The sequence below is a fragment of the Sturnus vulgaris genome, unplaced genomic scaffold, assembly GCF_052056855.1.
Source record: "Sturnus vulgaris isolate bStuVul1 unplaced genomic scaffold, bStuVul1.hap1 Scaffold_302, whole genome shotgun sequence".
NCBI lineage: Eukaryota > Metazoa > Chordata > Aves > Passeriformes > Sturnidae > Sturnus > Sturnus vulgaris.
In genome coordinates this window covers 436,801-507,883 of record NW_028276376.1, presented here as the reverse complement: position 1 = coordinate 507,883, position 71,083 = coordinate 436,801, and the positions used below count along the sequence as shown (strand labels likewise).

Below are 71,083 nucleotides of genomic sequence, written 5' to 3'. Positions count from 1 at the left end.
CCGAAATCCCCGGGAAAATCCCACCGGAATACCGGAGAATATCCCACAGGAATCCCAGAGAAAATCCCCCGGAATACTCGGGTAAATCCCCCCGGAATTCACGGAAAATTCCCCAGGAATCCAGGAGGAAATACCCCGGAATCCCCATGAAAATCCCCCGGAATCCCCGAGAAAATCCCCCCGGAATCCCCTCGAATATCCCCCCGGAATCCCCGGGAAAATCTCCCCGGAATCACGGAGATAATGGTCCCGAAATCCCCGAGAAATCCCCACGGAATCCCCTGAGAAAATGCCCCCGGAATCCCCGACAAAATCCCCCCGGAATAGTCGGGAATATCCCCCCTCGGAATCCCCGAGAAAGTCCCCCGGAATTCCCCGGAAAATCATCCCGGAATCCCCGAGAAAATATGCCCGGAATCCCGGGAGAAAAATCGCCCGGAATTCCTCGGAAAAATAACCCCGGAATCCCCGAGGAAATCCCCCCGGAATATCCGAGAACATCCCACACGAATCCCCGAGAAAATCCCCCCGGAAACTCTGGGAAAATCCCCACAGAATCCCCGGAAAAATCCTCCCGGAATGCATGAGAAAATCCCCCGGAATCCCCGAGGAAATCCCCCCGGAATACTCGGGAAAATCCCCCGGAATCCCCGCGCAAATCCCCCGGATCCCGGAAAATCCCCCCGGAATCCCCGAGAAAATCCCCCCGGTATCCCCTGGAAAATCCCCCCGGATTTCCCGGGAAAAATCCCCGGAATTCCCCGAGAAAATCCGCAAGGAATCCCCGAGAAAATCGCCCGGAATTCCCCGGGATAATCCCCCCGGAATTCCCGTGATAATCCCCCCGGAATCCCCTGGAAAATCCACCCGAAATCCCCGGGAGAATACCACGGGAATCCACGAGAAAATATGCCCCGAATCCCCGCGAAAATCCCACCGGAATCCCCTGGAAAATACCCCCGGAATACCCGAGAAAATCCCCCCGGAATCCAGAGAAAATCCCCCCGGAATACTCGGGAAAATCCCCCCGAATTCCGGAGAACATCCCACAGGAATCCCCGAGAAAATCCCCCGGAATACTCGGGTAAATCCCCCCGGAATTCACGGAAAATTTCCCAGGAATCCAGGAGAAAATACCCCGGAATCCCCATGAAAATCCCCCCGGAATACCCGAGAAAATCCCCCCGGAATCCCCGCGAATATCCCCCGGAATCCCCGGGAAAATCCCCCTGAATTCCCCGGGAAAGTAATCCCGGAATCCCCGAGAAAATCTCCCCGGAATCACGGAGATCATGGTCCCGAAATCCCCGAGAAATCCCCACGGAATCCCCTGAGAAAATGCGCCCGGAATCCCCGACAAAATCCCCCCGGAATAGTCGGGAATATCCCCTCGGAATCGCCGAGAAAGTCCCCCGGAATTCCCCGGGAAAATCATCCCGGAATCCCCGAGAAAATATGCCCGGAATCCCGGAGAAAATCCCCTCGGAATCCCAAGGAAAATCCCCCCGAATCCCCGGAAAATCCTCCCGGAATGCATGAGAAAATCCCCCGGAATCCCCGAGGAAATCCCCCGGAATACTCGGGAAAATCCTCCGGAATACTCGGGAAAATCCCCCCGGAATCCCCGCGAAAATCCCCCGGAATCCCCGGAAAATCCCCCCGGAATACCCGAGAAAATCCCCCCGGAAACTCTGGGATAATCCCCACGGAATACCGGAGAAAATACCCCCGGAATCCCCGGGAAAATCCTCCCGAATCCCAGAGAAAATCCCCCTGAATTCCCCGGCAAAGTAAATCCCGGAATCTCCAAGAAAATCTCCCCGGAATCACGGAGATAATGGTTCCGAAATCCCCGAGAAAATCCCCGGGAATTCCCGGGAAAATCGCCCGGAATCCCCTAAAATCCCCCGGAATCCCCGAGGAAATCCCCCGGAATACTCGGGAAAATCCCCCCGGAATCCCCGCGCAAATCCCCCGGAATCCCCGGAAAATCCCCCCGGAATCCCCGAGAAAATCCCCCCGGAATCCCCGAGAAAATCCCCCCGGAATCCCCGAGAAAATCCCCCCGGAATCCCCGGGAAAATCCCCCCGGATTTCCCGGGAAAAATCCCCGGAATTCCCCGAGAAAATCCGCAAGGAATCCCCGAGAAAATCGCCCGGAATTCCCGGGAAAATCCGCCCTGAATTGCCCCGAGAAAATGCCCTAGAATTCCCGGATAATCCCCCCCGGAATTCCCGTGATAATCCCCCCGGAATCCCCGAGAAAATCCCCCAAGAATCCCTGGAAAATCCCCCGGAATACCGAGAAAATCCCCCCGGAAACTCTGGGATAATCCCCACGGAATACCGGAGAAAATACCCCCCGGAATCCCCGGGAAAATCCCCCCGGAATCCCCGGGAAATCCCCCCGGAATCCCCGAGAAAATCCCCCCGGAATCCCGGGTAAATCCCCCTGGAATTCTCCCGGAAAATCCCCCGGAATTCCCGGGATAATCCCCCAGGAATTCCCGAGAAAACCCCCCCGAAATTCCCTGGAAAATCCCCCCGGAATACCCGAGAAAATCCCCCCGGAATCCCCGGGAAAATCCCCCGGAATCCCAGAGAAAATCCCCCTGAATTCCCCGGCAAAGTAATCCCGGAATCTCCAAGAAAATCTCCCCGGAATCACGGAGATAATGGTTCCGAAATCCCCGAGAAAATCCCCCGGAATCCCCGGAAAATCCCCCCGGAATCCCCGAGAAAATCCCCCCGGAATCCCCTGGAAAATCCCCCCGGATTTCCCGGGAAAAATCCCCGGAATTCCCGAGAAAATCCGCAAGGAATCCCCGAGAAAATCGCCCGGAATTCCCCGGGAAAATCCGCCCGGAATCCGCGAGAAAATCCGCTAGAATTCCCCGGGATAATCCGCCCGGAGTCCCTGGAAAATCCCTCCGGAATTCCCCGGGAAAATCCTCCCGGAATCCACGAGAAAATCCCCAGGAATTCCCGAGAAAATCCCCCCGGAATCCCAGTGAAAATCCCCCCGGAATCCACTGGAAAATCCGCCTGGAATCCCCGAGAAGATCACCCGGAATCCCCGGGATAATCCTCACGGAATCCCCGAGAAAATCCCCCCGGAAACTCCGAGAAAATCCCCCCAAAATCCCCATGAAAAACCCCCTGGGATCCCCGAGAAAATCCCCCCAGAATACTCGGAAAATCCCCTCGGGGATTCCCCGGGAAAATCCCCCGGAACACTCGGGAAAAACCCCTCGGGATTCCCCGGGAAAATCCCCCGGAACACTCGGGAAAATCCCTCCGGAATCCCCGAGAAATAGAAAATTAAAGAAGTTTTTAAAAAAATTATTTAATATTAATTAATTTAATTTTTCAGCCTAGCAGCGCCAAGCAATCGAGCCCAGAACGATAGATCGGCAGGCATTAGCAATCGATCGCCGAACTAATCGATCGGCAGTCGCGATCAATCTATCGCCGATATAATCGATCGGCCGGCATTGGCAATCGATCGCCGAGCTAATCGATCGGCAGGCATTGGCAATCGATCGCCGAGCTAATCGATCGGCAGGCATTAGCAATCGATCGCCGATATAATCGATCGGCAGTCGCGATCAATCGATCGCCGAGCTAATCGATCGGCACTCATTAGCCCTCGATCAGCCATCTGATTTTTTTCCTCCATTTTTCTTGCATTTTTTCCCCATTCCTCACTGACTTTTCCCCCCATTTTGCACTGTTTTTTTCCCCCAATTTTCATGGATTTCTTCCCGATTGCCCCCCAATTTCTCACTGATTTTTCCCCTATTTTTCATGGATTTTCCCCCCATTTCTCACTCATTTCTCCCCCCATTTCTCACTCATTTCTCCCCCATTTCTCACTGATGTCTCCCCCCATTTCTCACTGAATTTTTCCACATTTTTCCCCATTTCTCACGGATATTTCCCCCCATTTTTCAGAGATTTTTACCCCATTTCTCACTGATTTTTTTCACCCATTTGTCCCCATTTCTCACTGTTTCTCCCCCCCTTTTCCCCGAGAACCTCCCCCCGGAATCGGCGAGAAAATCGCCCTGGAATCCACTGGAAACTCGCCCCGGAATCCCCGGAATAATCCTCCCGGAATCCCCTGGAAAATCCCCCGGAATCCGCGAGAAAAACTCCCCGGAATCCAGGAGAAAATCCCCACGGAATCCCAGTGAAAATCCCCCCGAAATCCCACGGGAAAATCCCCCCGAAATCCCTGGAAAATCCCCCCGGAATACCAGAGAAAATCCCCCGGAATCCCCGCGAAAATATGTCCGGATTCCCTTGAAAATCCACCCGGAATCCCCAGGAAAATCCACCCGGAATTAGTCGGAAAAATAACCCCGGAATCCCCTTGAAAATCCCCCCGAAATCCCCGGGAAAATCCCACCGGAATACCGGAGAATATCCCACAGGAATCCCAGAGAAAATCCCCGGAATACTCGGGTAAATCCCCCCGGAATTCACGGAAAATTTCCCAGGAATCCAGGAGAAAATACCCCGGAATCCCCATGAAAATCCCCCGGAATACCCGAGAAAATCCCCCCGGAATCCCCGCGAATATCCCCCCGGAATCCCCGGGAAAATCTCCCCGGAATCACGGAGATCATGGTCCCGAAATCCCCGAGAAATCCCCACGGAATCCCCTGAGAAAATGCCCCCGGAATCCCCGACAAAATCCCCCCGGAATAGTCGGGAATATCCCCTCGGAATCCCCGAGAAAGTCCCCCGGAATTCCCCGGGAAAATCATCCCGGAATCCCCGAGAAAATATGCCCGGAATCCCGGAGAAAATCGCCCGGAATTCCTCGGAAAAATAACACCGGAATCCCGAGAAAATCCCCCCGGAATATCCGAGAACATCCCACACGAATCCCCGAGAAAATCCCCCCGGAAACTCTGGGAAAATCCCCACAGAATCCCCGGAAAATCCTCCCGGAATGCATGAGAAAATCCCCCGGAATCCCCGAGGAAATCCCCCCGGAATACTCGGGAAAATCCCCCGGAATCCCCGCGAAAATCCCCCGGAATCCCCGGAAAATCCCTCCGGAATACTCGGGAAAATCCCCCGGAATCCCCCGCGAAAATATGTCCGGATTCCCCTTGAAAATCCACCCGGAATCCCCGGGAAAATTCCCCCGGAATCCCCGGGAAAATCCCCCGGAATTCCCGGGAAAATCCCCTCGGGATTCCCCGGGAAAATCCGCAAGGAATCCCCTGAGAAAATCCCCCGGAATTTCCCGGGAAAATCCCCCGGAATCCCGAGAAAATAGAAAATTAAAGAAGTTTTAAAAAATTTATTTAATATTAATTAATTTAATTTTTCAGCCTAGCAGCGCCAAGCAATCGAGCCCAGAACGATAGATCGGCAGGCATTAGCAATCGATCGCCGAACTAATCGATCGGCAGTCGCGATCAATCGATCGCCGATATAATCGATCGGCAGGCATTGGCAATCGATCGCCGAGCTAATCGATCGGCAGGCATTGGCAATCGATCGCCCGATATAATCGATCGGCAGTCGTGATCAATCGATCGCCGAGCTAATCGATCGGCACTCATTAGCCCTCGATCAGCCATCTGATTTTTTTCCTCCATTTTTCTTGCATTTTTTCCCCATTCCTCACTGACTTTTCCCCCCATTTTGCACTGTTTTTTCCCCCCAATTTTCATGGATTTCTTCCCGATTGCCCCCCAATTTCTCACTGATTTTTCCCCTATTTTTCATGGATTTTCCGCCCATTTCTCACTCATTTCTCCCCCCATTTCTCACTCATTTCTCCCCCCATTTCTCACTGATGTCTCCCCCCATTTCTCACTGAATTTTTCCACATTTTTCCCCATTTCTCACGGATATTTCCCCCCATTTTTCAGAGATTTTTACCCCATTTCTCACTGATTTTTTTCACCCATTTGTCCCCATTTCTCACTGTTTCTCCCCCCCTTTTCCCCGAGAACTTCCCCCCGGAATCGGCGAGAAAATCGCCCTGGAATCCACTGGAAACTCGCCCCGGAATCCCCGGAATAATCCTCCCGGAATCCCCTGGAAAATCCCCCGGAATCCCCGAGAAAAACTCCCCGGAATCCAGGAGAAAATCCCCACGGAATCCCAGTGAAAATCCCCCCGGAATCCCCAGGAAAATCCCCCGGAATACCCGAGAAAATCCCCCCGAAATCCCCGGGAAAATCCCCCCGAAATCCCCTGGAAAATCCCCCCGGAATACCAGAGAAAATCCCCCCGGAATCCCCGCGAAAATATGTCCGGATTCCCCTTGAAAATCCACCCGGAATCCCCAGGAAAATCCACCCGGAATTAGTCGGAAAAATAACCCCGGAATCCCCTTGAAAATCCCCCCGAAATCCCCGGGAAAATCCCACCGGAATACCGGAGAATATCCCACAGGAATCCCAGAGAAAATCCCCCGGAATACTCGGGTAAATCCCCCCGGAATTCACGGAAAATTCCCCAGGAATCCAGGAGGAAATACCCCGGAATCCCCATGAAAATCCCCCGGAATCCCGAGAAAATCCCCCGGAATCCCCTCGAATATCCCCCCGGAATCCCCGGGAAAATCTCCCCGGAATCACGGAGATAATGGTCCCGAAATCCCCGAGAAATCCCCACGGAATCCCCGAGAAAATGCCCCCGGAATCCCCGACAAAATCCCCCCGGAATAGTCGGGAATATCCCCTCGGAATCCCCGAGAAAGTCCCCCGGAATTCCCCGGGAAAATCATCCCGGAATCCCCGAGAAAATATGCCCGGAATCCCGGAGAAAATCGCCCGGAATTCCTCGGAAAAATAACCCCGGAATCCCCGAGAAAATCCCCCCGGAATATCCGAGAACATCCCACACGAATCCCCGAGAAAATCCCCCCGGAAACTCTGGGAAAATCCCCACAGAATCCCCGGAAAATCCTCCCGGAATGCATGAGAAAATCCCCCGGAATCCCCGAGGAAATCCCCCCGGAATACTCGGGAAAATCCCCCCGGAATCCCCGCGAAAATCCCCCGGAATCCCCGGAAAATCCCCCCGGAATCCCCGAGAAAATCCCCCCGGAATCCCCTGGAAAATCCCCCCGGATTTCCCGGGAAAAATCCCCGGAATTCCCCGAGAAAATCCGCAAGGAATCCCCGAGAAAATCGCCCGGAATTCCCCGGGATAATCCCCCCGGAATTCCCGTGATAATCCCCCCGGAATCCCCTGGAAAATCCACCCGAAATCCCCGGGAGAATACCACGGGAATCCACGAGAAAATATGCCCCGAATCCCCGCGAAAATCCCACCGGAATCCCCTGGAAAATACCCCCGGAATACCCGAGAAAATCCCCCCGGAATCCCAGAGAAAATCCCCCCGGAATACTCGGGAAAATCCCCCCGGAATACCGGAGAACATCCCACAGGAATCCCCGAGAAAATCCCCCGGAATACTCGGGTAAATCCCCCCGGAATTCACGGAAAATTTCCCAGGAATCCAGGAGAAGATACCCCGGAATCCCCATGAAAATCCCCCCGGAATACCCGAGAAAATCCCCCCGGAATCCCCGCGAATATCCCCCCGGAATCCCCGGGAAAATCCCCCTGAATTCCCCGGGAAAGTAATCCCGGAATCCCCGAGAAAATCTCCCCGGAATCACGGAGATCATGGTCCCGAAATCCCCGAGAAATCCCCACGGAATCCCCTGAGAAAATGCCCCCGGAATCCCCGACAAAATCCCCCCGGAATAGTCGGGAATATCCCCTCGGAATCGCCGAGAAAGTCCCCCGGAATTCCCCGGGAAAATCATCCCGGAATCCCCGAGAAAATATGCCCGGAATCCCGTAGAAAATCCCCTCGGAATCCCAAGGAAAATCCCCCCGGAATCCCCGGAAAATCCTCCCGGAATGCATGAGAAAATCCGCCCGGAATCCGCGAGAAAATCCGCTAGAATTCCCCGGGATACTCCGCCCGGAGTCCCCTGGAAAATCCCTCCGGAATTCCCCGGGAAAATCCTCCCGGAATCCACGAGAAAATCCCCCCGGAATTCCCGAGAAAATCCCCCCGGAATCCCAGTGAAAATCCCCCCGGAATCCACTGGAAAATCCGCCTGGAATCCCCGAGAAGATCACCCCGGAATCCCCGGGATAATCCTCACGGAATCCCCGAGAAAATCCCCCCGGAAACTCCGAGAAAATCCCCCCAAAATCCCCATGAAAAACCCCCTGGGATCCCCGAGAAAATCCCCCCAGAATACTCGGGAAAATCCCCTCGGGATTCCCCGGGAAAATCCCCCGGAACACTCGGGAAAAACCCCTCGGGATTCCCCGGGAAAATCCCCCGGAACACTCGGGAAAATCCCTCCGGAATCCCCGAGAAAATAGAAAATTAAAGAAGTTTTTAAAAAAATTATTTAATATTAATTAATTTAATTTTTCAGCCTAGCAGCGCCAAGCAATCGAGCCCAGAACGATAGATCGGCAGGCATTAGCAATCGATCGCCGAACTAATCGATCGGCAGTCGCGATCAATCGATCGCCGAGCTAATCGATCGGCAGGCATTGGCAATCGATCGCCGAGCTAATCGATCGGCAGGCATTAGCAATCGATCGCCGATATAATCGATCGGCAGTCGCGATCAATCGATCGCCGAGCTAATCGATCGGCACTCATTAGCCCTCGATCAGCCATCTGATTTTTTTCCTCCATTTTTCTTGCATTTTTTCCCCATTCCTCACTGACTTTTCCCCCCATTTTGCACTGTTTTTTTCCCCCAATTTTCATGGATTTCTTCCCGATTGCCCCCCAATTTCTCACTGATTTTTCCCCTATTTTTCATGGATTTTCCCCCCATTTCTCACTCATTTCTCCCCCCATTTCTCACTCATTTCTCCCCCCATTTCTCACTGATGTCTCCCCCCATTTCTCACTGAATTTTTCCACATTTTTCCCCATTTCTCACGGATATTTCCCCCCATTTTTCAGAGATTTTTACCCCATTTCTCACTGATTTTTTTCACCCATTTGTCCCCATTTCTCACTGTTTCTCCCCCCCATTTCCCCGAGAACTTCCCCCCGGAATCGGCGAGAAAATCGCCCTGGAATCCACTGGAAACTCGCCCCGGAATCCCCGGAATAATCCTCCCGGAATCCCCTGGAAAATCCCCCGGAATCCGCGAGAAAAACTCCCCGGAATGCAGGAGAAAATCCCCACGGAATACGGGAGAAAATCCCCCCAGAATCCCCAGGAAAATCCCCCCCGGAAACCCCGGGATAATCCCCCCGGAATCCCCGCCAAAATCCCCCGGAATTACTCGGAAAAATAACCCCGGAATCCCCGAGAAAATACCCCCGAAATCCCCGAGAAATCCCCCGGAATTCCCTGGGAAAATCCGCCCGGAATCCGCGAGAAAATCCCCTAGAATTCCCCGGGATAATCCCCCCGGAATCCCCGGGAAAATCCCACCGGAATATCCGAGAAAATCCCCCCGGAATTCCAGAGAAAATCCCCCCGGAAGACTTGGGAAATTCCCACCGGAATCCCGGGGAAAATCCCCCGGGAATATGCGAGAACATCCCACAGGAATCCCCGAGAAAATCCCCCCGGAAACTCTGGGAAAATCCCCACGGAATACCGGAGAAAATCCCCCCGGAATCCCCTGGAAAATCCGCCCGGAATCCCCGGGAAAATCCCCCGGAATTCCACGTAAAATCTTCCCGGAATCCCCGGGAAAATTCCCCCGGAATCCCCGAGAAAAACTCCGCGGAATCCAGGAGAAAATCCCCACGGAATACCGGAGAAAATCCCCCCGGAATCCCCGCGATAATCACCCCGGAATCCCCGCGATAATCACCCCGGAATCCCCGCGAGAATCCCCCGGAATTACTCGGAAAAATAACCCCGGAATCCCCGAGAATATCCCTCGGAATTCCCCGGGAAAATGACCCCGGAATCCCCTGGAAAATCCACTCAAATTCCCCGGGAGAATACCACCGGAATCCACGAGAAAATATGCCCCAAATCCCCTGGAAAATCCCACCGGAATCCCCTGGAAAATCCCCCTGAATTCCCCGGGAAAGTAATCCCGGAATCCCCGAGAATATCTCCCCGGAATCACGGAGATAATGGCCCCGAATTCCCCGAGAAAATCCTCCCGGAATCCCAGTGAAAATCCCCCCGGAATCCCCGAGAAAATCCCCCCGGAATCCCCGAGAAAATCCCCCGGAATCCGCGGGAAAATCCCCCAGGAAAATCCACTTGAAAATCCCCCAGGAATCCCCGATAAAAACCCCTGGAATCTCCTGGATAATCCCCATGGAATCCCCTGGAAAATCCACCCAGAATTCCAGGGAAAATCCCCCCAGATTCCGGAGAAAATCCCCCCGGAATTCCCCGGGAAAATTCTCCCGGAATCCACGAGAAAATTCCCACGGAATACCGGAGAAAATCCCCCCGGAATCCCAGTGAAAATTCCCCCGGAATCCCCGGGAAAATCCCCCCGGAATCCCGGGAAAATCCCCCCGGAATCCCCGAGAAAATCCCCCGGAATTCTCCCGGAAAATCCCCCGGAATTCCCGGGATAATCCTCCCGGAATCCCGGAGAAAATCCCCCCGCAATCCCCAGGAAAATCCCCCCGGAATCCCCTGGAAAATCCCACCGGAATCACCTGGAACAGCCCCACGGAATCCCCGAAAAAATCCCCCCGGAATACTCGGGAAAATCCCCCTGAATTCCCCGGGAAATAATCTCGGAATCCCCGAGAAAATAACCTCGGAATCACCGAGATAATTGCCCCGGAATCCCAGAGAAAATCCCCCGGAATTCTCCGGGAAAATCCCCCGGGAATCCCCGAGAAAATCCCCCCGGAATCCCCGGGAAAATTCCCCCGGAATCCCCGGAAATCCCCCCGGAATCCCCTGGAAAATCCCGCCGGAATCCGCAGGATAATCCCCCCGGAATCCCCGAGAAAATCCCCCGGAATTACTCGGAAAAATAATCCCGGAATCCCCGAGAAAATACCCCCGAAATCCCCTGGAAAATCCCACCGGAATCCCCCGGGAAATTCCAACCGGAATCCCCGGGAACATCCCCCCGGAATCCCCTGGAAAATCCCGCCGGAATCCCCGCGAAAATCCCACCGGAATCCCCGGGAAAATCCCCCCGGAATACCCGAGAAAATCCCCCCGGAATCACAGAGAAAATCCCCCAGGTATCCACGGGAAAATCCACCCAGAATCCCCAGGAAAATCCAACCGGAATTCCCTGGAAAATCCCCCCGCAATCCCCTGGGAAAATCCCCCCGGAATCCCCTGGAATATCCCACCGGAATCCCCAAGAAAATCGCCCCGAAATCCCCGGATAATCCCCCCCGAATCCCCGGGATAATCCCCCGGAATTCCCCGGAAAAATCACCCCGGAATCCCTAAGAACATATTCCCGGAATCCCCTGGAAAATCCACCCAGAATCCCCGGGAAAATCCCCCCAGACTCCCCGAGAAAATCCCCGGGAATTCCCCCGGAAAATCCTCCCGGAATCCACGAGAAAATTCCCCAGGAATTCCCGAGAAAATCCCCCGAATTCCCCGGGAAAGTAATCCCGGAATCCCCGAGAAAATCTCCCCGGAACCACGGAGATAATGGTCCCGAAATCCTCGAGAAATCCCCACGGAATCCCCGGGAAAATGCCCCCGGAATCCCCGGGATAATCCCCCCGGAATAGCCGAGAAAATCCCCCCGGAATCCCAGAGAAAATCCCCCCCGAAAACTCGGGAAATTCCCCCGAAATCCCCGGGAAAATCCCCCCGGAATCCCCTGGAAAATCTCACCGGAATCCCCGGGAACCTCCCCCCGGAATTCCCTGGGAACATCCCCACGGATTCCCCGTGAAAATCCCCCGGAATTGCCCGAGAAAATATGCCCGGAATGCTCGGGAAAATCCTCCCGGAATCCCCAGAAAATCTCCCCGTAATTCCCCGGGAAAATCCCCCCAGACTCCCCGAGAAAATCCCCCCGGAATTCCCCGGGAAAATCCTCCCGGAATCCACGAGAAAATCCCCCAGGAATTCCCGAGAAAATCCCCCCGGAATCCCAGTGAAAATCCCCCCGGAATCCTCTGGAAAATCCCACCGGAATCCCCTGGAACATCCCCCGGGAATCCCTGGGAATATCCCCCCGGAATTCCCCGGGAATATCCCCACGGTATCCCCGGGAAAATCCCCCGGAATTCCTGGTAAAATCCCCCCGGAATCCCCGGGAAAATCCCCCTGAATTCCCCGGAAAAGTAATCCCGGAATCCCCGAGAAAATCTCCCCGGAATCACGGAGATAATGGCCCCGAATTCCCCGAGAAAATCTCCCCGGAATCCCCGAGAAAATCCCCCAGGAAAATCCACGTGAAAATCCCCGAGGAATCCCCGGAGAAAAAAACCCTGGAATCCCCTGGATAATCCCCATGGAATCCCCGGAAAAATCCCCCAGGATTTCCCGGGAAAAATCCCCCGGAATCCCCGATAAAATCCCCCTGGAATCCTCTGGATAATCCCCATGGATTCCCCGGGAAAATCCCCCCGGATTTCCCGGGAAAAATCCCCCCGGAATCCCCGAGAAAATCTGGCCGGAATCCCCGTGAAAATCCCCACGGAATCCCCGGGAAAATTCCCCCGGAATACCCGGAAATCCCCCCGGAATCCCCGGGATAATCCTCCCGGAATACCGGGAGAATACCACCGGAATCCCCGAGAAAAACTCCGCGGAATCCAGGAGAAAATGCCCACGGAATACCGGAGAAAATCCCCCCGGAATCCCCGCGAAAATCCCCCGGAATTACTCGGAAAAATAACCCCGGAATCCCCGAGAAAATACCCCCGAAATCCCCGGGAAAATCCCCCCGGAATACTCGGGAACATCCCCCCGGAATCCCCCGGAAAATCCCCACGGAATCCAGGAGAAAATACCCCCGGAATCCCTGGGAAAATCCCCCCGAAATCCCCGGGAAAATCCTCCCGGAATGCACGAGAAAATCCCCCAGGAATTCCCGAGAAAATCCCCCCGGAATCCCAGTGAAAATCCCCCCGGAATCCTCTGGAAAATCCCACCGGAATCCCCTGGAACATCCCCCGGGAATCCCTGGGAATATCCCCCCGGAATTCCCTGGGAAAATCCCCCCGGAATCCCCGAGATAATCCCCCCGGAATAAACGAGAAAATCCCCCGGAATTGCCCGAGAAAATATGCCTGTAATCCCCGAGAAAATCCCCCGGAATTCCCGGGATAATCCCCCCGGAATCCCCGGATAATCCCCCCCGAATCCCCGGGATAATCCCCCCGGAATCCCCGAGAAAACCCCCCGGAATCCCCGGAAAAATCACCCCGGAATCCCCAAGAAAATATGCACGGAATCCCCTGGAAAGTCCACCCGGAATCCCCAAGAAAATCCCCCCAGACTCCCCGAGAAAATCCCCCAGGAATCCCCGGGAAAATACCCCCGAATCCACGTAAAAATCCCCCAGTAATCCTCGATAAAATCCCCCTGGAATCCCCTGGATAAACCCCATGGAATCCCCTGGAAAATCCCCCCGGATTTCCCGGGAAAAATCCCCCCGGAATCCCCGAGAAAATCACCCCGGAATCCCCGGGATAATCCTCACGGAATCCCCGGGAAAATCCCCCCGGAATTCCCTGAAAAATCCCCTCGGAATTCCCGAGAAAATCCCCCAGAATCCCCGTGAAAATGCCCCCGGAAACCCAGGGAAATTCCCAGTGGAATCCCCGGAAAATCCTCCAGAAATTCACGAGAAAATCCCCCTGGAATCCCGGGGAAAATCCCTCCGGAATCCCCGAGGAAATCCCCCCGGAATTCCGCGGGATTATCCCCCCGGAATCCCCTAGAAAATCCCCCCGGAATCCCCTGGAAAATCCACCCGGAATCCCCGGGAAAATCCCCCCGGAATCCCAGTGAAAATCCCCCAGGAATTCTCGGGATAATCCCCTCGAAATTCCCCCAGAAAATCCCCCCGGAATCCCCGGGAAAATCCCCCCGAAATTCCCCGGAAAATCCCCCCGGAATCCCCGAGAAAATCCCCTCGGAATTCCGGTCCATTTCTGTAGGAGAATAGTTTGTAAGGATAGTGCAGAAGGCACTAGTTGCCAACGAGTTACAGCTGTACTGACTAGCAAGGAGTGGAAACAGCCTTGCCTGCCCAGTGAGGCTGGTTGTTATAAAAGCGTGGGTCAGCTGGCTGCCAGTTTCACTAAGCACAGCTCCAGCTGGAGGTGCAGAGCCTGCTGCAGTGTGGGCTGGAGCCTGCTGGCTGTGCTGCGAGGAGGAAGGGACACGTGGCCGTGCAAGGGATGGACAAGGTGAGAGGATGCTGTGTGTGGGACAGACAGGCTCAGGTGGCTGGGGAAGGGACAGGCTGGGGTTTAGCCAGTCGTACAGAGGAGAGGAGGAGTCGGTGCTGTGTGGAGCTGCCTGTGAGAAAAGGAGTCAGAGTTGCCTCAAAGAAATCTGTGGAGAGAAGGCATGAAAAGTGTGTAATGAAAGACTAATGTTGGTGCCTGTCATGTCTGTCTTGATATAATTGCTACATGTTTTCTCTGGATGCTTTAATTTAGACATAAAATGAAACCTTTATTGTAAGAAAGGAATGCATTTCTCACCAAAGTGGTGTAGGGTGGGGGATCACAACTCACAGATGGCCTGGAAGCGGAACGGCCACAGGGGTTACTGTAACTGGGCCTCCAGTACCAAAGCCCCAGTGGGTTTAAAGGCTAGAGCTGGGCTGGGATTAGCACGGGCTATGCAGCTGGGCTCATGCACAGGTCTGTCAGCACTCCTACCCGAGGACAGTCCCTTACCTAGGGAGAGGTTCTAGGCCTGGAGATGAGGCTGAGTTTGGGAAGGGTGATGAGGACATGGTTAGGGAGGGATGTAAATGCATATCAAAAGACTTAATTTTGAGGGGTGGCAAGCATTAGCTATAAAACAGTAAGTATTTACAGCTAAAGGCTGGAGGTGGGGGCTGTCTGAGGAGGACAGGACTGTTTAAGGCTGAAGTTGGAAGAGAAACCTTGGTGAAGCTTTTGCGTTAGAAACGGCCTCACCTGCCAAATCAGATTTTTGTCTTCAGGATTGCATGAGTGAGGATGCCACAGCCAAGGAAAAGGTTCAGGTTTGGGAGGCAAAGGCGAGTTAGGCAGGGCTGCAGGGCTGGGGCTTGGCTGTTTCCATACTGCTCAGGGCAGCAAAGGGTAGCTGGCTCACTGGGCCTTGGATCTAGAACTCTTTCTGGAACAAGGTGGAGAGCTGAGGTTCATGCAAGGAAGGGGCCAGGAATTCTTTGTCTGACTGGAAAATGCCAGAGGGGCAGTGTGTGACTCGGATAGGATGATATGTTCGTCTGGCGAGAGTCACAAAAGAATATTTTGGTTTACTGATAACTGGGCAGCTCAGAAGTTACTACTTGACTTAGTTGCTGCTCCCATCTGTTGCACACATAAACAGAGCAAAGCAGACGAATTCTCTCGGAGCCTGAGGTCTTTGACTGGCCCTCCAAAAATGCTGCCCGCTAAAAAACAGACGTGGGGGAGGAAAGTTGTCAGATACAATAGAGCAAGAAAAGGCCACGGGCTTCAAAGTGCCCTCCAGCAGACCATGGAAGTGACGTGTCTGGAAGTGAAACCAGCAGTCTGCTTCCCCAGCCTCCTGGAAGCCTCTAACAGCTACACAGGCAGTGAGGGGAGAGAACAATTCAACCTAAAAATAATTTTCAGTAGCGTTCTGCACTGCTGTTAAAAATACTGCAACCAGGGAATGTGGTGTGGTGATAACTATTAGGCCTGTAAGTCTGGTAACTGGGGCTTTTAGCTCAAACATCTCGGTATGGCTACTTTGAGCCTTGTAAAAGCTGCGTTAAGTCCAATTTCTTGGGTAGTTCTACTAGCTCTAGCCTTGCTTTTCATCCCCTCAGTAACAAAGCAACTCCCTCTCGAGAATGTTATCTACTTTCCATATTATGTGCCTACCAATTTCTGGAATTGCAAATGTCTTTGGATACATGCGTAAATTTAAGTTTCAAGAAAGCTGTCAAGCTAAAACAAAGGCTTGCCATAATGCAGAAGAAAATGTTTTATGGAAGAACTGAGAGGTCCCTACCTGGGCATAGAATTTGCTATACTAAGGTGTGTTCCAAACGGATCTGCCATCTAAACAAGCAGAAAAATAGTTGGAATGTAGTGAGTTCAATTTAACTATTGCTAGAAATAGGAATTATTAGCAGAGCTTGGAGCATGATATCACTAGCAGCAGTAAGACGCTTTTAGCTTGCTTCTCATAAATTACTTGTAAAAAGCATTTGTACCTAGTGTGTAGCAATTAATATTTCCCCATTTTCTTCCCCCCCGCCCCCCAGTCTCAGGTACTCCTTTTATTTTACCCTTTTCTGTCTTGTAACATCACCTTCCTTTATTTTATTCTATCTTCTGTTCTCAGAACATCGCAGCATCCTCTGTCAATGTGAAAGCATTTGTTCATCCTGTCTTGGAATGGCTGTCAATGTTGCCCTCTTCTGGATCACTTTTTTTTTTTTTTTTTTTTTTTTTTTTTAACAATATGTTGCTAAATGTCAGGAAAATTAATCCACAAACACCAGCGGTTTATGTCCAAAAAGGAAACAGAGGAGTCCTTTTTGCTTTATTCGAATAAAGGGAGAGGCCATGGGACATTCCCCTGGGATCTCTCAAATTTTTGGAGGACGCAGCCTCCTTTTTATCCTATTTTCCCGGCCGCATTTCCCTCTCTCTTTTCCCATTGGCTGAGGTACTTGAGAGGCACAGACTTCCCGGAACGCCTGATACCTGAAATTCCCCTCTAATGTATAACCCTCCCTTTTAATTTTTAATTCTTATAGAATTCATAGCTTCCCCCCGTTGCTTCTTTCATCTTTCGATATCCAATTTCATTTATCAGCAGCCCTGCAGTTTGTTTGTAAAGGCAACTATCTCTTTCCATTCATCAATCAGTGGAATCCATCCCATTGTTTCTTTTATCTCTCAGTGCTAGCCTTATCTACAGGCTGATCCACAGCTCATTTGTAAAGACAAATTCAACATTCCTCTCAGCTAATAAATGAGAAGTTAGCTGAAAAAAGTAAAAACTGGATTTTTTTTCCGGTGTGTGTCGGACAATACAGTGGAGAGAATTTGCGGGAGGATGATCGAGGATATCCTATTATAATATCGTTCTCGGACATTTTACTATTTTAGATCATCAGTTGTATTCTGAAAGAAATCTATTTTAATGATATGTGTACGTTTGCACGAAGTTATAGTTAAATATAGCTTGCGGCTGGGCTCTTTAATGAATAGGGGTATTTTTGGTTTTAATTCAATATTTTATGCTTGTGGTGTGTAGTGTGCTGATTTATTTTTTAATGTTATTTACTACGTGCGCTTTTGTTTTTGAGTGAAGGTAACTTTCTGGATGGCTTTGTATTTGAGGCAGAATGAATTGAAGTAGGTTTTTAAAACTGATTTTTCATATGTACGATGGGGAGTTTAGTAGGGGCAGCTCTGATGGTGGGGGCTTGGTTGTTAATTTTATCAGACGGCTTTTGTTAGATACAGCTTTTAATTCTGGAAAGTTTTTTTTTCTAATGTCGTGCTTTGAAGGTGGTTTTCGAGGATGTATGGTATAGCTTTATTTTGTTTGTAGATGGTGTATGATAAGGGCTATGGTCTATTTATCTAATGCCATGTTTTTTCATTCAGGTGTTGATAAGGGAGTTCTTGAATGGCGTTTTGTGTTGTTTTTGGTTTTGGTGGGGCGTTGTTTTTAAAGGATACCTTGATAAGGTTTGCCGATGGCGTTCTAGCCTGTAGCATAAGGCATAGGGTAGTTTTTGAATTATTTTGTGGTGGCTTTGATTCTTGCCAGTATGTAGTGTTTGTTTGAGGTAATGCTGTGTAGCTAATTTCTGTTTTCTTATTAATATTAGAATTGGAGTGTTGTAGTATATGGGCTGTTATTATATCCTAGGGGTTCTATTTATTTGGTTTGATTGTTTTCTAGTTATGGATAATTTTTCTCAAAAAACCATTTTCAGGATTTCAGGCGTGACACAAAAGAACGCTCAGATTGCTGGAAGGGAAACGTGTGCCCAGATTGTCTCGAAGCAGTGCTGCTGTCGGTTCTCGTTCAGTTGTGTCTTCTGAAAATGAGACTGTTGTATTCATTGCGCTGTGCTAAACACTTGTCATTCTCCCAATGCCAGGAAACAGATGAAGCTTGAAGAAAGAGGAAGGAATTTGGAAGCGTACAAAGAAGCTGAGAAGAGGTTCAGAGATCAGGGTGCTCACTGGCAGCAGGGGCTGGGGTTAGGGCTGAGCAGGAGCAAAGCCGGAGCACATCAACCTCACCTCGTGTTTTCTCGGGGGCTTTATGGCCCTGGCAAGAGAGAGATGTTCACTGACGAGTCCCAGGCCGAGCCGTGAGCACAGCATGTTGTGTTGGAGCTGGGGGTTTTTTTTGAGACGTTCAGCAGCCACACTCTCTAGTCAAGAGTCCTGAGGTTTGTTGCTGCTCCACTTTCATCCTCATATCCAGCTTCCAGCCCTTTTCTTCTCTCTGTCCAGTGTGTCTTTTGTGTTCCTTTCTTGTCCTGTGTGCTCCCCATCCCATTCCCGTTCCCTACGGAGGGGGAGGGTGTGGAGACTGGGGGCTCCGACGTGGTTTGGGGCACCCCAAGGTCCCTGGGAAAGGGAGCCGGGCTGCGCTGGAGGAGCAGGTGAGTCGGGCATGGGGGGGGGGTCATGGTGGGTGCCAGAACATTGAGAGGGAGGGGTGGGTGTAGAATGCATGAAAAACAGAACCATAAAAAATACCTAAATATAGTCTAAAAGGAATGTTTAAATGCTTTTTATTTGGGTAGAGGCACGGTTTTTATAGCTAATATAAAAATAAAATATAAAGAATAGAAATAGATTGGTATACATGTAAAATATAATGAAATATAAGTAGCAAATATCTATGAAAAATCTAGTGTATAACAGAAATAATGCAAATATAAGAATATGTATAAATATAAAATAGAGCTATGAGAATGGGAATAAGAATGGGGTAAAACATCAGTGAGAAATGGAAAAAAACCACATGAAAAATGGTGGGAAAATCAGTGAGAAATGGAGAAAAATCAGTGAAAAACGGGGGAGGAATCTTTGAAAAATGGGGAAAAAAATCAGTGAGAAATGGGGGAAAAAAAATCCATGAAAAATGGGGGAATAAATCAGTGAGAAACGGGGAAAAGTGGGGGAAAAAATAATTGAGAAATGGGGGAAAAAATCCGTGACGAATGGCGGGAAAAGTCATTAAGAAATGGGGGGAAAAATCAGTGAGAAACAGGGAAAAAAATCAATGAGAAATGGGGGAAAATTTGGGACAAAATCAGCGAGAAATGGGGGAAAAATCAGTGGTAAATGGGGGAAAAGTCGATGAAAAATGGGGGAATATTCAGTGAGAAATGGGGGGGGGGGGGGGGGGAAATCAGTGAGAAATGGGGAAAAAATCCATGGAAAACAGGCAAACAATCCATGGGCAATGGCGGGAACAGAGCGAGCTGTTGTTGCTCGTGCTGTGGTGGCCGATGCTGTGGGGAAAAAATAAGTGAAAAATGGGGGCAATAATCAGTGATAAATGGGGAGAAAATCAGTGATTAATGGGCGGAAAAATGCATGAAAAATGGAAGGAAAAATTCAGAGAGAAATGGGGGCAAATATCAGTGATAAATGGGGAAAAAAAATCAGTGATTAATGGGGGGAAAAATGCATGGAAAATGGGGGGAAAATTCAGAGAGAAATGGGGGCAAAAATCAGTGAGCAATGGGGGGGAAAATCGGGAAATATCCATGGAAAAATGGGGGGAAAAAATCAGTGAGAAATGGGGGAAAAAATCAGTGAGAAATGGGGGAAACATCATGGTGAAATGGGGAAAAAAAATCTTTGATAAATTGGGGAAACAAATCATTGAGAAATGGGGGGAAAAAATCAGTGAGAAATGGGGAAAATATGGGAAAAAATCCACGAAAATTGCGGGAAAAAATGCATGAAAAATTGGGGAAAAATCAGTAAGAAATGGGGGAAAAAATCCATGAAAAATGGCGGGAAAAATCAGATCGGCGATCGATAGCTAATGCGTGCCGATCGATTAGATCGGCGATCGATTGATCACGACTACCGATCGATTATATCGGCGATCGATTGCTAATGCCTGCCGATCGATTATATCGGCGTTCGATTGCTAATGCCTGCCGATCGATTAGATCGGCGATCGATTGGTAATGCCTGCCGATCGATTAGATCGGCGATCGATTGATCGCGCCTGCCGATCGATTAGATCGGCGATCGATTGCTAATGCCTGCCGATCGATTAGATCGGCGATCGATTGGTAATGCCTGCCGATCGATTAGATCGGCGATCGATTGGTAATGCCTACCGATCGATTAGATCGGCGATCGATTGATCGCGCCTGCCGATCGATTAGATCGGCGATCGATTGATCGCGCCTGCCGATCGATTAGATCGGCGATCGATTGCTAATGCCTGCCGATCGATTAGATCGGCGATCGATTGCTAATGCCTGCCGATCGATTAGATCGGCGATCGATTGATCGCGCCTGCCGATCGATTAGATCGGCGATCGATTGCTAATGCCTGCCGATCGATTAGCTCGGCGATCGATCGATCGCGCCTGCCGATCGATTAGATCGGCGATCGCTTTCCAATGCCTGCCGATCGATTGCTAATGCACACTATTTGCACACTCCTTGCACACCCTTTGCACTCATACAGAGGCAGGAGGTTTCTCAGTTCTGGTCGGGGTTTTTTGGGGCGTTCATTCAGGGGGATTTCCTCAAGGATTGGGACACTCCTTGATTCCATCCCTTGCCTGTCTCCCAAGCGCCACCCTGTGGGCAGAGCGCGGTACTGCGCGCCTGCCTCTCCCAAGATGGCGGCTCGGGTGTCGCTCCCCGACCTTCTAACTCTGGCTGCAAAAGGAGGGGGGCACAGCAAGGAGCCCGCTCGCTCTAGTGGGATGCCTGCGCACGACGCCGACACCGATCCCACGGGTGCGATTTTCGGCGGCGTTTCCAATCGTGCGGACATCTCCTTCAGCCCGCTTCGGCCCGGGGAAGAGGGGCGGGGCCGCCAGCGATGGTCCCGGCGCAGCCCGGGCAGGCTCGGGGCGGAGCCGGGGCTTGGCGAGGCGGGGCACGGAGGTCCCGGGGACGGGACCGGGCGGGGCCGGGGCGGTGCTTTAGGGGCGGTCCCCAGTGGTCCCGGGCGGCACCGGGGGCGGGGCCGGGTGATCCCGGAGCGGTACCGAGCTGTGCTGGGGACGGTGCTGCAGGGGCGGTGCCGGGCCCGCCTCAGGGTGATTGAATGCCCAGAAATCGCCTCCTCTGCCCCGTGCTCACACTGAGCTGCGGGCTGCAGCGTGCTGTCGGAGCTCCGCACACAGCACGGATTTGGGCTTCCCCTCCTCTCAAACCCTCTCCCCCTTCTTCCTCCTCCTCATCTTCCTCTTTGTCCTCTGTCACTGCTGAGGCTCTGGAAAGAACTGAAATTCTGCAGGGAGAGATGTCCTCTCGTGGCCCCAGGGACTGCCTCGGCACGGGCCACGAGCGCCTCCGGCCCCTGCCTTCTCCTGCTTGAAAAGATCACCTGGAGCCCGAGCTCGGGGGGGTGAAATCAGCTGAAATCCAGGTAACTCTGTCAAGTGCCCCCCAGGGACATCGGCGGGGCTGGGGGATGAGGGTTTGAAACAGCAAATTCTTTGGAATATACACCTGTCCCTGTGCCGATGCTGCTGAGCTTCCTGCCACAGTATATCCCCACTCCATGAGGCGCTGTGAGGTTATGGCAGTGGGAATTGAGCAGGGAATTCGGGGCTATGGGCATAATTCACGGGAGCTAGCAAAGCTGACAGCCAACCCCAAATCGGGGCACAGCACAGAGAACAATCTGTGTGCTGCCCTGTCAGCTCAAGCTCCTGGGCTGGGAAGTATTGGGAGTTAAATGTATGGAATTACACAAATCACAGCAACTGGCATCACCCAGAGGGACAATCCAAGGCCCAAACAATTCCTCCACAGTCCACTCTGGGAAAAACACCCTGTGCCTGCCAGGAGCTCTGACCCTGCTTTTCCTACCAGCTCCTGAGCAGTGTCAGGGCCACCACGACGCCTTTAAAATCCAGATAAACCCCAAATCCTACACAGTGAATAATCCAAAGAAAGTACTGAATTGTTGTCATTAAAAGCTCAAAACTCATTAAGAATTCTATGACAACAGTGTAATGGACTCCCAGGAACCTCATGAATGCTCTCGGTTTCATTTTTGTGTATTTTTACTCCCTCATTTGGCAGCTTGTAAAACTTATCCTGGAATTCAGAGGTCAAGCAGGATCGACTTTGGATTGACCTTCACCTCTGGTCCCACTTTGTGCAAACACAACTCGTGCCCAGGTGGGTGAACTCATCACCTCAGCTTTTCACTCCAGAGTATCCCCTCCTTATTTCCCTGTAGATGAACTCAGATCCACTCCTCACCTCCACTGGTCATCCAAGCGTCCATTCTGTTCCCCACAGGCCCTGGTGGCCCCAGGGAGCTCCCTTGGCCTTTCTCCTGCCCCTCTGCAGCCCGAGGTCGCTACACAAACAGTTCTTGTGTCCCCTCTAAATGACCCCGGGTTTTCTGCTCAATGAATGGCATGACCCGTGCCCACTGCTCATGATTCACCCAACCAAAATCAAGAGCAAATGTTGCTTGGGCTTTAAGAACTTGAAATAACTCTGAAGCAAAAGAAATCACCTTTTTCTCCTGGTTTTTATTTTTATTTTTTCATTTAAGATGCTGGACTTGCCTCTGTGGATGTGTGCTGAGCTCTCACTGCAGGGGACTGTCAGGCCTGAATGGCTGTGAGTTCGTGTTCTTCTCAGTAGGGAATCAGAAATTATTCTTAGACCATAGAATTGTTTTCTGAAACCTTTCCCCTTTCCTCTTTGTGCCTTTGAATTTTTCAGCTGTTCCCTGTTGTCACTTCCCCTGCCTGACTTCTGTGCAGCTCCTAGCTGGGAAAAACTGGGAAAACTTAGGGGGTACAGAGGTGGAATTTTTGGCTGGATTTTTCTAACATTTCTAATTTTGCTGAACTTATTTCCCCAGTGAGAAGAGCACGAACTCACAGCCATGCAGGCCTGACAGTCACTGCGGGAAATCTGACACAGTATTAATAAGTAACCTTTCCTGAGAGCAGTCACCACCCCAGTCCTCCAGCCTTGTCAAATGTTTGCAATGAATGGAGCCAAGTTCTAATCCTTAATCTAAATTTATGTCAGCTTTTGTTAGAAAGATACCGGACAGTAAATCATACAAGAGAATTTAAAAATTGCACAAAGAATAACCGGCCCAGACCAAACCCAACCGCCCCCATCAGTGCTCCACCCCAATTTTGGGAGAAACAGTGATACAGTTTATAAATACTCTCCTTCCACACTATTCAGTCCTTCACCGCACATCCCCAGAGAGGAGTCCCTCAGACCTTGCTCCCCTGAACACCAGGAGAGCTGGAGTTTCACCCAGATCCCACATTCCCATGGCAGTTAATCCCAGCAGGGAGGCAAAGAGGAACCCTGCATCCTCTGACATAGCCCACAGCACGGGCAGCACCAGGAGCCCTCCAGGCTCAGACCTCTGGTGCTGAAGCCTCTGGGCTTTGGCTGATCAAACACCACAGCTCTTGGCAAAGATGCCAGGAGAGTCGTGATTCTTCCTGTCCTGAAAGAGAGGAGGAAAAGAAAATTAAGTCGACTGCAGAAGGATTCCAGCTCTCAACTTCTGCTCTGATTCCTCACTCTGGGGTTTTATCCATGACAAGTGACACCAATTCAGAGTGCCCTTTTCCAGCATTTTTATTCCTAACTATTAAAAGGATGCTCATTTCTCTTATTGTATTCTTTGCTTAATTTTATTAGAGGCATTTTCATCCCAGACCCCACTTGTCAGTTCTTCAATCCTTTAGCACTGGACTTGGCACAAAGGGATACCCGTGGTGCTGCATCACAAGAAATCCCAAAGAGAAACCCCTTCCAAACCTGACGGAGAAAGCTTTCAAGGCACTCCAGAACACAGACAGCTTTTCCTGCCTTGTCAGGCCACACCAATTCTGTCCCATCCACCTGAACTGTGCAGGTGAGGAAAAGGCTTTCCTTGCTCCTCGGGAATCACTGTCTGAGACCACAGATGTCCATCCTGGGCAGCACCTGGAAACAACGTGGGAAAGGCAAAATGAGAGTGTTTTCTATCAGAAAATTACTACTACTAATAAAAATAACAATCAGAACTTCTGGACAAATTTAGTAACATCACTTTGATATGAGAAATACAGGCCATGCCCATCCTTGTAGCCCAGGTGAAAACAGGAAGGAGAACTAGAGGAAAAGCAGAGTCCCTTATTTGATCTCTGGACACAAACGGAGGCCTTTTCCCTGTGAAACCAAACTCACCCTTCCAGGGTTCCTGAGATCAGCTACGAGGAGGCTTTTGGCACTCCAAGAGCAGCTGGGTCACAGCTGGATGCGGCTTGGGTCTGGGAGACACCGTGCTCCTTCTGGAATTATAGCACGCAAATGCCTGCTCCTGGCCCCAGGCCCGGAGATAAAATCTGTGGGGTTTTTCCCTGTGCAACATTGTTCACCCCTCCCAGGTTCCTGAGATCTGCACAGAGGAGGCTTTGGGCACCCCAAAGGCAGCCAGGGTTACAGGTGGGGGCAGCTTGGGGCTGGGAGAAATCCTCATCCATTTGGAATTTTATCAGGCAGAAACCTGGCTGGGTGCACAGGTCTCTGGACACGACCAGTGGCCCTTTCCCCTGTGAAACAAAACTCACCCTGCCAGGCTCCTGAGACCACTTAGGAGGAGGGGTTTGACTCTCCAAGAGCAGTCGCAACGAGAGATGCTCACACAGAAGGCCATGCAGAAGAGGAAACGAGCGCACCCGCAGCCCCCCAAGGCGCGCCCCAACGCCCCAGACCCGGCACTGCCAGCTCGGGCAGTCCCATAAAGCATCCCCCGCCTCCGCAGCGGCGGGACAGGCGGGGCCCGGGGTCCCGAGGAAAACCGAGCGTGCCCGGAGGCGCGGCAGGACGGCAGCGCAGCGCCGCCTGGCGGCGGAGCAGGAGAGCAGCGCCGGGCCCCATGGCAGTATCGGTACCCGTGCGCCCCCTGCTGTCCGCGGCGATGCAGCGCCCGATGCCGAGTTCCACGCCCGTGCCGCCGAGGGAGAGGGGCACCGCTGGCTGGGGCCTCCCCGCCGACACGGACAGAAGCCGAAGCAGAAGCCCCGGTGCCATTGGCGGCCCCTACCCAGCGGGCCGGGCTCCGCCGGGCCCGCGGCCCCGCGCGGTATCGGGTCGGCCCGCTCCCGTCTTCGTCGCACCCGGGCCCTGCTCCTGGCATGAAGCGCGTCACCGCCCCGCGCCGTCCCGCCCCCCGCGCGTCATCGCGTGAGTTCGGCGGCCCGCCCCGGGGGCGGTGCCGGGGGGCGCTACCCGGGGCGGTGCCGGGGCGGGTGCCGGGGGCGTTCCCGGTCGCCGTGCCGGGGTAGCCCGGGGAGCGGTTCCGGGAGCGGTTCGGGGGGCGGTGCCGATTGCAGTCCCGGTCACTGTCCCCAGTCCCCGTCCCCAGTCCTGGTCCCGGTCCCAGTCCCCGGTTCCGGTCCCCGATCCTGGTCCCAGTCCCAGTTCCCCGTCCCGGAACCCGATCACGGTCCTGGTCCCAGTCCCCAATCCCGGTCCCGGTCCCTGTCTCCAGTCCCCGTCCCCGATCCCGGTTCCGGTCCCTGTCCCAGGTCCCCGTCCGCGATCCCGGTCCCTGTCCCATTTCCCCGTCCCGGTCCCCGATCCCAGTCCCGGTCCACGTCCCCGATCCCGATTTTTCCCCCCCTTTCACACTGATTTTTCCCCCGATTTATCAATGATTTTTTTCCCCATTTTTTCCCATTTCTCACTGATATTTTCCCCCATTTTTCAGGGATTTTTTTCCCCATTTCTCACTGATTTTTTTCCCCATTCTTCATGGAGTTTTGCCCCCGTTTTTCACTGATTTTTCCCCATTTCTCACTGACTTTTTCCCCATTTTCCCCCATTTCTCACTGATATTTTCCCCCATTTTTCATGGATTTTTTCCAGATTTATCCCCATTTCCCACTGATTTTTCCCCATTTTTCATGGACTTTTCCCCCCCGTTTCTTACTTATGTTTTTCCCCGATTTCTCATTGATTTCCCCCCCCCCCCATTTCGCACTGATTTTTTACCCATTTTTCCCCATTTCTCACTGATTTCTTTCGCCATTTTTCATGGAATTTCCCCACCCATTTCTCACGGATTTTTTCCCCACTTTTCCCCATTTCTCACTGATTTTTCCCCCCATTCTTCAGGGATTTTTTTCCCCATTTCTCACTGATTTTTCCCCCCATTCTTCATGATTTACAGGATACTCTATCGTGAATGGAAAGCAATTAAAGGAAGGGGGGAGGTTACCAGCCACCTGGTCAGCTCAGACAGCAGAGCTGCACACGCTTGTGAGAGCCTGTGAATTATAGCAGGACAAGACATTAAATATATTTACTGATTCTAAATATGCATATGCGGTAATACATGCATTTGGAAAACTATGGGGAAAAAAAGAGGTTTATTAAGCTGCAGAAGAAAGAAGAAAAAAATTGGTTTACAAGGGATGGCAAGCAGTGGATACCAAAAGCTCTAGCCTTACAATTGTTAAAACAACTTCATTAAAGGAGTCGTTCTGTGCCTTCTTTGGGGTGAGGAAAAAAGGCTGAGGGGGGCTCCGACGTGGTTTGGGGCACCCCAAGGTCCCTGGGAGAGGGAGCCGGGCTGCGCTGGAGGAGCAGGTGAGTCGGGCATGGCGGGGGGTCATGGTGGGTGCCAGAACATTGAGAGGGAGGGGTGGGTGTAGAATGCATGAAAAACAGAACCTTAAAAAATAGCTAAATATAGTCTAAAAGGAATGTTTTATTGGCTTGTGTTTGGATAGAGGTAGGGTTTTTTTATAGATACTGTAAATAGAAAAGATAAAGAATAAAAATATAGAAGCAAATATAAGAAACCAATATATAAATATATTACATTACATTATATTATGTTATGAAAATAGAAATATATAAATATTCAGACTTTAAAAGGAATGTTTTATTGGTTTTTATTTGGTTAGAGGAGGGTTTTTTGAAAATAATATAGGCAAAAATATACAAATATGCAAAAATAGATACTGACATAAAATGATGATAACTATATATGCATATATATATGTAAGTATAAATATATAGAAATAAATATAAATATAAAATACATGTATGTAGTATGTAATATAAATAATTTATCGATTTTAATATGTTCTATTAAATAGTATGTTATAATAGAATGTAAATAGCATCTAGTATATTAATATACTAGTAAAAAGTACATTAAATAGTATATAAATATAGAATACACAATATAGACATATAAATCTACAGATATAAATATGAAAACTAAATAGAAAAATATATTCAAATATAATTTAAAATAATCGAGTTTTTTGTTTCTATTTGGTTAGAGGCAGAGCTTTTAAAGAAATAATATTAAAAACTATGAACCTCCAAATATAGATGGATATAGATAAAATAGAAATAACATTAGTAATATAAATCTATGTATATAATGAATAATAAAATAATATTGTATATATGATAAATAGAATAGCAATTAAATTGAATATATGAAATATGTCTAGATTATGACTATAAATTAAATATTAAAAAATAGATGATTTCTATATAGAAAAGGTTTTTTTTTTCATTTGGTCAGAGGCAGGGCATTTTTAGTTTGGGTCGGGGTTTTTTTGGGGCGTTCATTGAGAGGATTTTATGACGGGTGGGGACTCTGGTGCTTGGAACTCTCTCCCTTCTCTGTCTGTCCCTGACAGGGCGGCAGTGCCGGGCTGAGTTGGGCGGCAGTGCTGCCGCCGTGTGGACACGGGAGGGTACTGCACCGTGCCCATCTCAGGATGGCGGAAGGGCCCGCGGGCCGGGACCCAGCCCTGCGGCAGCGCTCAAGATGGCGGCCTCTCTAGGACCCCGGCGGATAGGCGTTTACATAAAACGCCTGTCCGCGCCCGCCGGCGCCCTCACGCCCGCGGCACCGCGGACCGCGCGGCCGTTGTCGGCACGCTCTGACACGTCCGGGAAAATTGTCGGCGAGCGGATCGGCGTCGGCGATTTAATCAGGCATCTTATGCCTACACACCGGGGTCCTGATTTTTTCCCGCCCTTTCTGCCGCCATTTTTGGCAGGTCAGCCGGGGTGCCGCCCGAGACGCCATTTTGAGAGTGCGGACACACTCAAGATGGCGGCCTCTCTAGGACCCCGGCGGATAGGCGTTTACATAAAACGCCTGTCCGCGCCCGCCGGCGCCCTCACGCCCGCGGCACCGGGGACCGCGCGGCCGTTGTCGGCACGCTCTGACACGTCCGGGAAAATTGTCGGCGAGCGGATCGGCGTCGGCGATGTAATCAGGCATCTTATGCCTACACACCGGGGTCCTGATTTTTTCCCGCCCTTTCTGCCGCCATTTTTGGCAGGTCAGCCGGGGTGCCGCCCGAGGCGCCATTTTGAGAGTCCCGACACGCTCAAGATGGCGGCCTCTCTAGGACCCCGGCGGATAGGCGTTTACATAAAACGCCTGCCCGCGTTCGCCGGCATAAAAATAAATATGCATAAATATAAACATAGACATAAACATGCACAAACGTTAACCTGCATAGATATAAACATAAACATAAACATAAACATAAACATAAACATAAACATAAACATAAACATAAACATAAACATGCAAAACAATAATAATAAATAGAAATAGAAATAGAAATACAAACATTAATAAAATCAGTGAGAAAGGGGGTAAAATCAGTGAGAAATGGGGGGGAAAACCCATGAAAAATGATGGAAAAATCAGAGAGAAATGGGGGAAAAATCGGTGAGGAATGGGGAAAAAGATCAACGAAAAATTGGGAAAAATCAGTCAGAAGTGGGGGATAAAAATCAGTGAGAAATGGGGGGAAAAGTCGGTGAGAAATGGGGAAAAAATCAGTGATTAATGGGCGGGAAAATGCATGAAAAATGGGGGGAATAATTCAGAGAGAAATGGGGGCAAATATCAGTGAGAAATGGGGGGGAAAATCAGGAAATATCCATGAAAATTGGGGGAAACATCCATGAAAAATGGCGGAAAAAATCAATGAAAAATGGCGGAAAAAATCAGTGAGAAATGGGGAAAAATGGGGAAAAAGGAGTGATAAATGGGGGAAAAAATCAGTGAGAAATGGGGAAAAATGGGGAAAAAATCCACGAAAAATGGGTGGAAAAATCCATGAAAAATCAACGGAAAAATCAGTGAGAAATGGGGAAAACATCATGGTGAAATGGGGCAAAAATCAGAGAGAAATGGGGAAAAATCATTGAAAAATGGGGGATAAAAATCAGTGAGAAATGGGGGGAAAATGGGGAAAAACATCAGTGAGAAATGGGGAAAAAAAATCTTTAATAAATTGGGGCAAAAATCATTGAGAAATGGGGAAAATAATCAGTGAGAAATGGGGAAAATTTGGGAAAAATCCAGGAAAATTGCGGGAAAAAATGCTTGAAAAATTGGGGAAAAAATCCGAGAGAAAATCCCCGGGAATCCCCGGGAAAAACCCCCCGGAATCCCCGAGAAAATCCCCCGGAATTCCCCGGGAAAATCCCCCCGGAATCCCCTGGAAAATCCCCCTGAATTCCCCGAGAAACTCATCCCGGAATCCCCGTGATAATCCGTCCGCTATCCCCGAGAAAATCCCCCAGGAATCCCCCAGAAAATCTCCCCGAAATCCCCGGGATAATCTCCCCGGAATCCCCGAGAAAATCCGCCCCGAATCCCCTGGAAGATTCCCCCGGAATCCCCGAGAAAATCCCTCGGAATTCCCCGGGAAAATCAACCCGGAATCCCCGAGAAAATCCCCCGGAATCCCCGGGAAAATCCCCCAGGAAAATCCCCGGGATAATCACCCCGGAATCCCCTGGAAAATCCCCTAGGAATCCCCGAGAAAATCCCCCCGGAATCCCCCAGAAAATCCCCCCGGAATACTCTGCAATATCCCCCCGGAATCCCCTGGATAATCCCCCCGGAATCCCCGATAAAATCCCCCTGGAATCTCCAGGAAAATGCCCCGGGAATACGTGAGAAAATCTCCCCGGAATCCCCGAGAAAATCCCCCCGGAATCCCGTGGAAAATCCCCCCTGAATCCCCGAGAAAATCCCCCCGGAATCCCCGAGAAAATCCCCCCGGATTCCCCTGAATATCCCTCGGAATTCCCCGGGAAAATCCTCCCGGAATCCAAGAGAAAATCCTCCCGGAATCCACGAGAAAATCCGCCCGGAATCCCCGGGAAAATCCTCCAGAAATCCCCGAGAAAATCCCCCGGAGTCCCCGGGAAAATCAACCCGGAATCGCCGGGAAAATCCCCCCAGAATCCCCGAGAAAATCCCCCGGAATTCCCCTAGAAAATCCCCCCGGACTCCCCGAGAAATTTCCCCCGGAATCCCCGGGAAAATAGCCCCCGGAATCCGCGAGAAAATCCCCCCGGAATCCACGCGAAAATCCCCCAGAAATCCCTGTGAAAGCCCCCCCGGAATCCCCAAGAAAATCTCCCCGGAATCCCCGAGAAAATTCGCCCGTAATACTCGGGAAAATATGCCCGGAATCCCCTGGAAAAACCCCCCGGAATCCCCTGGATAATCCCCCCGGAATCCCCGATAAAATCCCCCTGGAATCTCCAGGAAAATGCCCCGGGAATACGCGAGAAAATCCCCCCGGAATCCCCTGGAAAATCCCCCCTGAATCCCCGAGAAAAACCCCCCTGAATCCCCGAGAAAATCCCCCCGGATTCCCCTGAAAATCCCTCGGAATCCCCGGGCAAATCTCCCCGGACTCCCCGAGAAAATCCCCCCGGAATTCCCCGGGAAAATCCCCCCGGAATCCCCGAGAAAATCCCCTAGAATTCCCCGGGATAATCCCCCCGGAATCCCCGAGAAAATCCCCCCGGAATCGCCGGAATAATCCCCTGGAATTCCCCGGGAAAATCATCCCGGAATCCCCGAGAATATCCCCCCGGTATCGCCGAGAAAACCCCCCCGGAATTCCTCGTAAAATCCCCCCGGAATCCCCGGGAAAATCCCTCCGGACTCCCCGAAAAAATCCCCCGGAATCCCCGAGAAAATCCCCCGGAATTTCCCGGGAAAATCACCCCGGAATCCCCGAGAAAATTCTCCCGAAATACTCGGCAAAATCCCCCAGGAATCCACGGAAAATTCCCCGGAATCCAGGAGAAAATACCCCGGAATCCCCATGAAAATCCCCCCGGAATCTCCGAGAAAATCCCCCGGAATCCCCGCGAATATCCCCCCGGAATCCCCGGGAAAATCCCCATGAATTCCCCGGGAAAATAATCTCGGAATCCCCGAGAAAATCTCCCCGGAATCACCGAGATAATGGCCCCGGAATACCCGAGAACATCCCCCGGAATTGCCCGAGAAAATCATCCCGTAATCCCCGAGGAAATCCCCCCGGAACACTCGGGAAAATCCCCCCGGAATTCCTCGTAAAATCACCCCGGATACCCCGGGAAAATCCCTCCGGACTCCCCGAAAAATTCCCCCCGGAATACTCGGGAAAATCCCCCCGGAATCCCCGAGAAAATCCACCCGGAATCCCCTGGAAAATCCACCGGGAATTCCCCGGGAAATTCCTCGCTGAAACCCCTGGAAAATCCCCCCGGAATCGCGGAGAAAATCCCCCCGGAATTCCCCGGGAATATCCCCTCGGAATCCCCGGGAAAATCCCCCCGGACTCCCCGAAAATATCCCCCCGGAATACTCGGGAAAATCCCCCCGGAATACTCGGGAAAATCCTCCCGGAATTCCCGAGAAAATCCCCCGGAATTCCCTGAGAAAATCGCCCCGGAATCCCAGTGAAAATCCCCCCGGAATCCCCGTGAAAATCCCCCCGGAATCCCCTGGAAAATCCCCCAGGTATCCCCGATAAAATCCCTCTGGAATCCCCTGGAAAATCCCCCTGGAATCGCGGGGAAAAAGCCCCCCGCATTTCCCGGGAAAAATCCCCCCGGAATCCCCGATAAAATCTCCCCGGAATCCCTGAGAAAATCCCCCCGGAATCCGCGAGAAAATATGCCCAGAATCCCCGATAAAATCCCCCCGGAATCCCCGGGAATATCCCCCAGGAATCCCCGATAAAATCCCCCCGGAATCCCCCAGAAATTCCCCCCGGAATCCCCGACAAAATCCCCCCGGAATTCCCGACAAAATCCTCCCGGAATCCCCAGAAAATCCCCCCGGAATCCCCGGAAAATCCCCGCGGAATTCCGGTCCATTTCTGTAGGAGAATAGTTTGTAAGGATAGTGCAGAAGGCACTAGTTGCCAACGAGTTACAGCTGTACTGACTAGCAAGGAGTGGAAACAGCCTTGCCTGCCCAGTGAGGCTGGTTGTTATAAAAGCGTGGGTCAGCTGGCTGCCAGTTTCACTAAGCACAGCTCCAGCTGGAGGTGCAGAGCCTGCTGCAGTGTGGGCTGGAGCCTGCTGGCTGTGCTGCGAGGAGGAAGGGACACGTGGCCGTGCAAGGGATGGACAAGGTGAGAGGATGCTGTGTGTGGGACAGACAGGCTCAGGTGGCTGGGGAAGGGACAGGCTGGGGTTTAGCCAGTCGTACAGAGGAGAGGAGGAGTCGGTGCTGTGTGGAGCTGCCTGTGAGAAAAGGAGTCAGAGTTGCCTCAAAGAAATCTGTGGAGAGAAGGCGTGAAAAGTGTGTAATGAAAGACTAATGTTGGTGCCTGTCATGTCTGTCTTGATATAATTGCTACACGTTTTCTCGGAATGCTTGAATTTAGACATAAAATGAAAACTTTATTGTAAGAAAGGAATGCATTTCTCACCAAAGTGGTGTAGGGTGGGGGATCACAACTCACAGATGGCCTGGAAGCGGAACGGCCACAGGGGTTACTGTAACTGGGCCTCCAGTACCAAAGCCCCAGTGGGTTTAAAGGCTAGAGCTGGGCTGGGATTAGCACGGGCTATGCAGCTGGGCTCATGCACAGGTCTGTCAGCACTCCTACCCGAGGACAGTCCCTCACCTAGGGAGAGGTTCTAGGCCTGGAGATGAGGCTGAGTTTGGGAAGGGTGATGAGGACATGGTTAGGGAGGGATGTAAATGCATATCAAAAGACTTAATTTTGAGGGGTGGCAAGCATTAGCTATAAACCAGTAAGTATTTACAGCTAAAGGCTGGAGGTGGGGGCTGTCTGAGGAGGACAGGACTGTTTAAGGCTGAAGTTGGAAGAGAAACCTTGGTGAAGCTTTTGCGTTAGAAACGGCCTCACCTGCCAAATCAGATTTTTGTCTTCAGGATTGCATGAGTGAGGATGCCACAGCCAAGGAAAAGGTTCAGGTTTGGGAGGCAAAGGCGAGTTAGGCAGGGCTGCAGGGCTGGGGCTTGGCTGTTTCCATACTGCTCAGGGCAGCAAAGGGTAGCTGGCTCACTGGGCCTTGGATCTAGAACTCTTTCTGGAACAAGGTGGAGAGCTGAGGTTCATGCAAGGAAGGGGCCAGGAATTCTTTGTCTGACTGGAAAATGCCAGAGGGGCAGTGTGTGACTCGGATAGGATGATATGTTCGTCTGGCGAGAGTCACAAAAGAATATTTTGGTTTACTGATAACTGGGCAGCTCAGAAGTTACTACTTGACTTAGTTGCTGCTCCCATCTGTTGCACACATAAACAGAGCAAAGCAGACGAATTCTCTCGGAGCCTGAGGTCTTTGACTGGCCCTCCAAAAATGCTGCCCGCTAAAAAACAGACGTGGGGGAGGAAAGTTGTCAGATACAATAGAGCAAGAAAAGGCCACGGGCTTCAAAGTGCCCTCCAGCAGACCATGGAAGTGACGTGTCTGGAAGTGAAACCAGCAGTCTGCTTCCCCAGCCTCCTGGAAGCCTCTAACAGCTACACAGGCAGTGAGGGGAGAGAACAATTCAACCTAAAAATAATTTTCAGTAGCGTTCTGCACTGCTGTTAAAAATACTGCAACCAGGGAATGTGGTGTGGTGATAACTATTAGGCCTGTAAGTCTGGTAACTGGGGCTTTTAGCTCAAACATCTCGGTATGGCTACTTTGAGCCTTGTAAAAGCTGCGTTAAGTCCAATTTCTTGGGTAGTTCTACTAGCTCTAGCCTTGCTTTTCATCCCCTCAGTAACAAAGCAACTCCCTCTCGAGAATGTTATCTACTTTCCATATTATGTGCCTACCAATTTCTGGAATTGCAAATGTCTTTGGATACATGCGTAAATTTAAGTTTCAAGAAAGCTGTCAAGCTAAAACAAAGGCTTGCCATAATGCAGAAGAAAATGTTTTATGGAAGAACTGAGAGGTCCCTACCTGGGCATAGAATTTGCTATACTAAGGTGTGTTCCAAACGGATCTGCCATCTAAACAAGCAGAAAAATAGTTGGAATGTAGTAAGTTCAATTTAACTATTGCTAGAAATAGGAATTATTAGCAGAGCTTGGAGCATGATATCACTAGCAGCAGTAAGACGCTTTTAGCTTGCTTCTCATAAATTACTTGTAAAAAGCATTTGTACCTAGTGTGTAGCAATTAATATTTCCCCATTTTCTTCCCCCCCGCCCCCCAGTCTCAGGTACTCCTTTTATTTTACCCTTTTCTGTCTTGTAACATCACCTTCCTTTATTTTATTCTATCTTCTGTTCTCAGAACATCGCAGCATCCTCTGTCAATGTGAAAGCATTTGTTCATCCTGTCTTGGAATGGCTGTCAATGTTGCCCTCTTCTGGATCACTTTTTTTTTTTTTTTTTTTTTTTTTTTTAACAATATGTTGCTAAATGTCAGGAAAATTAATCCACAAACACCAGCGGTTTATGTCCAAAAAGGAAACAGAGGAGTCCTTTTTGCTTTATTCGAATAAAGGGAGAGGCCATGGGACATTCCCCTGGGATCTCTCAAATTTTTGGAGGACGCAGCCTCCTTTTTATCCTATTTTCCCGGCCGCATTTCCCTCTCTCTTTTCCCATTGGCTGAGGTACTTGAGAGGCACAGACTTCCCGGAACGCCTGATACCTGAAATTCCCCTCTAATGTATAACCCTCCCTTTTAATTTTTAATTCTTATAGAATTCATAGTTTCCCCCCGTTGCTTCTTTCATCTTTCGATATCCAATTTCATTTATCAGCAGCCCTGCAGTTTGTTTGTAAAGGCAAATATCTCTTTCCATTCATCAATCAGTGGAATCCATCCCATTGTTTCTTTTATCTCTCAGTGCTAGCCTTATCTACAGGCTGATCCACAGCTCATTTGTAAAGACAAATTCAACATTCCTCTCAGCTAATAAATGAGAAGTTAGCTGAAAAAAGTAAAAACTGGATTTTTTTTCTGGTGTGTGTCGGACAATACAGTGGAGAGAATTTGCGGGAGGATGATCGAGGATATCCTATTATAATATCGTTCTCGGACATTTTACTATTTTAGATCATCAGTTGTATTCTGAAAGAAATCTATTTTAATGATATGTGTACGTTTGCACGAAGTTATAGTTAAATATAGCTTGCGGCTGGGCTCTTTAATGACTAGGGGTATTTTTGGTTTTAATTCAATATTTTATGCTTGTGGTGTGTAGTGTGCTGATTTATTTTTTAATGTTATTTACTACGTGCGCTTTTGTTTTTGAGTGAAGGTAACTTTCTGGATGGCTTTGTATTTGAGGCAGAATGAATTGAAGTAGGTTTTTAAAACTGATTTTTCATATGTACGATGGGGAGTTTAGTAGGGGCAGCTCTGATGGTGGGGGCTTGGTTGTTAATTTTATCAGACGGCTTTTGTTAGATACAGCTTTTAATTCTGGAAAGTTTTTTTTTCTAATGTCGTGCTTTGAAGGTGGTTTTCGAGGATGTATGGTATAGCTTTATTTTGTTTGTAGATGGTGTATGATAAGGGCTATGGTCTATTTATCTAATGCCATGTTTTTTCATTCAGGTGTTGATAAGGGAGTTCTTGAATGGCGTTTTGTGTTGTTTTTGTTTTTGGTGGGGCGTTGTTTTTAAAGGATACCTTGATAAGGGTTGCCGATGGCGTTCTAGCCTGTAGCATAAGGCATAGGGTAGTTTTTGAATTATTTTGTGGTGGCTTTGATTCTTGCCAGTATGTAGTGTTTGTTTGAGGTAATGCTGTGTAGCTAATTTCTGTTTTCTTATTAATATTAGAATTGGAGTGTTGTAGTATATGGGCTGTTATTATATCCTAGGGGTTCTATTTATTTGGTTTGATTGTTTTCTAGTTATGGATAATTTTTCTCAAAAAACCATTTTCAGGATTTCAGGCGTGACACAAAAGAACACTCAGATTGCTGGAAGGGAAACGTGTGCCCAGATTGTCTCGAAGCAGTGCTGCTGTCGGTTCTCGTTCAGTTGTGTCTTCTGAAAATGAGACTGTTGTATTCATTGCGCTGTGCTAAACACTTGTCATTCTCCCAATGCCAGGAAACAGATGAAGCTTGAAGAAAGAGGAAGGAATTTGGAAGCGTACAAACAAGCTGAGAAGAGGTTCAGAGATCAGGGTGCTCACTGGCAGCAGGGGCTGGGGTTAGGGCTGAGCAGGAGCAAAGCCGGAGCACATCAACCTCACCTCGTGTTTTCTCGGGGGCTTTATGGCCCTGGCAAGAGAGAGATGTTCACTGATGAGTCCCAGGCCGAGCCGTGAGCACAGCATGTTGTGTTGGAGCTGGGGGGTTTTTTTTGAGACGTTCAGCAGCCACACTCTCTAGTCAAGAGTCCTGAGGTTTGTTGCTGCTCCACTTTCATCCTCATATCCAGCTTCCAGCCCTTTTCTTCTCTCTGTCCAGTGTGTCTTTTGTGTTCCTTTCTTGTCCTGTGTGCTCCCCATCCCATTCCCGTTCCCTACGGAGGGGGAGGGTGTGGAGACTGGGGGCTCCGACGTGGTTTGGGGCACCCCAAGGTCCCTGGGAAAGGGAGCCGGGCTGCGCTGGAGGAGCAGGTGAGTCGGGCATGGGGGGGGGGGGGGGGGGGGGGGGGGGGGTCATGCTGGGTGCCAGAACATTGACAGGGAGGGGTGGGTGTAGAATGCATGAAAAACAGAACCATAAAAAATACCTAAATATAGTCTAAAAGGAATGTTTAAATGCTTTTTATTTGGGTAGAGGCACGGTTTTTATAGCTAATATAAAAATAAAATATAAAGAATAGAACTAGATTGGTATACATGTAAAATATAATGAAATATAAGTAGCAAATATCTATGAAAAATCTAGTGTATAACAGAAATAATGCAAATATAAGAATATGTATAAATATAAAATAGAGCTATGAGAATGGGAATAAGAATGGGGTAAAACATCAGTGAGAAATGGAAAAAAACCACATGAAAAATGGTGGGAAAATCAGTGAGAAATGGAGAAAAATCAGTGAAAAACGGGGGGGGAATCTTTGAAAAATGGGGAAAAAAAATCCATGAAAAATGGGGGAATAAATCAGTGAGAAACGGGGAAAAGTGGGGGAAAAATAATTGAGAAATGGGGAAAAAATAATTGAGAAATGGGGGAAAAAATCCGTGACGAATGGCGGGAAAAGTCATTAAGAAATGGGGGGAAAAATCAGTGAGAAACAGGGAAAAAAATCAATGAGAAATGGGGGAAAATTTGGGACAAAATCAGCGAGAAATGGGGGAAAAATCAGTGGTAAATGGGGGAAAAGTCGATGAAAAATGGGGGAATATTCAGTGAGAAATGGGGGGGGGGGGGAAATCAGTGAGAAATGGGGAAAAAATCCATGGAAAACAGGCAAACAATCCATGGGCAATGGCGGGAACAGAGCGAGCTGTTGTTGCTCGTGCTGTGGTGGCCGATGCTGTGGGGAAAAAATAAGTGAAAAATGGGGGCAATAATCAGTGATAAATGGGGAGAAAATCAGTGATTAATGGGCGGAAAAATGCATGAAAAATGGAAGGAAAAATTCAGAGAGAAATGGGGGCAAATATCAGTGATAAATGGGGAAAAAAATCAGTGATTAATGGGGGGAAAAATGCATGGAAAATGGGGGGAAAATTCAGAGAGAAATGGGGGCAAAAATCAGTGAGCAATGGGGGGGAAAATCGGGAAATATCCATGGAAAAATGGGGGGAAAAAATCAGTGAGAAATGGGGGAAAAAATCAGTGAGAAATGGGGGAAACATCATGGTGAAATGGGGAAAAAAAATCTTTGATAAATTGGGGAAACAAATCATTGAGAAATGGGGGAAAAAAATCAGTGAGAAATGGGGAAAATATGGGAAAATATCCACGAAAATTGCGGGAAAAAATGCATGAAAAATTGGGGAAAAATCAGTAAGAAATGGGGGAAAAAAATCCATGAAAAATGGCGGGAAAAATCAGATCGGCGATCGATAGCTAATGCGTGCCGATCGATTAGATCGGCGATCGATTGATCACGACTACCGATCGATTAGATCGGCGACCGATTGCTAATGCCTGCCGATCGATTAGATCGGCGATCGATTGATCGCGCCTGCCGATCGATTAGATCGGCGATCGATTGCTAATGCCTGCCGATCGATTAGATCGGCGATCGATTGATGGCGCCTGCCGATCGATTAGATCGGCGATCGATTGCTAATGCCTGCCGATCGATTAGATCGGCGATCGATTGATCGCGCCTGCCGATCGATTAGATCGGCGATCGATTGCTAATGCCTGCCGATCGATTAGATCGGCGATCGATTGATCGCGCCTGCCGATCGATTAGATCGGCGATCGATTGCTAATGCCTGCCGATCGATTAGATCGGCGATCGATTGATCGCGCCTGCCGATCGATTAGATCGGCGATCGATTGCTAATGCCTGCCGATCGATTAGATCGGCGATCGATTGATCGCGCCTGCCGATCGATTAGATCGGCGATCGCTTTCCAATGCCTGCCGATCGATTGCTAATGCACACTATTTGCACACTCCTTGCACACCCTTTGCACTCGTACAGAGGCAGGAGGTTTCTCAGTTCTGGTCGGGGTTTTTTGGGGCGTTCATTCCGGGGGATTTCCTCAAGGATTGGGACACTCCTTGATTCCATCCCTTGCCTGTCTCCCAAGCGCCACCCTGTGGGCAGAGCGCGGTACTGCGCGCGTGCCTCTCCCAAGATGGCGGCTCGGGTGTCGCTCCCCGACCTTCTAACTCTGGCTGCAAAAGAAGGGTGGCACAGCAAGGAGCCCGCTCGCTCTAGTGGGATGCCTGCGCACGACGCCGACACCGATCCCACGGGTGCGATTTTCGGCGGCGTTTCCAATCGTGCGGACATCTCCTTCAGCCCGCTTCGGCCCGGGGAAGAGGGGCGGGGCCGCCAGCGATGGTGCCGGCGCAGCCCGGGCAGGCTCGGGGCGGAGCCGGGGCTTGGCGAGGCGGGGCACGGAGGTCCCGGGGACGGGACCGGGCGGGGCCGGGGCGGTGCTTTAGGGGCGGTCCCCAGTGGTCCCAGGCGGGACCGGGGGCGGGGCCGGGTGATCCCGGAGCGGTACCGAGCTGTGCTGGGGACGGTGCTGCAGGGGCGGTGCCGGGCCCGCTCAGGGTGATTGAATGCCCAGAAATCGCCTCCTCTGCCCCGTGCTCACACTGAGCTGCGGGCTGCAGCGTGCTGTCGGAGCTCCGCACACAGCACGGATTTGGGCTTCCCCTCCTCTCAAACCCTCTCCCCCTTCTTCCTCCTCCTCATCTTCCTCTTTTTCCTCTGTCACTGCTGAGGCTCTGGAAAGAACTGAAATTCTGCAGGGAGACATGTCCTCTCGTGGCCCCAGGGACTGCCTCGGCACGGGCCAGGAGCGCCTCCGCCCCCTGCCTTCTCCTGCTTGAAAAGATCACCTGGAGCCCGAGCTCGGGGGGTGAAATCAGCTGAAATCCAGGTAACTCTGTCAAGTGCCCCCCAGGGACATCGGCGGGGCTGGGGGATGAGGGTTTGAAACAGCAAATTCTTTGGAATATACACCTGTCCCTGTGCCGATGCTGCTGAGCTTCCTGCCACAGTATATCCCCACTCCATGAGGCGCTGTGAGGTTATGGCAGTGGGAATTGAGCAGGGAATTCGGGCTATGGGCATAATTCACGGGAGCTAGCAAAGCTGACAGCCAACCCCAAATCGGGGCACAGCACAGAGAACAATCTGTGTGCTGCCCTGTCAGCTCAAGCTCCTGGGCTGGGAAGTATTGGGAGTTAAATGTATGGAATTACACAAATCACAGCAACTGGCATCACCCAGAGGGACAATCCAAGGCCCAAACAATTCCTCCACAGTCCACTCTGGGAAAAACACCCTGTGCCTGCCAGGAGCTCTGACCCTGCTTTTCCTACCAGCTCCTGAGCAGTGTCAGGGCCACCACGACGCCTTTAAAATCCAGATAAACCCCAAATCCTACACAGTGAATAATCCAAAGAAAGTACTGAATTGTTGTCATTAAAAGCTCAAAACTCATTAAGAATTCTATGACAACAGTGTAATGGACTCCCAGGAACCTCATGAATGCTCTCGGTTTCATTTTTGTGTATTTTTACTCCCTCATTTGGCAGCTTGTAAAACTTATCCTGGAATTCAGAGGTCAAGCAGGATCGACTTTGGATTGACCTTCACCTCTGTTCCCACTTTGTGCAAACACAACTCGTGCCCAGGTGGTGAACTCATCACCTCAGCTTTCACTCCAGAGTATCCCCTCCTTATTTCCCTGTAGATGAACTCAGATCCACTCCTCACCTCCACTGGTCATCCAAGCGTCCATTCTGTTCCCCACAGGCCCTGGTGGCCCCAGGGAGCTCCCTTGGCCTTTCTCCTGCCCCTCTGCAGCCCGAGGTCGCTACACAAACAGTTCTTGTGTCCCCTCTAAATGACCCCGGGTTTTCTGCTCAATGAATGGCATGACCCGTGCCCACTGCTCATGATTCACCCAACCAAAATCAAGAGCAAATGTTGCTTGGGCTTTAAGAACTTGAAATAACTCTGAAGCAAAAGAAATCACCTTTTTCTTCTGGTTTTTATTTTTATTTTTTCATTTAAGATGCTGGACTTGCCTCTGTGGATGTGTGCTGAGCTCTCACTGCAGGGGACTGTCAGGCCTGAATGGCTGTGAGTTCGTGTTCTTCTCAGTAGGGAATCAGAAATTATTCTTAGACCATAGAATTGTTTTCTGAAACCTTTCCCCTTTCCTCTTTGTGCCTTTGAATTTTTCAGCTGTTCCCTGTTGTCACTTCCCCTGCCTGACTTCTGTGCAGCTCCTAGCTGGGAAAAACTGGGAAAACTTAGGGGGTACAGAGGTGGAATTTTTGGCTGGATTTTCCTAACATTTCTAATTTTCCTGAACTTATTTCCCCAGTGAGAAGAGCACGAACTCACAGCCATGCAGGCCTGACAGTCACTGCGGGAAATCTGACACAGTATTAATAAGTAACCTTTCCTGAGAGCAGTCACCACCCCAGTCCTCCAGCCTTGTCAAATGTTTGCAATGAATGGAGCCAAGTTCTAATCCTTAATCTAAATTTATGTCAGCTTTTGTTAGAAAGATACCGGACAGTAAATCATACAAGAGAATTTAAAAATTGCACAAAGAATAACCGGCCCAGACCAAACCCAACCGCCCCCATCACCGCTCCACCCCAATTTTGGGAGAAACAGTGATACAGTTTATAAATACTCTCCTTCCACACTATTCAGTCCTTCACCGCACATCCCCAGAGAGGAGTCGCTCAGACCTTGCTCCCCTGAACACCAGGAGAGCTGGAGTTTCACCAGATCCCACATTCCCATGGCAGTTAATCCCAGCAGGGAGGCAAAGAGGAACCCTGCATCCTCTGACATAGCCCACAGCACGGGCAGCACCAGGAGCCCTCCAGGCTCAGACCTCTGGTGCTGAAGCCTCTGGGCTTTGGCTGATCAAACACCACAGCTCTTGGCAAAGATGCCAGGAGAGTCGTGATTCTTCCTGTCCTGAAAGAGAGGAGGAAAAGAAAATTAAGTCGACTGCAGAAGGATTCCAGCTCTCAACTTCTGCTCTGATTCCTCACTCTGGGGTTTTATCCATGACAAGTGACACCAATTCAGAGTGCCCTTTTCCAGCATTTTTATTCCTAACTATTAAAAGGATGCTCATTTCTCTTATTGTATTCTTTGCTTAATTTTATTAGAGGCATTTTCATCCCAGACCCCACTTGTCAGTTCTTCAATCCTTTAGCACTGGACTTGGCACAAAGGGATACCCGTGGTGCTGCATCACAAGAAATCCCAAAGAGAAACCCCTTCCAAACCTGATGGAGAAAGCTTTCAAGGCACTCCAGAACACAGACAGCTTTTCCTGCCTTGTCAGGCCACACCAATTCTGTCCCATCCACCTGAACTGTGCAGGTGAGGAAAAGGCTTTCCTTGCTCCTCGGGAATCACTGTCTGAGACCACAGATGTCCATCCTGGGCAGCACCTGGAAACAACGTGGGAAAGGCAAAATGAGAGTGTTTTCTATCAGAAAATTACTACTACTAATAAAAATAATAATCAGAACTTCTGGACAAATTTAGTAACATCACTTTGATATGAGAAATACAGGCCATGCCCATCCTTCTAGCCCAGGTGAAAACAGGAAGGAGAACTAGAGGAAAAGCAGAGTCCCTTATTTGATCTCTGGACACAAACTGAGGCCTTTTCCCTGTGAAACCAAACTCACCCTTCCAGGGTTCCTGAGATCAGCTACGAGGAGGCTTTTGGCACTCCAAGAGCAGCTGGGTCACAGCTGGATGCGGCTTGGGTCTGGGAGACACCGTGCTCCTTCTGGAATTATAGCACGCAAATGCCTGCTCCTGGCCCCAGGCCCGGAGATAAAATCTGTGGGGTTTTTCCCTGTGCAACATTGTTCACCCCTCCCAGGTTCCTGAGATCTGCACAGAGGAGGCTTTGGGCACCCCAAAGGCAGCCAGGGTTACAGGTGGGGGCAGCTTGGGGCTGGGAGAAATCCTCATCCATTTGGAATTTTATCAGGCAGAAACCTGGCTGGGTGCACAGGTCTCTGGACACGACCAGTGGCCCTTTCCCCTGTGAAACAAAACTCACCCTGCCAGGCTCCTGAGACCACTTAGGAGGAGGGGTTTGACTCTCCAAGAGCAGTCGCAACGAGAGATGCTCACACAGAAGGCCATGCAGAAGAGGAAACGAGCGCACCCGCAGCCCCCCAAGGCGCGCCCCAACGCCCCAGACCCGGCACTGCCAGCTCGGGCAGTCCCATAAAGCATCCCCCGCCTCCGCAGCGGCGGGACAGGCGGGGCCCGGGGTCCCGAGGAAACCGAGCGTGCCCGGAGGCGCGGCAGGACGGCAGCGCAGCGCCGCCTGGCGGCGGAGCAGGAGAGCAGCGCCGGGCCCCATGGCAGTATCGGTACCCGTGCGCCCCCTGCTGTCCGCGGCGATGCAGCGCCCGATGCCGAGTTCCACGCCCGTGTCGCCGAGGGAGAGGGGCACCGCTGGCTGGGGCCTCCCCGCCGACACGGACAGAAGCCGAAGCAGAAGCCCCGGTGCCATTGGCGGCCCCTACCCAGCGGGCCGGGCTCCGCCGGGCCCGCGGCCCCGCGCGGTATCGGGTCGGCCCGCTCCCGTCTTCGTCGCACCCGGCCCTGCTCCTGGCATGAAGCGCGTCACCGCCCCGCGCCGTCCCGCCCCCCGCGCGTCATCGCGTGCGTTCGGCGGCCCGCCCCGGGGGCGGTGCCGGGGGCGCTACCCGGGGCGGTGCCGGGGCAGTGCCGGGGGCGGCACCGGGGGCGGTGCCGGGGCGGTGCCGGGGGCGTTCCCGGTCGCCGTGCCGGGGTAGCCCGGGGAGCGGTTCCGGGAGCGGTTCGGGGGGCGGTGCCGATTGCAGTCCCGGTCACTGTCCCCAGTCCCCGTCCCCAGTCCTGGTCCCGGTCCCAGTCCCCGGTTCCGGTCCCCGATCCTGGTCCCAGTCCCAGTTCCCCGTCCGGGAACCCGATCACGGTCCTGGTCCCAGTCCCCAATCCCGGTCCCGGTCCCTGTCTCCAGTCCCCGTCCCCGATCCCGGTTCCGGTCCCTGTCCCAGGTCCCCGTCCGCGATCCCGGTCCCTGTCCCATTTCCCCGTCCCGGTCCCCGATCCCAGTCCCGGTCCACGTCCCCGATCCCGATTTTCCCCCCCCCTTTCACACTGATTTTTCCCCCGATTTATCAATGATTTTTTTCCCCATTTTTTCCCATTTCTCACTGATATTTTCCCCCATTTTTCAGGGATTTTTTTCCCCATTTCTCACTGATTTTTTTCCCCATTCTTCATGGAGTTTTCCCCCCGTTTTTCACTGATTTTTCCCCATTTCTCACTGACTTTTTCCCCATTTTCCCCCATTTCTCACTGATATTTTCCCCCATTTTTCATGGATTTTTTCCAGATTTATCCCCATTTCCCACTGATTTTTCCCCATTTTTCATGGACTTTTCCCCCCCGTTTCTTACTTATGTTTTTCCCCGATTTCTCATTGATTCCCCCCCCCCCCCCCCCCCATTTCGCACTGATTTTTTACCCATTTTTCCCCATTTCTCACTGATTTCTTTCGCCATTTTTCATGGAATTTCCCCACCCATTTCTAACGGATTTTTTCCCCACTTTTCCCCATTTCTCACTGATTTTTCCCCCCATTCTTCAGGGATTTTTTTCCCCATTTCTCACTGATTTTTTCCCCCCATTCTTCATGATTTACAGGATACTCTATCGTGAATGGAAAGCAATTAAAGGAAGGGGGGAGGTTACCAGCCACCTGGTCAGCTCAGACAGCCGAGCTGCACACGCTTGTGAGAGCCTGTGAATTATAGCAGGACAAGACATTAAATATATTTACTGATTCTAAATATGCATATGCGGTAATACATGCATTTGGAAAACTATGGGGAAAAAAAGAGGTTTATTAAGCTGCAGAAGAAAGAAGAAAAAAATTGGTTTACAAGGGATGGCAAGCAGTGGATACCAAAAGCTCTAGCCTTACAATTGTTAAAACAACTTCATTAAAGGAGTCGTTCTGTGCCTTCTTTGGGGTGAGGAAAAAAGGCTGAGGGGGGCTCCGACGTGGTTTGGGGCACCCCAAGGTCCCTGGGAGAGGGAGCCGGGCTGCGCTGGAGGAGCAGGTGAGTCGGGCATGGGGGGGGGTCATGGTGGGTGCCAGAACATTGAGAGGGAGGGGTGGGTGTAGAATGCATGAAAAACAGAACCTTAAAAAATAGCTAAATATAGTCTAAAAGGAATGTTTTATTGGCTTGTGTTTGGATAGAGGTAGGGTTTTTTTATAGATACTGTAAATAGAAAAGATAAAGAATAAAAATATAGAAGCAAATATAAGAAACCAATATATAAATATATTACATTACATTATATTATGTTATGAAAATAGAAATATATAAATATTCAGACTTTAAAAGGAATGTTTTATTGGTTTTTATTTGGTTAGAGGAGGGTTTTTTGAAAATAATATAGGCAAAAATATACAAATATGCAAAAATAGATACTGACATAAAATTATTATAACTATATATGCATATATATATGTAAGTATAAATATATAGAAATAAATATAAATATAAAATACATGTATGTAGTATGTAATATAAATAATTTATCGATTTTAATATGTTATATTAAATAGTATGTTATAATAGAATGTAAATAGCATCTAGTATATTAATATACTAGTAAAAACTACATTAAATAGTATATAAATATAGAATACACAATATAGACATATAAATCTACAGATATAAATATGAAAACTAAATAGAAAAATATATTCAAATATAATTTAAAATAATCGAGTTTTTTGTTTCTATTTGGTTAGAGGCAGAGCTTTTAAAGAAATAATATTAAAAACTATGAACCTCCAAATATAGATGGATATAGATAAAATAGAAATAACATTAGTAATATAAATCTATGTATATAATGAATAATAAAATAATATTGTATATATGATAAATAGAATAGCAATTAAATTGAATATATGAAATATGTATAGATTATGACTAGAAATTAAATATTAAAAAATAGATGCTTTATATATATAAAAGGTTTTTTTTTCGTTTGGTCAGAGGCAGGGCATTTTTAGTTTGGGTCGGGGTTTTTTTGGGGCGTTCATTGAGAGGATTTTATGACGGGTGGGGACTCTGGTGCTTGGAACTCTCTCCCTTCTCTGTCTGTCCCTGACAGGGCGGCAGTGCCGGGCTGAGTTGGGCGGCAGTGCTGCCGCCGTGTGGACACAGGCGGGTACTGCACCGTGCCCCTCTCAGGATGGCGGAAGGGCCCGCGGGCCGGGACCCAGCCCTGCGGCAGCGCTCAAGATGGCGGCCTCTCTAGGACCCCGGCGGATAGGCGTTTACATAAAACGCCTGCCCGCGCCCGCCGGCGCCCTCACGCCCGCGGCACCGGGAACCGCGCGGCCGTTGTCGGCACGCTCTGAAACGTCCGGGAAAATTGTCGGCGAGCGGATCGGCGTCGGCGATGTAATCAGGCATCTTATGCCTACACACCGGGGTCCTGATTTTTTCCCGCCCTTTCTGCCGCCATTTTTGGCAGGTCAGGCGGAGTGCCTCCCGAGCCGCCATTTTGAGAGTGCGGACACACTCAAGATGGCGGCCTCTCTAGGACCCCGGCGGATAGGCGTTTACATAAAACGCCTGCCCGCGCCCGCCGGCGCCCTCACGCCCGCGGCACCGGGGACCGCGCGGCCGTTGTCGGCACGCTCTGAAACATCCGGGAAAATTGTCGGCGAGCGGATCGGCGTCGGCGATGTAATCAGGCATCTTATGCCTACACACCGGGGTCCTGATTTTTTCCCGCCCTTTCTGCCGCCATTTTTGGCAGGTCAGGCGGGGTGCCGCCCGAGCCGCCATTTTGAGAGTCCCGACACGCTCAAGATGGCGGCCTCTCTAGGACCCCGGCGGATAGGCGTTTACATAAAACGCCTGCCCGCGTTCGCCGGCATAAAAATAAATATGCATAAATATAAACATAGACATAAACATGCACAAACGTTAACCTGCATAGATATAAACATAAACATAAACATAAACATAAACATAAACATAAACATAAACATGCAAAACAATAATAATAAATAAAAATAGAAATAGAAATAGAAATACAAACATTAATAAAATCAGTGAGAAAGGGGGTAAAATCAGTGAGAAATGGGGGGAAAAACCATGAAAAATGATGGAAAAATCAGAGAGAAATGGGGGAAAAATCGGTGAGGAATGGGGAAAAAGATCAACGAAAAATTGGGAAAAATCAGTCAGAAGTGGGGGATAAAAATCAGTGAGAAATGGGGGGAAAAGTCGGTGAGAAATGGGGAAAAATCAGTGATTAATGGGCGGGAAAATGCATGAAAAATGGGGGGAATAATTCAGAGAGAAATGGGGGCAAATATCAGTGAGAAATGGGGGGGGAAATCAGGAAATATCCATGAAAATTGGGGGAAACATCCATGAAAAATGGCGGAAAAAATCAATGAAAAATGGCGGAAAAAATCAGTGAGAAATGGGGAAAAATGGGGAAAAAGGAGTGATAAATGGGGGAAAAAATCAGTGAGAAATGGGGAAAAATGGGAAAAAAATCCACGAAAAATGGGTGGAAAAATCCATGAAAAATCAACGGAAAAATCAGTGAGAAATGGGGAAAACATCATGGTGAAATGGGGCAAAAATCAGAGAGAAATGGGGAAAAATCATTGAAAAATGGGGGATAAAAATCAGTGAGAAATGGGGGGAAAATGGGGAAAAACATCAGTGAGAAATGGGGAAAAAAAATCTTTGATAAATTGGGGCAAAAATCATTGAGAAATGGGGAAAATAATCAGTGAGAAATGGGGAAAATTTGGGAAAAATCCAGGAAAATTGCGGGAAAAAATGCTTGAAAAATTGGGGAAAAAATCCGAGAGAAAATCCCCGGGAATCCCCGGGAAAAACCCCCCGGAATCCCCGAGAAAATCCCCCGGAATTCCCCGGGAAAATCCCCCCGGAATCCCCTGGAAAATCCTCCTGAATTCCCCGAGAAACTCATCCCGGAATCCCCGTGATAATCCGTCCGCTATCCCCGAGAAAATCCCCCAGGAATCCCCCAGAAAATCTCCCCGAAATCCCCGGGATAATCTCCCCGGAATCCCCGAGAAAATCCGCCCAGAATCCCCTGGAAGATTCCCCCGGAATCCCCGAGAAAATCCCCCGGAATCCCCGGGAAAATCCCCCAGGAAAATCCCCGGGATAATGACCCCGGAATCCCCTGGAAAATCCCCTAGGAATCCCCGAGAAAATCCCCCCGGAATTCGCCGGGAAAATCCCCCCGGAATCCCCCAGAAAATCCCCCCGGAATACTCTGCAATATCCCCCCGGAATCCCCTGGATAATCCCCCCGGAATCCCCGATAAAATCCCCCTGGAATCTCCAGGAAAATGCCCCGGGAATACGTGAGAAAATCTCCCCGGAATCCCCGAGAAAATCCCCCCTGAATCCCCGAGAAAATCCCCCCGGAATCCCCGAGAAAATCCCCCCGGATTCCCCTGAAAATCCCTCGGAATTCCCCGGGAAAATCCTCCCGGAATCCACGAGAAAATCCTCCCGGAATCCACGAGAAAATCCGCCCGGAATCCCCGGGAAAATCCTCCAGAAATCCCCGAGAAAATCCCCCGGAGTCCCCGGGAAAATCAACCCGGAATCGCCGGGAAAATCCCCCCAGAATCCCCGAGAAAATCCCCCGGAATTCCCCTAGAAAATCCCCCCGGACTCCCCGAGAAATTTCCCCCGGAATCCCCGGGAAAATAGCCCCCGGAATCCGCGAGAAAATCCCCCCGGAATCCACGCGAAAATCCCCCAGAAATCCCTGTGAAAGCCCCCCCGGAATCCCCAAGAAAATCTCCCCGGAATCCCCGAGAAAATTCGCCCGTAATACTCGGGAAAATATGCCCGGAATCCCCTGGAAAAACCCCCCGGAATCCCCTGGATAATCCCCCCGGAATCCCCGATAAAATCCCCCTGGAATCTCCAGGAAAATGCCCCGGGAATACGCGAGAAAATCCCCCCGGAATCCCCTGGAAAATCTCCCCTGAATCCCCGAGAAAAACCCCCCTGAATCCCCGAGAAAATCCCCCCGGATTCCCCTGAAAATCCCTCGGAATCCCCGGGCAAATCTCCCCGGACTCCCCGAGAAAATCCCCCCGGAATCCCCGAGAAAATCCCCCCGGAATCCCCGAGAAAATCCCCTAGAATTCCCCGGGATAATCCCCCCGGAATCCCCGAGAAAATCCCCCCGGAATCGCCGGAATAATCCCCTGGAATTCCCCGGGAAAATCATCCCGGAATCCCCGAGAATATCCCCCCGGTATCGCCGAGAAAACCCCCCCGGAATTCCTCGTAAAATCCCCCCGGAATCCCCGGGAAAATCCCTCCGGACTCCCCGAAAAAATCCCCCGGAATCCCCGAGAAAATCCCCCGGAATTTCCCGGGAAAATCACCCCGGAATCCCCGAGAAAATTCTCCCGAAATACTCGGCAAAATCCCCCAGGAATCCACGGAAAATTCCCCGGAATCCAGGAGAAAATACCCCGGAATCCCCATGAAAATCCCCCCGGAATCTCCGAGAAAATCCCCCGGAATCCCCGCGAATATCCCCCCGGAATCCCCGGGAAAATCCCCATGAATTCCCCGGGAAAATAATCTCGGAATCCCCGAGAAAATCTCCCCGGAATCACCGAGATAATGGCCCCGGAATACCCGAGAACATCCCCCGGAATTGCCCGAGAAAATCATCCCGTAATCCCCGAGGAAATCCCCCCGGAACACTCGGGAAAATCCCCCCGGAATTCCTCGTAAAATCACCCCGGATACCCCGGGAAAATCCCTCCGGACTCCCCGAAAAATTCCCCCCGGAATACTCGGGAAAATCCCCCCGGAATCCCCGAGAAAATCCACCCGGAATCCCCTGGAAAATCCACCGGGAATTCCCCGGGAAATTCCTCGCTGAAACCCCTGGAAAATCCCCCCGGAATCCCGGAGAAAATCCCCCCGGAATTCCCCGGGAATATCCCCTCGGAATCCCCGGGAAAATCCCCCCGGACTCCCCGAAAAAATCCCCCCGGAATACTCGGGAAAATCCCCCCGGAATTCCCGAGAAAATCCCCCGGAATTCCCTGAGAAAATCGCCCCGGAATCCCAGTGAAAATCCCCCCGGAATCCCCGGGAAAATCCCCCAGGAATCCCCTGGAAAATCCCCCAGGTATCCCCGATAAAATCCCCCTGGAATCCCCTGGAAAATCCCCCTGGAATCGCGGGGAAAAAGCCCCCCGCATTTCCCGGAAAAAATCCCCCCGGAATCCCCGATAAAATCTCCCCGGAATCCCTGAGAAAATCCCCCCGGAATCCGCGAGAAAATATGCCCAGAATCCCCGATAAAATCCCCCCGGAATCCCCGGGAATATCCCCCAGGAATCCCCGATAAAATCCCCCCGGAATCCCCCAGAAAATCCCCCCGGAATCCCCGACAAAATCCCCCCGGAATTCCCGAGAAAATCCCCCCGGAATCCCCGGAAAATCCCCGCGGAATTCCGGTCCATTTCTGTAGGAGAATAGTTTGTAAGGATAGTGCAGAAGGCACTAGCTGCCAACGAGTTACAGCTGTACTGATTAGCAAGGAGTGGAAACAGCCTTGCCTGCCCAGTGAGGCTGGTTGTTATAAAAGCGTGGGTCAGCTGGCTGCCAGTTTCACTAAGCACAGCTCCAGCTGGAGGTGCAGAGCCTGCTGCAGTGTGGGCTGGAGCCTGCTGGCTGTGCTGCGAGGAGGAAGGGACACGTGGCCGTGCAAGGGATGGACAAGGTGAGAGGATGCTGTGTGTGGGACAGACAGGCTCAGGTGGCTGGGGAAGGGACAGGCTGGGGTTTAGCCAGTCGTACAGAGGAGAGGAGGAGTCGGTGCTGTGTGGAGCTGCCTGTGAGAAAAGGAGTCAGAGTTGCCTCAAAGAAATCTGTGGAGAGACGGCATGAAAAGTGTGTAATGAAAGACTCATGTTGGTGCCTGTCATGTCTGTCTTGATATAATTGCTACACGTTTTCTCTGAATGCTTTAATTTAGACATAAAATGAAAACTTTATTGTAAGAAAGGAATGCATTTCTCACCAAAGTGGTGTAGGGTGGGGGATCACAACTCACAGATGGCCTGGAAGCGGAACGGCCACAGGGGTTACTGTAACTGGGCCTCCAGTACCAAAGCCCCAGTGGGTTTAAAGGCTAGAGCTGGGCTGGGATTAGCACGGGCTATGCAGCTGGGCTCATGCACAGGTCTGTCAGCACTCCTACCCGAGGACAGTCCCTCACCTAGGGAGAGGTTCTAGGCCTGGAGATGAGGCTGAGTTTGGGAAGGGTGATGAGGACATGGTTAGGGAGGGATGTAAATGCATATCAAAAGACTTAATTTTGAGGGGTGGCAAGCATTAGCTATAAAACAGTAAGTATTTACAGCTAAAGGCTGGAGGTGGGGGCTGTCTGAGGAGGACAGGACTGTTTAAGGCTGAAGTTGGAAGAGAAACCTTGGTGAAGCTTTTGCGTTAGAAACGGCCTCACCTGCCAAATCAGATTTTTGTCTTCAGGATTGCATGAGTGAGGATGCCACAGCCAAGGAAAAGGTTCAGGTTTGGGAGGCAAAGGCGAGTTAGGCAGGGCTGCAGGGCTGGGGCTTGGCTGTTTCCATACTGCTCAGGGCAGCAAAGGGTAGCTGGCTCACTGGGCCTTGGATCTAGAACTCTTTCTGGAACAAGGTGGAGAGCTGAGGTTCATGCAAGGAAGGGGCCAGGAATTCTTTGTCTGACTGGAAAATGCCAGAGGGGCAGTGTGTGACTCGGATAGGATGATATGTTCGTCTGGCGAGAGTCACAAAAGAATATTTTGGTTTACTGATAACTGGGCTGCTCAGAAGTTACTACTTGACTTAGTTGCTGCTCCCATCTGTTGCACACATAAACAGAGCAAAGCAGACGAATTCTCTCGGAGCCTGAGGTCTTTGACTGGCCCTCCAAAAATGCTGCCCGCTAAAAAACAGACGTGGGGGAGGAAAGTTGTCAGATACAATAGAGCAAGAAAAGGACACGGGCTTCAAAGTGCCCTCCAGCAGACCATGGAAGTGACGTGTCTGGAAGTGAAACCAGCAGTCTGCTTCCCCAGCCTCCTGGAAGCCTCTAACAGCTACACAGGCAGTGAGGGGAGAGAACAATTCAACCTAAAAATGATTTTCAGTAGCGTTCTGCACTGCTGTTAAAAATACTGCAACCAGGGAATGTGGTGTGGTGATAACTATTAGGCCTGTAAGTCTGGTAACTGGGGCTTTTAGCTCAAACATCTCGGTATGGCTACTTTGAGCCTTGTAAAAGCTGCGTTAAGTCCAATTTCTTGGGTAGTTCTACTAGCTCTAGCCTTGCTTTTCATCCCCTCAGTAACAAAGCAACTCCCTCTCGAGAATGTTATTTACTTTCCATATTATGTGCCTACCAATTTCTGGAATTGCAAATGTCTTTGGATACATGCGTAAATTTAAGTTTCAAGAAAGCTGTCAAGCTAAAACAAAGGCTTGCCATAATGCAGAAGAAAATGTTTTATGGAAGAACTGAGAGGTCCCTACCTGGGCATAGAATTTGCTATACGAAGGTGTGTTCCAAACGGATCTGCCATCTAAACAAGCAGAAAAATAGTTGGAATGTAGTGAGTTCAATTTAACTATTGCTAGAAATAGGAATTATTAGCAGAGCTTGGAGCATGATATCACTAGCAGCAGTAAGACGCTTTTAGCTTGCTTCTCATAAATTACTTGTAAAAAGCATTTGTACCTAGTGTGTAGCAATTAATATTTCCCCATTTTCTTCCCCCCCGCCCCCCAGTCTCAGGTACTCCTTTTATTTTACCCTTTTCTGTCTTGTAACATCACCTTCCTTTATTTTATTCTATCTTCTGTTCTCAGAACATCGCAGCATCCTCTGTCAATGTGAAAGCATTTGTTCATCCTGTCTTGGAATGGCTGTCAATGTTGCCCTCTTCTGGATCACTTTTTTTTTTTTTTTTTTTTTTAACAATATGTTGCTAAATGTCAGGAAAATTAATCCACAAACACCAGCGGTTTATGTCCAAAAAGGAAACAGAGGAGTCCTTTTTGCTTTATTCGAATAAAGGGAGAGGCCATGGGACATTCCCCTGGCATCTCTCAAATTTTTGGAGGACGCAGCCTCCTTTTTATCCTATTTTCCCGGCCGCATTTCCCTCTCTCTTTTCCCATTGGCTGAGGTACTTGAGAGGCACAGACTTCCCGGAACGCCTGATACCTGAAATTCCCCTCTAATGTATAACCCTCCCTTTTAATTTTTAATTCATATAGAATTCATAGTTTCCCCCCGTTGCTTCTTTCATCTTTCGATATCCAATTTCATTTATCAGCAGCCCTGCAGTTTGTTTGTAAAGGCAAATATCTCTTTCCATTCATCAATCAGTGGAATCCATCCCATTGTTTCTTTTATCTCTCAGTGCTAGCCTTATCTACAGGCTGATCCACAGCTCATTTGTAAAGACAAATTCAACATTCCTCTCAGCTAATAAATGAGAAGTTAGCTGAAAAAAGTAAAAACTGGATTTTTTTTCTGGTGTGTGTCGGACAATACAGTGGAGAGAATTTGCGGGAGGATGATCGAGGATATCCTATTATAATATCGTTCTCGGACATTTTACTATTTTAGATCATCAGTTGTATTCTGAAAGAAATCTATTTTAATGATATGTGTACGTTTGCACGAAGTTATAGTTAAATATAGCTTGCGGCTGGGCTCTTTAATGAATAGGGGTATTTTTGGTTTTAATTCAATATTTTATGCTTGTGGTGTGTAGTGTGCTGATTTATTTTTTAATGTTATTTACTACGTGCGCTTTTGTTTTTGAGTGAAGGTAACTTTCTGGATGGCTTTGTATTTGAGGCAGAATGAATTGAAGTAGGTTTTTAAAACTGATTTTTCATATGTACGATGGGGAGTTTAGTAGGGGCAGCTCTGATGGTGGGGGCTTGGTTGTTAATTTTATCAGACGGCTTTTGTTAGATACAGCTTTTAATTCTGGAAAGTTTTTTTTTCTAATGTCGTGCTTTGAAGGTGGTTTTCGAGGATGTATGGTATAGCTTTATTTTGTTTGTAGATGGTGTATGATAAGGGCTATGGTCTATTTATCTAATGCCATGTTTTTTCATTCAGGTGTTGATAAGGGAGTTCTTGAATGGCGTTTTGTGTTGTTTTTGTTTTTGGTGGGGCGTTGTTTTTAAAGGATACCTTGATAAGGTTTGCCGATGGCGTTCTAGCCTGTAGCATAAGGCATAGGGTAGTTTTTGAATTATTTTGTGGTGGCTTTGATTCTTGCCAGTATGTAGTGTTTGTTTGAGGTAATGCTGTGTAGCTAATTTCTGTTTTCTTATTAATATTAGAATTGGAGTGTTGTAGTATATGGGCTGTTATTATATCATGGGGGTTCTATTTATTTGGTTTGATTGTTTTCTAGTTATGGATAATTTTTCTCAAAAAACCATTTTCAGAATTTCAGGCGTGACACAAAAGAACACTCAGATTGCTGGAAGGGAAACGTGTGCCCAGATTGTCTCGAAGCAGTGCTGCTGTCGGTTCTCGTTCAGTTGTGTCTTCTGAAAATGAGACTGTTGTATTCATTGCGCTGTGCTAAACACTTGTCATTCTCCCAATGCCAGGAAACAGATGAAGCTTGAAGAAAGAGGAAGGAATTTGGAAGCATACAAACAAGCTGAGAAGAGGTTCAGAGATCAGGGTGCTCACTGGCAGCAGGGGCTGGGGTTAGGGCTGAGCAGGAGCAAAGCCGGAGCACATCAACCTCACCTCGTGTTTTCTCGGGGGCTTTATGGCCCTGGCAAGAGAGAGATGTTCACTGATGAGTCCCAGGCCGAGCCGTGAGCACAGCATGTTGTGTTGGAGCTGGGGGTTTTTTTTGAGACGTTCAGCAGCCACACTCTCTAGTCAAGAGTCCTGAGGTTTGTTGCTGCTCCACTTTCATCCTCATATCCAGCTTCCAGCCCTTTTCTTCTCTCTGTCCAGTGTGTCTTTTGTGTTCCTTTCTTGTCCTGTGTGCTCCCCATCCCATTCCCGTTCCCTACGGAGGGGGAGGGTGTGGAGACTGGGGGCTCCGACGTGGTTTGGGGCATCCCAAGGTCCCTGGGAAAGGGAGCCGGGCTGCGCTGGAGGAGCAGGTGAGTCGGGCATGGGGGGGGGGGGGGGGGGGGGGTCATGCTGGGTGCCAGAACATTGAGAGGGAGGGGTGGGTGTAGAATGCATGAAAAACAGAACCATAAAAAATACCTAAATATAGTCTAAAAGGAATGTTTAAATGCTTTTTATTTGGGTAGAGGCACGGTTTTTATAGCTAATATAAAAATAAAATATAAAGAATAGAAATAGATTGGTATACATGTAAAATAAAATTAAATATAAGTAGCAAATATCTATGAAAAATCTAGTGTATAACAGAAATAATGCAAATATAAGAATATGTATAAATATAAAATAGAGCTATGAGAATGGTAATAAGAATGGGGTAAAACATCAGTGAGAAATGGAAAAAACCCACATGAAAAATGGTGGGAAAATCAGTGAGAAATGGAGAAAAATCAGTGAAAAACGGGGGGGGAATCTTTGAAAAACGGGGAAAAAAATCAGTGAGAAATGGGGGAAAAAAAATCCATGAAAAATGGGGGAATAAATCAGTGAGAAACGGGGAAAAGTGGGGGAAAAAATAATTGAGAAATGGGGAAAAAATCAGTGAGAAATGGGGCAAAAGTCGATGAAAAATGGGGGAATATTCAGTGAGAAATGGGGGGGAATCAGTGAGAAATGGGGAAAAAATCCATGGAAAACAGGGAAACAATCCATGGGCAATGGCGGGAACAGAGCGAGCTGTTGTCGCTCGTGCTGTGGTGGCCGATGCTGTGGGGAAAAAATAAGTGAAAAATGGGGGCAATAATCAGTGATAAATGGGGAGAAAATCAGTGATTAATGGGCGGAAAAATGCATGAAAAATGGAAGGAAAAATTCAGAGAGAAATGGGGGCAAATATCAGTGATAAATGGGGAAAAAAATCAGTGATTAATGGGGGGAAAAATGCATGGAAAATGGGGGGAAAATTCAGAGAGAAATGGGGGCAAAAATCAGTGAGCAATGGGGGGGAAAATCAGGAAATATCCATGGAAAAATGGGGGGAAAAAATCAGTGAGAAATGGGGGAAACATCATGGTGAAATGGGGAAAAAAAATCTTTGATAAATTGGGGAAACAAATCATTGAGAAATGGGGGAAAAAAATCAGTGAGAAATGGGGAAAATATGGGAAAAAATCCACGAAAATTGCGGGAAAAAACTGCATGAAAAATTGGGGAAAAATCAGTAAGAAATGGGGGAAAAAATCCATGAAAAATGGCGGGAAAAATCAGATCGGCGATCGATAGCTAATGCGTGCCTATGGATTAGATCGGCGATCGATTGATCACGACTACCGATCGATTATATCGGCGATCGATTGCTAATGCCTGCCGATCGATTAGATCGGCGATCGATTGATCGCGCCTGCCGATCGATTAGATCGGTGATCGATTGATCGCGCCTGCCGATCGATTAGATCGGCGATCGATTGCTAATGCCTGCCGATCGATTAGATCGGCGATCGATTGATCGCGCCTGCCGATCGATTAGATCGGCGATCGATTGATGGCGCCTGCCGATCGATTAGATCGGCGATCGATTGCTAATGCCTGCCGATCGATTAGATCGGCGATCGATTGATCGCGCCTGCCGATCGATTAGATCGGCGATCGATTGCTAATGCCTGCCGATCGATTAGCTCGGCGATCGATTGCTCATGCCAGCCGATCGATTGCTAATGCACACTATTTGCACACTCCTTGCACACCCTTTGCACTCATACAGAGGCAGGAGGTTTCTCAGTTCTGGTCGGGGTTTTTTGGGGCGTTCATTCCGGGGGATTTCCTCAAGGATTGGGACACTCCTTGATTCCATCCCTTGCCTGTCTCCCAAGCGCCACCCTGTGGGCAGAGCGCGGTACTGCGCGCCTGCCTCTCCCAAGATGGCGGCTCGGGTGTCGCTCCCCGACCTTCTAACTCTGGCTGCAAAAGGAGGGTGGCACAGCAAGGAGCCCGCTCGCTCTAGTGGGATGCCTGCGCACGACGCCGACACCGATCCCACGGGTGCGATTTTCGGCGGCGTTTCCAATCGTGCGGACATCTCCTTCAGCCCGCTTCGGCCCGGGGAAGAGGGGCGGGGCCGCCAGCGATGGTGCCGGCGCAGCCCGGGCAGGCTCGGGGCGGAGCCGGGGCTTGGCGAGGCGGGGCACGGAGGTCCCGGGGACGGGACCGGGCGGGGCCGGGGCGGTGCTTTAGGGGCGGTCCCCAGTGGTCCCAGGCGGCACCGGGGGCGGGGCCGGGTGATCCCGGAGCGGTACCGAGCTGTGCTGGGGACGGTGCTGCAGGGGCGGTGCCGGGCCCGCCTCAGGGTGATTGAATGCCCAGAAATCGCCTTCTCTGCCCCGTGCTCACACTGAGCTGCGGGCTGCAGCGTGCTGTCGGAGCTCCGCACACAGCACGGATTTGGGCTTCCCCTCCTCTCAAACCCTCTCCCCCTTCTTCCTCCTCCTCATCTTCCTCTTTGTCCTCTGTCACTGCTGAGGCTCTGGAAAGAACTGAAATTCTGCAGGGAGAGATGTCCTCTCGTGGCCCCAGGGACTGCCTCGGCACGGGCCACGAGCGCCTCCGGCCCCTGCCTTCTCCTGCTTGAAAAGATCACCTGGAGCCCGAGCTCGGGGGGGTGAAATCAGCTGAAATCCAGGTAACTCTGTCAAGTGCCCCCCAGGGACATCGGCGGGGCTGGGGGATGAGGGTTTGAAACAGCAAATTCTTTGGAATATACACCTGTCCCTGTGCCGATGCTGCTGAGCTTCCTGCCACAGTATATCCCCACTCCATGAGGCGCTGTGAGGTTATGGCAGTGGGAATTGAGCAGGGAATTCGGGGCTATGGGCATAATTCACGGGAGCTAGCAAAGCTGACAGCCAACCCCAAATCGGGGCACAGCACAGAGAACAATCTGTGTGCTGCCCTGTCAGCTCAAGCCCCTGGGCTGGGAAGTATTGGGAGTTAAATGTATGGAATTACACAAATCACAGCAACTGGCATCACCCAGAGGGACAATCCAAGGCCCAAACAATTCCTCCACAGTCCACTCTGGGAAAAACACCCTGTGCCTGCCAGGAGCTCTGACCCTGCTTTTCCTACCAGCTCCTGAGCAGTGTCAGGGCCACCACGAGGCCTTTAAAATCCAGATAAACCCCAAATCCTACACAGTGATTAATCCAAAGAAAGTACTGAATTGTTGTCATTAAAAGCTCAAAACTCATTAAGAATTCTATGACAACAGTGTAATGGACTCCCAGGAACCTCATGATTGCTCTCGGTTTCATTTTTGTGTATTTTTACTCCCTCATTTGGCAGCTTGTAAAACTTATCCTGGAATTCAGAGGTCAAGCAGGATCGACTTTGGATTGACCTTCACCTCTGTTCCCACTTTGTGCAAACACAACTCGTGCCCAGGTGGGTGAACTCATCACCTCAGCTTTTCACTCCAGAGTATCCCCTCCTTATTTCCCTGTAGATGAACTCAGATCCACTCCTCACCTCCACTGGTCATCCAAGCGTCCATTCTGTTCCCCACAGGCCCTGGTGGCCCCAGGGAGCTCCCTTGGCCTTTCTCCTGCCCCTCTGCAGCCCGAGGTCGCTACACAAACAGTTCTTGTGTCCCCTCTAAATGACCCCGGGTTTTCTGCTCAATGAATGGCATGACCCGTGCCCACTGCTCATGATTCACCCAACCAAAATCGAGAGCAAATGTTGCTTGGGCTTTAAGAACTTGAAATAACTCTGAAGCAAAAGAAATCACCTTTTTCTTCTGGTTTTTATTTTTATTTTTTCATTTAAGATGCTGGACTTGCCTCTGTGGATGTGTGCTGAGCTCTCACTGCAGGGGACTGTCAGGCCTGAATGGCTGTGAGTTCGTGTTCTTCTCAGTAGGGAATCAGAAATTATTCTTAGACCATAGAATTGTTTTCTGAAACCTTTCCCCTTTCCTCTTTGTGCCTTTGAATTTTTCAGCTGTTCCCTGTTGTCACTTCCCCTGCCTGACTTCTGTGCAGCTCCTAGCTGGGAAAAACTGGGAAAACTTAGGAGGTACAGAGGTGGAATTTTTGGCTGGATTTTTCTAACATTTCTAATTTTCCTGAACTTATTTCCCCAGTGAGAAGAGCACGAACTCACAGCCATGCAGGCCTGACAGTCACTGCGGGAAATCTGACACAGTATTAATAAGTAACCTTTCCTGAGAGCAGTCACCACCCCAGTCCTCCAGCCTTGTCAAATGTTTGCAATGAATGGAGCCAAGTTCTAATCCTTAATCTAAATTTATGTCAGCTTTTGTTAGAAAGATACCGGACAGTAAATCATACAAGAGAATTTAAAAATTGCACAAAGAATAACCGGCCCAGACCAAACCAAACCGCCCCCATCAGTGCTCCACCCCAATTTTGGGAGAAACAGTGATACAGTTTATAAATACTCTCCTTCCACGCTATTCAGTCCTTCACCGCACATCCCCAGAGAGGAGTCCCTCAGACCTTGCTCCCCTGAACACCAGGAGAGCTGGAGTTTCACCCAGATCCCACATTCCCATGGCAGTTAATCCCAGCAGGGAGGCAAAGAGGAACCCTGCATCCTCTGACATAGCCCGCAGCACGGGCAGCACCAGGAGCCCTCCAGGCTCAGACCTCTGGTGCTGAAGCCTCTGGGCTTTGGCTGATCAAACACCACAGCTCTTGGCAAAGATGCCAGGAGAGTCGTGACTCTTCCTGTCCTGAAAGAGAGGAGGAAAAGAAAATTAAGTCGACTGCAGAAGGATTCCAGCTCTCAACTTCTGCTCTGATTCCTCACTCTGGGGTTTTATCCATGACAAGTGACACCAATTCAGAGTGCCCTTTTCCAGCATTTTTATTCCTAACTATTAAAAGGATGCTCATTTCTCTTATTGTATTCTTTGCTTAATTTTATTAGAGGCATTTTCATCCCAGACCCCACTTGTCAGTTCTTCAATCCTTTAGCACTGGACTTGGCACAAAGGGATACCCGTGGTGCTGCATCACAAGAAATCCCAAAGAGAAACCCCTTCCAAACCTGACGGAGAAAGCTTTCAAGGCACTCCAGAACACAGACAGCTTTTCCTGCCTTGTCAGGCCACACCAATTCTGTCCCATCCACCTGAACTGTGCAGGTGAGGAAAAGGCTTTCCTTGCTCCTCGGGAATCACTGTCTGAGACCACAGATGTCCATCCTGGGCAGCACCTGGAAACAACGTGGGAAAGGCAAAATGAGAGTGTTTTCTATCAGAAAATTACTACTACTAATAAAAATAATAATCAGAACTTCTGGACAAATTTAGTAACATCACTTTGATATGAGAAATACAGGCCATGCCCATCCTTCTAGCCCAGGTGAAAACAGGAAGGAGAACTAGAGGAAAAGCAGAGTCCCTTATTTGATCTCTGGACACAAACTGAGGCCTTTTCCCTGTGAAACCAAACTCACCCTTCCAGGGTTCCTGAGATCAGCTACGAGGAGGCTTTTGGCACTCCAAGAGCAGCTGGGTCACAGCTGGATGCGGCTTGGGTCTGGGAGACACCGTGCTCCTTCTGGAATTATAGCACGCAAATGCCTGCTCCTGGCCCCAGGCCCGGAGATAAAATCTGTGGGGTTTTTCCCTGTGCAACATTGTTCACCCCTCCCAGGTTCCTGAGATCTGCACAGAGGAGGCTTTGGGCACCCCAAAGGCAGCCAGGGTTACAGGTGGGGGCAGCTTGGGGCTGGGAGAAATCCTCATCCATTTGGAATTTTATCAGGCAGAAACCTGGCTGGGTGCACAGGTCTCTGGACACGACCAGTGGCCCTTTCCCCTGTGAAACAAAACTCACCCTGCCAGGCTCCTGAGACCACTTAGGAGGAGGGGTTTGACTCTCCAAGAGCAGTCGCAACGAGAGATGCTCACACAGAAGGCCATGCAGAAGAGGAAACGAGCGCACCCGCAGCCCCCCAAGGCGCGCCCCAACGCCCCAGACCCGGCACCGCCAGCTCGAGCAGTCCCATAAAGCATCCCCCGCCTCCGCAGCGGCGGGACAGGCGGGGCCCGGGGTCCCCGGGTCCGCACGGGCAGTCCCCGCGTCCCGGCCGGTCCCGAGGAAACCGAGCGTGCCCGGAGGCGCGGCAGGACGGCAGCGCAGCGCCGCCTGGCGGCGGAGCAGGAGAGCAGCGCCGGGCCCCATGGCAGTATCGGTACCCGTGCGCCCCCTGCTGTCCGCGGCGATGCAGCGCCCGATGCCGAGTTCCACGCCCGTGTCGCCGAGGGAGAGGGGCACCGCTGGCTGGGGCCTCCCCGCCGACACGGACAGAAGCCGAAGCAGAAGCCCCGGTGCCATTGGCGGCCCCTACCCAGCGGGCCGGGCTCCGCCGGGCCCGCGGCCCCGCGCGGTATCGGGCCGTCCCGCTCCCGTCTTCGTCGCACCCGGCCCTGCTCCTGGCATGAAGCGCGTCACCGCCCCGCGCCGTCCCGCCCCCCGCGCGTCATCGCGTGCGTTCGGCGGCCCGCCCCGGGGGCGGTGCCGGGGGCGCTACCCGGGGCGGTGCCGGGGCAGTGCCGGGGGCGGCACCGGGGGCGGTGCCGGGGCGGTGCCGGGGGCGTTCCCGGTCGCCGTGCCGGGGTAGCCCGGGGAGCGGTTCCGGGAGCGGTTCGGGGGGCGGTGCCGATTGCAGTCCCGGTCACTGTCCCCAGTCCCCGTCCCCAGTCCGCGTCCCGGTCCCAGTCCCCGGATCCGGTCCCCGATCCTGGTCCCAGTCCCAGTTCCCCGTCCCGGAACCCGATCACGGTCCTGGTCCCAGTCCCCAATCCCGGTCCCGGTCCCTGTCTCCAGTCCCCGTCCCCGATCCCGGTTCCGGTCCCTGTCCCAGGTCCCCGTCCGCGATCCCGGTCCCTGTCCCATTTCCCCGTCCCGGTCCCCGATCCCAGTCCCGGTCCACGTCCCCGATCCCGATTTTTCCCCCCCTTTCACACTGATTTTTCCCCCGATTTATCAATGATTTTTTTCCCCATTTTTTTCCCATTTCTCACTGATATTTCCCCCCATTTTTCAGGGATTTTTTCCCCCATTTCTCACTGATTTTTTTTTCCCATTCTTCATGGAGTTTTCCCCCCGTTTTTCACTGATTTTTCCCCATTTCTCACTGACTTTTTCCCCATTTTCCCCCATTTCTCACTGATATTTTCCCCCATTTTTCATGGATTTTTTCCAGATTTATCCCCATTTCCCACTGATTTTTCCCCATTTTTCATGGATTTCCCCCCCCCCCGTTTCTTACTTATGTTTTTCCCCGATTTCTCATTGATTCCCCCCCCCCCCCATTTCGCACTGATTTTTTACCCATTTTTCCCCATTTCTCACTGATTTCTTTCGCCATTTTTCATGGAATTTCCCCACCCATTTCTCACTGATTTTCCCCCATTTCTCACGGATTTTTTCCCCACTTTCCCCCATTTCTCACTGATTTTTTCCCCATTTCTCAATTAACTTTTCCCCACTTTTCCCCGTTGCTCACTGATTTGTTCCCCCATTTTTCATGGATTTTTTTCCCCATTTCTCACTGATTTTCCCCCCCCATTCTTCATGATTTACAGGATACTCTATCGTGAATGGAAAGCAATTAAAGGAAGGGGGGAGGTTACCAGCCACCTGGTCAGCTCAGACAGCCGAGCTGCACACGCTTGTGAGAGCCTGTGAATTATAGCAGGACAAGACATTAAATATATTTACTGATTCTAAATATGCATATGCGGTAATACATGCATTTGGAAAACTATGGGGAAAAAAAGAGGTTTATTAAGCTGCAGAAGAAAGAAGAAAAAAATTGGTTTACAAGGGATGGCAAGCAGTGGATACCAAAAGCTCTAGCCTTACAATTGTTAAAACAACTTCATTAAAGGAGTCGTTCTGTGCCTTCTTTGGGGTGAGGAAAAAAGGCTGAGGGGGGCTCCGACGTGGTTTGGGGCACCCCAAGGTCCCTGGGAGAGGGAGCCGGGCTGCGCTGGAGGAGCAGGTGAGTCGGGCATGGGGGGGGGGGTCATGGTGGGTGCCAGAACATTGAGAGGGAGGGGTGGGTGTAGAATGCATGAAAAACAGAACCTTAAAAAACAGCTAAATATAGTCTAAAAGGAATGTTTTATTGGTTTGTGTTTGGCTAGAGGTAGGGTTTTTTTATAGATACTGTAAATAGAAAAGATAAAGAATAAAAATATAGAAGCAAATATAAGAAACCAATATATAAATATATTACATTACATTATATTATGTTATGAAAATAGAAATATATAAATATTCAGACTTTAAAAGGAATGTTTTATTGGTTTTTATTTGGTTAGAGGAGGGTTTTTTGAAAATAATATAGGCAAAAATATACAAATATGCAAAAATAGATACTGACATAAAATGATAACTATATATGCATATATAAATATATGTAATTCTAAACATAGATAAATATATAGAAATATAAAATACATATATGTAGTATGTAATATAAATAATTTATCGATTTTAAGACGTTATATTAAATAGTATGTTATAATAGAATGTAAATAGCATATAGTATATTAATATACTAGTAAAAACTACATTAAATAGTATATAAATATAGAATACACAATAAAGACATATAAATCTACAGATATAAATATGAAAACTAAATAGAAAAATATATTCAAATATAATTTAAAATAATCGAGTTTTTTGTTTCTATTTGGTTAGAGGCAGAGCTTTTAAAGAAATATTAAAAACTATGAACCTACAAATATATATGGATATAGATAAAATAGAAATAATATTAGTAATATAAATATATGTATATAATGAATAATAAAATAATATTGTATATATGATAAATAGAATAGCAATTAAATTGAATATATGAAATAGGTATAGATTATGACTATAAATTAAATATTAAAAAATAGATGATTTATATATATAAAAGGTTTTTTTTTTCATTTGGTCAGAGGCAGGGCATTTTTAGTTTGGGTCGGGGTTTTTTTGAGGCATTCATTGAGAGGATTTTATGACGGGTGGGGACTCTGGTGCTTGGAACTCTCTCCCTTCTCTGTCTGTGAAAATTGGGGGAAACATCCATGAGAAATGGGGGGGAAAATCTGTGAGAGACGGGGAAAAATGGGGAAAAAATCCACGAAAAATAGGGGGAAAAATCCATGAAAAATGGGGGGAAAATCAGTGAGAAATGGGGAAAAAATCAGTGAGAAATGGGGAAAAATCAGGAAAAAAATCCAGGAAAAATGCGGGAAAAAATGCTTGAAAAATGGCGGAAAAAATCAGTGAGAAATGGGGAAAAAATCATTGAGAAATGGGGAAAAAACGAGTGAGAAATGGGGAAAAAACGAGTGAGAAATGGGGGAAAAACGAGTGAGAAATGGGGAAAAATCAGTTAGAAATGGGTCGTAAATATCAGTGAGAAATGGGGAAAAAATCATTGAGAAATGGGGAAAAAATCATTGAGAAATGGGGGGAAAAATGCATGAAAAATGGGGGGAAAAATTCAGAGAGAAATGGGGGCAAATATCAGTGAGAAATGGGGGGGAAAATCAGGAAATATCCATGAAAAATGGGGGGAAAAATCAGGGAGAAATGGGGAAAAATGGGGAAAAAGCAGTGATAAATGGGGGAAAAAATCAGTGAAAAATGGGGAAAAATCAGGAAAAAAATCCAGGAAAAATGCGGGAAAAAATGCATGAAAAATTGGCGAAAAAATCAGGAGAAATGGGGAAAAATCAGTCAGAAATGGGTCGTAAATATCAGTGAGAAATGGGGAAAAAATCATTGAGAAATGGGGAAAAAATCAGTGAGAAATGGAGAAAAATCGGGAAAAATCCAGGAAAATTGCGGGAAAAAATGCATGAAAAATTGGGGCAAAAATCAGAAATGGGGGGGGAAATGCAGGAAAAATGGGGGGGAAATTTAGAGAGAAATGGGGCCAAAAATCAGTGAGAAATGGGGGGGAAAATGGGGAAATATCCATGAAAATTGGGGGAAACATCCATGAGAAATGGGGGGGAAAATCTGTGAGAGACGGGGAAAAACGGGGAAAAAATCCACGAAAAATAGGGGGAAAAATGCGTGAAAAATGGGGGGAAAATCAGTGAGAAATGGGGAAAAATCAGGAAAAAATCCAGGAAAATTGCGGGAAAAAATGCTTGAAAAATTGGGGAAAAAATCCGAGAGAAATGGGGAATAAATCAGTGAGAAATGGGTCGTAAATATCATTGAGAAATGGGGAAAAAACGAGTGAGAAATGGGGAAAAAACGAGTGAGAAATGGGGAAAAATCAGTTAGAAATGGGTCGTAAATATCAGTGAGAAATGGGGAAAAAATCATTGAAGAATGGGGAAAAAATCAGGGAGAAATGGAGAAAAATCGGGAAAAATCCAGGAAAATTGCGGGAAAAAATGCATGAAAAATTGGGGCAAAAATCAGAAATGGGGGGGGAAATGCAGGAAAAATGGGGGGAAAATTTAGAGAGAAATGGGGCCAAAAATCAGTGAGAAATGGGGGGGAAAATGGGGAAATATCCATGAAAATTGGGGGAAACATCCATGAGAAATGGGGGGAAAAATCTGTGAGAGACGGGGAAAAATGGGGAAAAAAATCCACGAAAAATAGGGGGAAAAATGCGTGAAAAATGGGGGGAAAATCAGTGAGAAATGGGGAAAAAACGAGTGAGAAATGGGGAAAAATCAATGAGAAATGGGGGGTAAAAATCAGTGAGAAATGGGGAAAAATCAGGAAAAAATCCAGGAAAATTGCGGGAAAAAATGCTTGAAAAATTGGGGAAAAAATCCGAGAGAAATGGGGAATAAATCAGTGAGAAATGGGGGAAAAATGCATGAAAAATGGGGGAAAAAATCATTGAGAAATGGGGCAAAAATCAGTGATAAATGGGGAAAAAATCAGTGATTAATGGGCGGAAAAATGCATGAAAAATGTTGGAAAAAATCCGAGAGAAATGGGGGCAAAAATCAGTGAGAAATGGGGGGGAAAGTCGGGAAAAAATCCACGCAAAATGGGTGGAAAAATCCATGAAAAATGGAGGAAAAAGAATCAGTGAGAAATGGGGGGGGGGGGAATCAGTGAGAAATGGGGGAAAATGGGGGAAATCATCAGTGAGAAACGGGGAAAAAGGGGGAAAAAATCCATGAAAAATGAGGGAAATAATCAGTGAGAAACAGGGGAAAAAATCAATGAGAAATGGGGAGAAATTGGGGACAAAATCAGCGAGAAATGGGTGAAAAATCAATGGTAAATGGGGGTAAAGTCGATGAAAAATGGGGGAATATTCAGTGAGAAATGGGGGGAAAAATATCAGTGAGTAATGGGGGAAAAATGGGGAAAAAATCCATGAGAAATGGGGGAAAATTGGGGACAAAATCAGCGAGAAATGGGTGAAAAATCAATGGTAAATGGGGGTAAAGTCGATGAAAAATGGGGGAATATTCAGTGAGAAATGGGGGGAAAAAAATCAGTGAGTAATGGGGGAAAAATGGGGAAAGAATCCATGAAAAATGGGTGGAAAAAATCAGTTAGAAATGGGGGAAAAATCAGTGAGAAATGGGGGGGGAAAATCAGTGAGAAATGGGGGAAAAAAATCGGTGAGAAATGGGGAAAAAATATTTGAAAAATTGGGAAAAAAAAATCATTGAGAAATGGGGGAAAAAAATTAGTGAGAAATGGGGAAAATTTGGGAAAAAATCCAAGAAAATTGCGGGGAAAAAAATCAGTGAGAAATGGGGGAAAAATGCATGAAAAATGGGGGGAAATATCAGAGAGAAATGGGGAAAAAATCAATAAAAAATGGCGGGAAAAATCAGATCGGTGATCGATAGCTAATGCATGCCTATGGATTAGATCGGCGATCGATTGATCGCGACTACCGATCGATTAGATCGGCGATCGATTAATCGCGCCTGCCGATCGATTAGATCAGCGATCGATTGCTAATGCCTGCCGATCGATTATATCGGCGATCAATCGATCGCGCCTGCCGATCGATTAGATCGGCCATCGATTGATCGCGCCTGCCGATCGATTAGATCGGCGATCGATTGCTAATGCCTGCCGATCGATTATATCAGCGATCGATTGCTAATGCCTGCCGATCGATTAGATCGGCGGTCGATTGCCAATGCCTGCCAATCGATTTCTAATGCACACTATTTGCACACTCCTTGCACACCCTTTGCACTCATACAGAGGCAGGAGGTTTCTCAGTTCTGGTCGGGGTTTTTTGGGGCGTTCATTCCGGGGGATTTCCTCAAGGATTGGGACACTCCTTGATTCCATCCCTTGCCTGTCTCCCAAGCGCCACCCTGTGGGCAGAGCGCGGTACTGCGCGCGTGCCTCTCCCAAGATGGCGGCTCGGGTGTCGCTCCCCGACCTTCTAACTCTGGCTGCAAAAGGAGGGTGGCACAGCAAGGAGCCCGCTCGCTCTAGTGGGATGCCTGCGCACGACGCCGACACCGATCCCACGGGTGCGATTTTCGGCGGCGTTTCCAGTCGTGCGGACATCTCCTTCAGCCTGCTTCGGCCCGGGGAAGAGGGGCGGGGCCGCCAGCGATGGTCCCGGCGCAGCCCGGGCAGGCTCGGGGCGGAGCCGGGGCTTGGCGAGGCGGGGCACGGAGGTCCCGGGGACGGGACCGGGCGGGGCCGGGGCGGTGCTTTAGGGGCGGTCCCCAGTGGTCCCGGGCGGCACCGGGGGCGGGGCCGGGTGATCCCGGAGCGGTACCGAGCTGTGCTGGGGACGGTGCTGCAGGGGCGGTGCCGGGCCCGCCTCAGGGTGATTGAATGCCCAGAAATCGCCTCCTCTGCCCCGTGCTCACACTGAGCTGCGGGCTGCAGCGTGCTGTCGGAGCTCCGCACACAGCACGGATTTGGGCTTCCCCTCCTCTCAAACCCTCTCCCCCTTCTTCCTCCTCCTCATCTTCCTCTTTTTCCTCTCCCTCCGCCTCGCCCCCCTCCCCGGGCCCCTGACTCCCCCCGGGATCCCCTCCTCCGGAGGCGGCCCTTCCGAACCGACCCCCCCTCCAAGCCCCGGAGCCCGAGACCATTAAGGTAAGCTTTGGAATTGAAATATCAGGATATTCACTCTATCCCACTGGCCTGAAATTTCAGGATTGTACGATTTTTTCTTGAAGCAGTTACCTTTGCTGCAGGATTGTGTGGTCAACAGTCTCCTTTCCTGTGACTCTTGTTGAAATTTGCTGTCAGATAACCGGCTAGTAACGAAATATTTGACAGAAATCAATGCTGTGAACGGACTTCACTGCAGCAGTTGATGAAAGAGCAAAGAAAATGTCTGTCGTGTTTACGCACCCCCCCGAGGCTGAATGAATTCTGATACTGTAATAAATCAGTGCAGTTGGTGCCTGCAAAGGTCTTGACATTGATCAAGAAGATATTACTTTGGATTTTTACTTTTTATCAGCGTTTCTTTAATCTGTACTTCAGCACTCTAGCCTTTCATAAGTCTTCTCCGGTTTCCTCTGGCCCTGCAGAGTAGTCCTCTCTGTTATTGTCTGATCCCAGCTTTGATGCAAGGAGGACTTTTTGTCTTGAAAATTAGCATCCCCCTCTGCATATTTAAATTAGTTATTTGACTTTTGAGAAAAAGCTGGTCAACTCGAAGTCCACCAGACACCAGAGGCTGCTGTTTTTAGCACATTATTCAAGGAGGACATCTTTTAGTTACCTAAGTAGGGGTAGAGATATACCCCTAGGAATAAGGAATAAATGCAACCAGACTGTCCTGCCAAGAAAAAAATCCAGTTACAGTGACTGAATTAGGGTTTAGTTGCCCTTGATCCCTGCAAGGGATTAAAGGCAGGTTCACTTGGTCTCCCAGCAATGAATGTCTCAACCAAAAGCTGCTCAAAATGTGCCGTTTAGGGTTAGGTTTAGGGTCAGAGTTAGGGTTAGGGTTAGGGTTATTTGGGCTAGGGTTAGGGTTAGGGTTAGGGTTAGGGTTAGGGATAGGGTTAGGTTTAGGGTTTGTGTTAGGGTTAGAGTTAGTTAGGTTAGGGTTAGGGTTATGGTTATTAGGGTTAGTGTTAGGGCTACTTCTGTTAGGGTTAGGGTTAGTTGCGTTATGGGTAGGGTTAGTTGGTTATGGTTAGGGTTATTTCGGTTAGGGCTAGGGTTATTTGGGTTCGGGTTAGGGTTAGGGTTAGGGTTAGGGTTAGGGTAAGGTTTAGGGTTAGTTGGGTTAGGGTTATGGTTAGGGTTATTTTGGTAAAGGTTAGGCTTAGGGTTAGTGTTAGGGCTAGTTGGTTTAGGGTTAGGGTTAGGGTTATTTGGTTTTGGGTTAGGTTTAGGGTCAGGGTTAGGGTTAGGGTTAGGGTTATTTGGGTTAGAGTTAGGGTTAGGGTTAGGGTTAGGGTTAGGGTTAGGGTTAGGGCTATGGTTAGTTGGGTTAGGGTTATGGTTAGGGTTATTTTGGTAAAGGTTAGGCTTAGGGTTAGTGTTAGGGCTAGTTGGTTTAGGGTTAGGGTTAGGGTTATTTGGTTTAGGGTTAGGTTTAGGGTCAGGGTTAGGGTTAGGGTTATTTGGGCTAGGGTTAGGGTTAGGGTTAGGGTTAGGGTTAGGGCTATGGTTAGTTAGGTTACGGTTATGGTTAGGGTTATTTTGGTAAAGGTTAGGCTTATGGTTAGTGTTAGGGCTAGTTGGTTTAGGGTTAGGGTTATTTGGTTTAGGGTTAGGTTTAGGGTCAGGGTAAGGGTTAGGGTTATTTGGGCTAGGGTTAGGGTTAGGGTTAGGGTTATGGTTAGTTGGGTTAGGATTATGGTTAGGGTTATTTTGGTAAAGGTTAGGGTTAGGGTTAGGGTTAGGGTTATGGTTAGGGTTATTTTGGTAAAGGTTAGGCTTAGGGTTAGTGTTAGGGCTAGTTGGTTTAGGGTTAGGGTTAGGGTTATTTGGTTTAGGGTTAGGTTTAGGGTCAGGGTTAGGGTTAGGGTTATTTGGGCGAGGGTTAGGGTTAGGGTCAGGGTTAGGGTTAGGGTTAGGGTTATTTGGGCTAGGGTAAGGGTTAGGGTTAGTGTTAGGATTAGGGTTAGGGTTAGGGTTAGGTCTATGGTTAGTTAGGTTACGGTTATGGTTAGGGTTATTTTGGTAAAGGTTAGGCTTAGGGTTAGTGTTAGGGCTAGTTGGTTTAGGGTTAGGGTTAGGGTTATTTGGTTTAGGGTTAGGTTTAGGGTCAGGGTTAGGGTTAAGGTTAGGGTTAGGGTTATGTTTAGTTGGGTTAGGGTTATGGTTAGGGTTATTTTGGTAAAGGTTAGGCTTATGGTTAGTGTTAGGGCTAGTTGGTTTAGGGTTAGGGTTAGGGTTATTTGGTTTAGGGTTAGGTTTAGGGTCAGGTTTAGGGTTAGGGTTAGGGTTATTTGGGCTAGGGTTAGGGTTAGGGTTAGGGTTAGGGTTAGGGTTATGGTTAGTTGGGTTTGGGTTATGGTTAGGGTTATTTTGGTAAAGGTTAGGCTTATGGTTAGTGTTAGGGCTAGTTGGTTTAGGGTTAGGGTTAGGGTTATTTGGTTTAGGGTTAGGTTTAGGGTCAGGGT

At 49.4% G+C, this 71,083-nt stretch overlaps 6 long non-coding RNA genes across 6 annotated transcripts; 3 read left to right on the top strand and 3 right to left on the bottom strand.

Moving 5' to 3' along the window:
- The first annotated feature begins 21,321 nt into the window (after window positions 1-21,321).
- On the top strand, window positions 21,322-24,229 carry LOC148217768 (uncharacterized). The gene is made up of 3 exons (XR_015800775.1): window positions 21,322-21,755; window positions 22,418-22,516; window positions 24,026-24,229. It is a non-coding gene; the product is annotated as an uncharacterized LOC148217768 (long non-coding RNA).
- Window positions 22,859-25,536, bottom strand: LOC148217767 (uncharacterized). The gene is made up of 2 exons (XR_015800774.1): window positions 24,146-25,536; window positions 22,859-23,828 (listed from the first exon to the last, which is right to left on the bottom strand). It is a non-coding gene; the product is annotated as an uncharacterized LOC148217767 (long non-coding RNA).
- Window positions 25,537-39,799: 14,263 nt separating this feature from the next.
- Window positions 39,800-42,764, top strand: LOC148217765 (uncharacterized). Its single transcript, XR_015800773.1, has 3 exons — window positions 39,800-40,130; window positions 40,792-40,890; window positions 42,397-42,764. It is a non-coding gene; the product is annotated as an uncharacterized LOC148217765 (long non-coding RNA).
- LOC148217766 (uncharacterized) lies at window positions 41,233-42,655 on the bottom strand. Its single transcript, XR_015800772.1, has 2 exons — window positions 42,517-42,655; window positions 41,233-42,199 (listed from the first exon to the last, which is right to left on the bottom strand). It is a non-coding gene; the product is annotated as an uncharacterized LOC148217766 (long non-coding RNA).
- A 15,113-nt stretch (window positions 42,765-57,877) lies between the features above and the next one.
- Window positions 57,878-60,797, top strand: LOC148217764 (uncharacterized). Its single transcript, XR_015800771.1, has 2 exons — window positions 57,878-58,159; window positions 58,822-60,797. It is a non-coding gene; the product is annotated as an uncharacterized LOC148217764 (long non-coding RNA).
- LOC148217763 (uncharacterized) lies at window positions 59,765-61,893 on the bottom strand. Its single transcript, XR_015800770.1, has 2 exons — window positions 60,550-61,893; window positions 59,765-60,232 (listed from the first exon to the last, which is right to left on the bottom strand). It is a non-coding gene; the product is annotated as an uncharacterized LOC148217763 (long non-coding RNA).
- Window positions 61,894-71,083: the final 9,190 nt, after the last annotated feature.